General features: G+C 44.3%; 1 protein-coding gene and 1 long non-coding RNA gene across 2 annotated transcripts; both read left to right on the top strand.

Annotated features, from left to right (window-relative positions):
- Positions 1 to 22,966: 22,966 nt before the first annotated feature.
- On the top strand, positions 22,967 to 47,949 carry LOC138641425 (uncharacterized). Its single transcript, XR_011313828.1, has 4 exons — positions 22,967 to 23,230; positions 23,312 to 23,455; positions 23,535 to 23,694; positions 46,073 to 47,949. It is a non-coding gene; the product is annotated as an uncharacterized lncRNA (long non-coding RNA).
- A 4,088-nt stretch (positions 47,950 to 52,037) lies between these two features.
- On the top strand, positions 52,038 to 54,039 carry LOC138641424 (uncharacterized). Its single transcript, XM_069728952.1, has 2 exons — positions 52,038 to 52,761; positions 52,852 to 54,039. Exons 1-2 carry the CDS (start codon positions 52,649 to 52,651, stop codon positions 53,837 to 53,839), a joined length of 1,101 nt encoding a protein of 366 aa, XP_069585053.1. The 5' UTR covers positions 52,038 to 52,648; the 3' UTR covers positions 53,840 to 54,039.
- The last annotated feature ends 18,050 nt before the right edge of the window (positions 54,040 to 72,089 follow it).

Below are 72,089 nucleotides of genomic sequence, written 5' to 3'. Positions count from 1 at the left end.
AAGATAGAAATACAAGCCTGACTTGCCTCAGAGAAATACCCCAAAGGAAAAGGCAGCCCCCCACATATAATGACTGTTAGCAAGATGAAAAGACAAACGTAGGGATGAAATAGATCCAGCAAAGTGAGGCCCGATATTCTAGATAGAGCGAGGATAGCAAAGAGAACTTTGCAGTCTACAAAAAACCCTTAAGCAAAAAACCACGCAAAGGGGGCAAAAAGACCCACCGTGCCGAACTAACGGCACGGCGGTACACCCTTTGCGTCTCAGAGCTTCCAGCAAAACGAATAGACAAGCTGGACAGAAAAAGTAGCAACAAAAGCAAAGAAGCACTTTTCTAAGCAGAGCAGCAGGCCACAGGAAAGATCCAGAAGCTCAGATCCAACACTGGAACATTGACAAGGAGCAAGGAAGACAGAATCAGGCGGAGTTAAATAACAAAGCAGCCAACGAGCTCACCAGAACACCTGAGGGAGGAAGCTCAGAAGCTGCAGTACCACTTGTGACCACAGGAGTGAATTCAGCCACAGAATTCACAACATAACCCTAACCCTAGCCCTAGCCCTAACCCTAACCCTAGCCCTAACCCTAACCCTAATTTTAGCCCCAACTGCTCTTCTCCTGCCGGCCGGCAGATGGAGACAGATGGCGGGCGCACAGCGCATGCGCCCGCCATTTTCTTTTCCCCGGCGGCCAGGAGTAGCAGCAGGAGGACCCAGGGACACCGCTGAGTATGATAGGGTCCCCGAATACCCCTATTTCTCTGTCCTCTGATGTGCGATCACATCAGAGGACAGAGAATTACACTTTGCTTCTTTTTTTTTTTTTTGCGATAGCCGGTAAACAGTTAATTACCGGCGATCGCAAAACAAGGGTCGGTAAAACCGACCCCGATCATGCTCTTTGGGGTATCGGCTACCCCCGGTAGCCGAGACCCCAAAGATTCTCCCGAGGCCGGCCGGCGGGCGCACTGAGCATGCGCCCGCCATTTTGAAGATGGCGGCGCCCATCGGGAGCCACGAGGAGCACCGGGGGAGACAGGTGAGTATCGGGGGCGATCGGGGACCCCTTTTCTCTGTCCTCTGGTGTGCGAACACATCGGAGGACAGAGAAATTAAAAAGAAATCGCTTTTTATTTTTTGCGATCGCCGGTAAACGGTTAATTACCGGCGATCGCAAATGCGGGGTCGGTACAAACCCCCCGAATCATGTTCTCTTGGGTCTCGGCTACCCCCGGCAGCCGAGACCCCGGAGAAAATCCGACTCTGGGGGGCGCTATTTACTTTTCCACAGCGCCGTTAATTAACGGCCCTGTGGTTTAAGTACCCTTAGCGGCCGCCGTTAAAAGGCGTATCGGCGGTCGCTAAGGGGTTAAGGGTACCATCATTCCTGTCCAGGCCTATTTCATGAGTTTAATTTTTTTTTTAAATTCTGTGGAAGCATAGTTGAAAAGCAATGTCTGACTTTCATTTGTTCATTTTCATAGATTTTTACTTATTATTACTTTTGTCAGATTTCAGTTATTTCTGTGACCATTGTGGGTTTTTCTGTCATTAAATGAGGGGTACCAACAATTTTGGCCATGTGTGTATATGGTTATAAAAGTTCATTATTATTTCCATTGTGGACAGTGCGTTAGATGCGTTCTCAACTCCTTTTGTCCATATAAAGATAATCTACCACTACAGATGAATTAATAACATCATAATTGTAGGACTATTAGAGAGGTCATCTATGGAAAGTTACTCTGGGTCAGACCAAGGAAAGGCTAGCGTCATATCAGATGAGGCATATGCCGCTTGGCAAAGATGAAGCAATGAATCCAGGCTGATATAGACTATTATGTGAAGACTTTCGATATCATAACAATAACCTTTTACTTTTAAAAGATTTTAAACAAAAAAGAATGATTCTCTCCCTGTTAAATCATTAGCACCTTAAAGGGAGGGTGCCGTGATTTTAGTTTTTGTATTAATAATTATTGATTATATAATCAATTATTTTTAATACAAAAGTAAATGTACTACTTTAATACTTTTTTATTTATTCATTTTTACTTTTGCCACTGGAGGCCGCCATTTTCATTAGTGTGGGTGTAAGTGTCTGGGCACGACACTTGCACACCTCACTTACGGCAGCCATGGGCATAGGAGCCAACAGTCGGGCTCCGACCGCTCCTCCTGCCTCTCAGCTGTGACTTGGGCACGCCCACTGGGCTGCTACGTCACAGCTGTGAGAGGAGATCGCGGCCATTTTGTTTTTTTCCTCTGTCATCGCACACACAGCTCAGTGTGTGCGATCATAGCAGGAGCTGCCAGGGAGAAGCTGCTGCTGGGAGCGAGGTTCAGGGTGAGTATCTGCAGCCAGGAGCTGTGATTGCAGCCTGTACTTAGTATTACAGCACAGGCTGCAATCACTGCTCACTGCCGTTCAGAGCAGAGCAGGGAGATCGTCACACTGCTCTGCCCTGAACATGATTCAGCACTTCCTGGGAGAGGACTGAAGGTAAGTACAGAGTTTTTATTTTCTTATGCATCTACCACTGCTACCTGTCCCTATATACCACTGCTACTAGCCCTTATATACCACTGCTACCTGTCCCTATATACCACTACTACCAGCCCCTATATACCACTGCTACTAGCCCCTATATACCACTACTACCAGCCCCTATATACCACTGCTACTAGCCCCTATATACCACTGCTACCTGTCCCTATATACCACTGCTACTAGCCCCTATATACCACGGCTACCTGTCCCTATATACCACTGCTACTAGCCCCTATATACCACTGCTACTAGCCCCTATATACCACTGCTACTAGCCCCTATATACCACTGCTACTAGCCCCTATATACCACTGCTACTAGCCCCTATATACCACTGCTACTAGCCCCTATATACCACTGCTGCCTGCCTCTATATACCATCTACCACTGCTGCCTGCCTCTATATGCCATCTACCACTGCTGCCTGCCTCTATATACCATCTACCACTGCTACCTCTGTCCTGTGTTGCTAATCTAGTCCTGTGTAGCTAATCCTGTCCTGTGTACAGTATCACACAAGATAGGATTAGATACACGGCGCAGCACAGTATCACACAGGACAGGATTAGATACACGGCTCAGCAGTCAGTATCTAATCCTCTCTTATGCACTCCTCTCCCCCCTGCGTGTCTTTCCCCATTGTGGTTTATTATTTTTGTTGTGGGAGATGAGGGAGTCGAGGATTATGCGTTCGGTATGGTATAAAAAAGATTAATAAAGGACTTTATTCTGGCCGAGTCTTTATTTACAATACATGTGAGATCTATGTGGCGGCATTATGGGTGATCTATATGGCGGTATTATGTGAGAAGGATATGGTGGTATGTGAGAACACTGGCGGTATTATGTGTGATCTATATGGTGGTATGTGAGAACACTGGCAGTATTATGTGTGATCTATATGGCGGTATGTGAGAACACTGGCGGTATTATGTGTGATCTATATGGTGGTATTATGTGAGAACTGTATGACAGTATTGTGTGATCTATTTGATAGTATTGTGTGTGATCTATATGGCGGTATTATGCGAGAACACTATGGCAGTATTATCTTCAGAAAGCGGACCCATTCTATGGTGGTTCTGGCCGACACCTGCACGCGGGTCTGGGGTAATAGAGGGTAAAGCATGACCTCCAGTTAGGTGCAGTCAGGGCTGGTGAGGCAGCTGAAGAGAGGGGTCTCATTTTTATCGTTACTATATGGCTACATTTCCTTCCCAGCGTCACCCCGGACTGCGCCTGTCGCCTCGCTTTCACACATTGCCAGGACAGGATGGAGAAGACAGGATCTGAGGAGGGGAATGGGGTCTGCATGCAAAGTCTGGATCAGACCAGGCCATCAATCCGCAGAAATGTTTCCTAGATTTCTGTGGAGCAGACGGTCCATCCATGTGTATAAAAGACAGCGCCCTATGTACAATCCCTGGCTGCTCTGTACACCGAACAGGGGGCCCCCATAGACCAGCACACTGCTCTCCTGAAATACTCTGTGCTGCTGTCACCCTGCTCCCTCCACCACATATCTCCCAGAATCCTTGCTGCCTGCCATCCTCGGTGACTGTCTACTTGTCAGTATAAGGCTGCCTTCACACTATCATTATTTGGTCAGTATTTTACCTCAGTATTTGTAGCCAAAACCAGGAGTGGGTGATAAATGCAGAAGTGGTGCATATGTTTCTATTATACTTTTCCTCTATTTGTTCCACTCCTGGTTTTGGCTTACAAATACTGAGGTAAAATACTGACCAAATACTGATAGTGTGACGGCAGCCATACTCTGCAGTCACCAACAAAATGGCTGCTCACTGGGTTCCTGAATATCATCCTCTCTAATCCCTTAGCAAACGCCCATAAGGGGAGGAGAGGAGACATCACACAGGTCAGCAGACTCCGCCCATAATTACTGCAGTGCAGTAATGTGAGCTAGTTGTACACTAGGTTTTTCTGAAATTTCAGCAGCTGCTCCCCCTAGTGTTGAAAAGTGGAAATTCCAAAACTTTTCAAATTATTTTTCATATTTTACTAAATTATAAACAAATGATAATATTTTTTAAGAAAATGTAATCATTAATTCTTTACATTTTTACAATTTCTGAAAAAAAAATTTTTTTGATGGCACCTTCCCTTTAAGTTACGGAAGTTTAGAAAATGCAGCCAGGAGTAAAGTATGTATGTGGAAGAGATCAGCCCTTGCACTTTAATAAAGGATTATGGCACAGTTGGGACTCGCTTTGATAATAACAGTTTATTGTGCATAGCAATAACCTATATTGTTTCCCAGCCCAGTCTTAGCAGGTGGTGAATTCAGAAGACATCTTCTATTTATAATTATAAGTAAGGCGCATAAACCTCAGATTATTGCATGTGTAATGTGTAGATACATTGACAATGATATATAAGAACATTTAGGTGTAGGATATTAACCTGTAGCAGAACTGAGCACTTGTGAGAAAATAGACATGACCTTTGTAAGAATCATTCTAGAATTTATATCTTCATGTTATGGAGCATTGTTCTCCAAGATTCCTACGGTATAAATAATGCTTTCATTTTTGTAAATCTTATTCGATATTTCTGCTCAAATACCGCTCGGGAAAAGATATGCTGTCAATGTATACAAAATTAAAGTGGTTATCTCAATCAAAGAACCCCTTTACATACGATCTATTTGAACATCATAGGGGCATTGTCTTTAACCTTTTCTATTTACCAGAGTCTCAAACTTTTGGTTTGGGTCCAGATACCGTGTGATTCACAATAAAACTATACACTCTGATGGGAGTCTGCAGAAAAGTTTAATTTTTTTTTTACTTTGAGTAAGTAGCATAGTCACATCTGTGCATTGAATTATGGTAAATCTTTGCATTTTACTTCCGTACTAGCGTGCTTTCTCAAGTTCCATAGATTGAATTTTAAAAATAATTATTTTTTTCTTTTTAACTATGTTCTAATGACAATAAAGATTTAATTTTTAATCTTAAAAACTTGCAATATATCGTCTTTCCTCATTTCATTACTTGAGGTTGTGTATAGTTATGTTGAAATTTGTGGGACTGTGTTAATATATATATACGTGCGATTCACAAACCTGATTTCAGCAATCAGGTTGGTGAGAGCATACCTATTGTGTGAAGTCAAAGTTAATCAACAATACGTAAGTGCTTTTCATTAAATAGACTACTTATTGTAACCCTTTGGACAACTTGCCACATTGTGGACTGTAAGTTCTGCTTTCCTGGCATACAGTTTCACCCTAAGTTGCCCTACAGTGGATCTTGTTGTATAATTTAAGACTGTTGTAGTAATCAATAGCATAATATAGCCTGTAGGCTGTCCTGCTTATCTCTGTTGGAAAATATATTAGGTTTCAAAGTAGAGACAATCAGGACAGTTACTGGCAACTAATGCTGGAGTGCCAGTGTAAGGCGCAAATGTCCATGCTCAAACTATGCATAGGATGCCAAGCCAAGAGAAGAGGGCTCACTGAGGAAGAAATGGTCCTGCTGTCATGCTGTGACTGTATGTGATTACTGAAATGGGCTGTGCACCATCCCTAGGTCTGACACCCTAACTATCTTTGCTACAAAAGGGGCCTCTGATGGTGAGGAGATTTGGGCCACCAGCCTTACTGTTCTTCTGTTATACCCTAAACTTTCCTCTCCCCAGGAGGCCTGGGACAGAAATGCTAATGTATAAATATGTAAGACAAACAGGGATAACAGGGAAAAAGAACCTAAAACAAAACACTCACCAAAGACAGAGACGTTTGTAGGGAAGGGTAGGAATGTACAAACCAAATGTTAATAGGGCAATGAGGAAAGCATACACCCCAAAACAGCATGCGAAAATCACCAGCCACCAAAACAATCTCCAACTCAGGACAATAACTCCAGGGAAACAGGAAGCAGGGGCGGATTATCAGAGGGTCAATATGGGCGGTAGCCCAGGGCCCAGTGGTCTGGGGGGCCCTGGGCTACCGCACAGATTGACCCTCTGATAATCATCTGTGAATGCCGGCGGCCGCCGCCGCCGGCATTTATGTGCCCCCGCTGTACCCGGTGGGCAGAGAGAGGGGGCCCGCATCGGGCCCCTTCTCATCTGCTCACCGGGCCCCTTCCGGCGCTGCAGCGGTTTCCTATTGATGTCAATAGTTAACAACAGCCGCCAGCCAATTGGAGGCTGGCGGCTGATGTCGGCCGCAGGCGCACACGTCGCCGGCGTCTGACGTCATTGTCAGTCGCCGGCGAGTGTGCTCTGTTGGAGGGAGCTCACCGCTGGAGCGCGGACAAGTGAGGAGACTTTGTTTTTTTGTTTTGTTTGTTTTTTATAACGGTGGACACACTGAGGGCAATGATGGAGGACACTGGGGCAATGCTGGAGGACACTGGGGCAGATTGCTGGAGGACACTGGGGCAGATTGCTGGAGGACACTGGGTTAACAGAGCACACTAACGTTAACAGGGTAAATAAGAGGGTACATATAGAAAGTAAAAAAATAATAAAATAATAAATAGTCCGTATAGATGTATACCCTGAAAACACCCAGTGTGCCAATGGTGTAGTGAAAACACTACATTACTTAGAAAGAGTCATGCTCATCCCATAGAATAAATCCCAAAGAGCAATCACCACAGAGAATGCAATCATATAATGTTTTATTATTTATCAATAACAGACCATACAAAAATACCATTAAATAAAATAAATAAATAAAAAAAAATATATATATATATATATGTGTTTAAAATTGTGTTAAAATATATATGAATATAGCTGAATATAGCAGTGCCTGTGGCTATCAGGTGGCCCTATAATATAATTTATGTGTCCATATAACAATCCTAATGGCCCTATGTGATCAAATCAGCTGCGCTGATGAAAATGAAAAAAAGGGGAAGTAGGTGTGGGAAATTATAAATTGTTTATGTGCAATATAAGTAGTGCATAGTAAAATTGTGCACAATTAAGATGATATAAAATCAAGTGCGGTGAAAAAAAACGCCGATAAGAGGACCATACAGGAGGACACTTACTTGTATAAGTAATATATATGATTGCAGGGACCACCAGTAGCACTCCAGGGCACCCCGACGCGCGTTTCGGACGCTTGTTCCTTGGTCAGGGGTCCCTGACGTTTCGGACGCTTGTTCCTTCGTCAGGGGTCCCTGACGTTTCGGACGCTTGTTCCTTCGTCAGGGGTCCCTGACGAAGGAACAAGCATCCGAAACGCGCGTCGGGGTGCTCTGGAGTGCTACTGGTGGTCCCTGCAATCATATATATTACTTATACAAGTAAGTGTCCTCCTGTATGGTCCTCTTATCGGCGTTTTTTTTCACCGCACTTGATTTTATATCATCTTAATTGTGCACAATTTTACTATGCACTACTTATATTGCACATAAACAATTTATAATTTCCCACACCTACTTCCCCTTTTTTTCATTTTCATCAGCGCAGCTGATTTGATCACATGGGGCCATTAGGATTATTATATGGACACATAAATTATATTATAGGGCCACCTGATAGCCACAGGCACTGCTATATTCAGCTATATTCATATATATTTTAACACAATTTTAAACACATATATATATATATATATATATATATATATATATATTTTTTTTTTTATTTTTTTTTTTTTTTAATTGAATGGTATTTTTGTATGGTCTGTTATTGATAAATAATAAAACATTATATGATTGCATTCTCTGTGGTGATTGCTCTTTGGGATTTATTCTATGGGATGAGCATGACTCTTTTGGAGGACACTGGGGCAGATTGCTGGAGGACACTGGGGCAGATTGCTGGAGGACACTGGGGCAATGCTGGAGGACACTGGGGCAGATTGCTGGAGGACACTGGGGCAGATTGCTGGAGGACACTGGGGCAGATTGCTGGAGGACACTGGGGCAGATTGCTGGAGACACTGAGGCAGATTGCTGGAGACACTGGGGCAGATTGCTGGAGACACTGGGGCAGATTGCTGGAGACACTGGGGCAGATTTCTGGAGACACTGGGGCAGATTGCTGGAGACACTGGGGCAATGCTGGAGACACTGGGGGAAATGCTGGACATACTGGGGGAAATGCTGGACATACTGGGGCAGATTGCTGGACACACTGGTGGTAATATTCTGGACACACTGTCTGGGGGCACTGCTGGACGCACTGGGGCAGATTGCTGGACACACTGTCTGGGGGCAATATGCTGGACACACTGGGGCAATATGCTGGACATACTGGGGCAGATTGCTGGACACACTGGGGGTAATATGCTGGACACACTGGGGCAGATTGCTGGACACACTGGGGGCAATATGCTGGAGACACTGGGGCAGATTGCTGGACACTGGGGCAATATGCTGGACATACTGGGGCAGATTGCTGGACACACTGGGGGCAGGACTGGAGGCATGGGCAGAATGTAGACACGGGGCATGATTGGAGACATGGGGCAGAATGAAAGACATGGGGCAGGATTGGATCATGGGGCAGGATGGATACGATGGAGACATATGGGGCAGGATGTGGAGATCATATGGGGTAGAATGGATACTCATGAGGGCAGGATGCGAGAACTTATGGCTGGAGCCAGGAATGAGATAAACGGAGCCAGGATGTGGAATATTATTACCATAGGGGCTAATTAAGGGATATTATTACTGCAGTGATGTATTGATTTTATTTTTTGATTATACTGTTTTAAATGGGGGTCGGTCCTGTTACTGTGCAGAGTGACACTATATCGCCTTTTTTTTGTTCATGTGGTGTAATGTAGAAGTTGTGAAAAATTAAGTAATGTGTTCTGCAAGCGGAGCTCGAGATAACTGTGTTATTTCCTGCAGAAACGAGTCCTGGCTGGAAGAAATGATGGCGGTCTGTGCTGGATGAAAGATGAAGGACTTCACCTAGAGACGTCACTGGTGAGTCAGTGTTACCTATACACTGACACGATACGCTGTATACTATATAGAGGTCCTGTGTATAATACCACCAGTGATCTCTGTATTATCTCTACACAGACACTGCATACTAAGTACAGATCTCCTGTGAATACTGGCACTTATGGTGATAGTATTGTGTTGTTGTTTTTTACTGATCAGTATTGTAGTATTCAGTCACTATGTGGTGGTAATATGTGGTCTGGAAATGGTCTTGTGGTATTTGTCCCTTGTATGTGATATTTGGTCACCAAGTAGTGGTAATATGTGGTCTTGACATGGTGCGGTGGTATTTGTTCCTTGTATGTGATATTATTCGATCACTGTGGTTGTAATTTGTGGTCTGGTCATGGTGCGGTGGTATTTGTTCCTAGTATGTGATATTATTGGTCAAAATATACCTAAATCGTATTGCAGATTTTAACAAATATTTAATAGGTTACAGTAGAGTAGGGCCCGGCCATATTTCTGGAATAATCTGGTTCGGGTATATCATGACCCCCGTCACATGACCCCCGTCACATGACCGGGGGGGGGGAAGCCACAGTGTCTGAACAGCCCGGGGCCCTGGCTACCCTTAATCCACCCCGACAGGAAGTAAACTTTCACTGGTGAGGAAGAGAAGGTCTGCCCAGATTTTAGAGAGAGAGGAAATGACCAGGTCAGGAGCAGCTGTGAGATGGAGCCGCAAGTTTCCAACCAGCATAGAAAGGGTCGTTAACTCTTCAGCACCAAAGGAAACAAACCAGTTAATATTGGACACGAAACACATAGGCTAAATGAAAGACCTGTGATTCACACTACACAATGATTTTCTAACTCCAGATCTCCCAGGAGGATGTACACACTCATGCAGTATATGCAATGGTCACTTCAGTCATATGGACATGTCTACAAGAAATGTTGGCACAAGCGATAGATTTGTTCCTTCAAAGGAGGAGTCACTTTCCATAAATTTTCACATGGAAAATTGCCTATATATAGCACCCTACACCAACTGAATTTTCTCAATAGAACCAATAACCCTCAATAGAGTCTCAAAAAGAGCATCTTATTGAGTTCAGTACTCTACTTTGTAGTGAGGACGAGCGATATTCCCAAATCAGATGTGTGTCTCTTGTTTGACTAATATCCCTAGTAATATGTCAATGCACTATAATTTACAAAATGTTTACCAATACCCTTTCCTTTCTTACAGAGATCTACTCCGATTCTTCAGTTGAAGTTGATGGACATGTCTGTTTTCAAGTGTACTATGTAACTACATCAATACTTTATGTTAACAACAGAAAAAAATATGTTGTGTCAAAAATGCACCAAATGATAATACTCAACATGGGAACTTAGCCTAAGGGATCATGCACATGACATTATTTTCAGTCTGCGTGTGATCTAACAAAACATCGCATTGCGCTTGGACCAATGTTCTTCTATGGGGTCGTAAACATGTTAGATCATACAAGAGTTGGATCCGATTATCGGCCGTGCAAGTCAATGAGTCAGTAGAAATAAATCAGACTGCACTCTGATGAAATCTAAGTGTAGTGCGATTTTCACAGAGTGACAGAATGGAGAAGATGGAGAGAAAAAAAATGACCCATCTTTTCCATCTCCGAGAGATTCGGATCATACTCTGATCAAACTCTGATCAGATTGTGATTAGCATAATCGTCCAGATTCTCTTGGATAACAGAATATACACTGATGTGACCCAAGCCTAGAGAGAATATATCACCTACATTTTTACTAATAAAAAACAGAGTTTGATAGATATTCTTTTTTTTGGAACTGTTTTTATTTTCTAATTGTAGATTTCTTTATTCTATACTCTATACATGATTATCGAGGCTGGTGTCTTGTATTACCTTCTGTTAACAGCATAGACTTGAAAAGACTCATTGAAGATGACAGACTGGAAATGTCTAATACGGAGAGTTTTCTAGATGTGCTCTCTGACTTGTGCAGAAATCCCTGTAAAGAGGGGATCATGTGACTATCACCTTTTAATTAACATAAAAACCCAGGCCCCAATATATGGAATAAGATCTGCCTTTGAATTTGGCACAACTTTCAGTTGCTGGGCACCATGGCAAGATACAGTGCCTTGTGAAAGTATTCGGCCCCCTGGAACTTTTCAACCTTTTCCCACATATCATGCTTCAAACATAAAGATACCACATGTAAATTTTTGGTGAAGAATCAAAATCAAGTGGAACACAATTGTGAAGTTGAATGGAATTTATTGGTTATTTAAAATTTTTGTGGAAATTCAAAAACTGAAAAGTGGGGCGTGCAATTTTTTTCGGCCCCTTTACTTTCAGTGCAGCAAACTCACTCCAGAAGTTCATTGTGGATCTCTGAATGATCTAATAGTGTCCTAAATGCCTAATGATGATAAATATAATCCACCTGTGTGTAATCAAGTCTCCGTATAAATGCACCTGCTCTGTGATAGTCTCAGGGTTCTGTTTGAAGCACAGAGAGCATCATGAAGACCATGGAACACAACAGGCAGGTCCGTGATACTGTTGTGAAGAAGTTTAAAGCCGGATTTGGATACAAAATTATTTACAAAACTTTAAACATCCCAAGGAGCACTGTGCAAATGATCATATTGAAATGGAAGGAGTATCATACCACTGCAAATCTACCAAGACCCAACCGTCCCTCTAAACTTTCATCTCAAACAAAGAGAAGACTGATCAGACATGCAGCCAAGAGGCCCATGATCACTCTGGATGAACTGCAGAGATCTACAGCTGAGGTGGGACAGTCTGCCCATAGGACAACAATCACTCGTACACTGCACAAATCTGGCCTTTAGGGAACAGTGGCAAGAAGAAAGCCACTTCTCAAAGATATCCATAAAAAGTGTTGTTTAAAGTTTGCAACAAGCCATCTGGGAGACACACCAAACATGTGGAAGAAGGTGCTCTGGTCAGATGAAACCAAAATCGAACGTTTTGGCAACAATGCCAAACTATATGTTTGGCATAAAGGCAACACAGCTCATCACCCTGAACACACCATCCCCACTGTCAAACATGGTGGTGGCAGCATCATGGTTTGGGCCTGCTTTTATTCAGCAGGGACAGGGAAGATGGTTAAAATTGATGACAAGATGGTTAGAGCCAAATACAGGACCATTCTTGAAGAAAACCTGTTGGAGTCTGCAAAAGACCTGAGACTGGGATGGAGATTTGTCTTCCAACAAGACAATGATCCCAAACTTAAAGCAAAATCTACAATGGAATGGTTCACAAATAAACGTATACAGGTGTTAGAATGGCCAAGTCAAAGTCCAGACTTCAATCCAGTCGAGAATTTGTGGAAAGAGCTGAAAACTGCTGTTCACAAACGATCTCCTTCAAACCTCACTGAGCTTGAGCTGTTTGCCGAGGAAGAATGGGCAAGAATTTCAGTCTCTCGATGTACAAAACTGATAGAGACATACCCCAAGCGACTTGCAGCTGTAATCGCAGAAAATGGTGGCGCAACAAAGTATTAAGTTAAAGGGGCCGAACAATATTGCACGCCCCACTTTTCAGTTTGTGAATTTCCACAAAAATTTAAAATAACCAATACATTTCGTTCAACTTCACAATTGTGGTCCACTTGTTGTTGATTCTTCACCAAAAATCTACATTTGGTATCTTTATGTTTGAAGCATGATATGTGGGAAAAGGTTGAAAAGTTCCAGGGGGCCAAATTCTTTCGCAAGGCACTTTAGGTACTTTAGTCAGGGACTGGAATATATTTATATTATAAACTGTGCCACTTGTGTCCCATCCCATTGATTAAAAACATCTCACTTTCAAAATAGCTGCTAAAAATAAAGGTTCACGTATTTTTGCTCTTCCCAGCATGTGATATTGGATCACTTTTCTCATTTAAAAAGTGTAACATTCTAATATTGCTGACTCAATTGTCTGATTTGGTGCTATTTCACTACTTTTGGACTTTGGGAAAATCTGCTATAGTTTTAGGTCAAATTTTTGGTAAAAATAAAGACAATTCTGAAAAGTTCATAAACTTTCCAGCACCACTAGGGTTGAGCGAAACGGATCGGCCAATTTCAAAAGTCGCCGACTTTTGGCAAAGTCGGTTTTCGTGAAACCCGACCCGATCCCACTGTGGGATCGGGTCGGCGGTCGGCGATCTTCGCTCCAAAGTCGGGTTTCGTTATATATATATATATATATATCATTGAAACATATATTTACTTCAGCGCGATATAGCAGAAAGCCGGTAATTCAATTGTCGGCTTTTCATTTCTCCTTCCTAAACCGGACATGATATGAGACATGGTTTACATACAGTAAACCATGTCATATTCCCATTTTTTTTGCATATTCCACTACTAATGTTAGTAGTGTGTTTGTGCAAAATTTGTGCGCTGTAGCTATTAAATTTAAGGGTTAATCGCGGAAAAAATTGGCGTGGGCTCCTGCGCAATTTTCTCCGCCAGAGTGGTAAAGCCAGTGACTGAGAGCAGACATTAATAACCTGGAGAGGGTCCATAGTTATTGCCCCCCCCCCCCCCCGGCTAAAAACATCTGCCCCCAGCCACCCCAGAAAAGGCACATCTGGAAGATGCGCCTATTCTGGCACTTGGCCACTCTCTTCCCATTCCCGTGTAGCGGTGGGATATGGGGTAATGAAGGGTTAATGTCACCTTGCTATTGTAAGGTGACATTAAGCCAGATTAATAATGGAGAGGCGTCAATTATGACACCTATCCATTAATCCAATTGTATGAAATGGTTAAAAAACACACACACATTATTACAAAGTCTTTTAATGAAATAAAGACACAGGTTGTTGTAATATTTTATTAGACTCTTAATCCACCTGAAGACCCTCGCTCTGTAACAAAGGAAAAATAAAAAAACAACAATATCCCATACCTTCCGATGATCTGTCACGTCCCAAGCTGTAAATCCATTTGAAGGGGTTAAATAATTTTACACCCAGGAGCTCTGCTAATGCAGCTGTGCTCGTGGCTGTAAAACCCCAGCGAATGGATGGAAAGTAGGTCAATGACCTGTAGTTCCCTTCATTCGCGGTGATGCGCCTTCTGCTGGATGTCCTCATATGACCTTGAGCGTGGGAAAATATTCAGAAAAGTTCCCAGGCTCGAGTTCATATGAGGACATCCAGCAGGGGGCGCATCACCGCGAATGAAGGTAACTACAGGTCATTGACCTACATTACCTTCATTCCCCGGGGTTTTACAGGCACGAGCACAGCTGCATTATAGCAGACCTCCTGCCTGTAAAATATTTTAACCCCTTCAGATGGATTTACATCGTGGGACATATCAACGGAAGGATGAGATATTGTTGTTTTATTATTTTTAATTTGTTACAGGTCGAGGGTCTTCAGGTGGATTGAGAGTGCAATAAAATATTACAACAACCTGTGTGTTTATTTCATTAAAATACTTTGCAATATTGTGTGTGTTTTTTTAACCATTTCATGCTATTGGATTAATAATGGATAGGTGTCATAATTGACGCCTCTCCATTATTAATCTGGCTTAATGTCACCTTACAATAGCAAGGTGACATTAACCCTTCATTACCCCATATCCCACCGCTACACGGGAATGGGAAGAGAGTGGCCAAGTGCCAGAATAGGCGCATCTTCCAGATGTGCCTTTTCTGGGGTGGCTTGGGGCAGATGTTTTTAGCCAGGGGGGGGGGGGGCAAATCCATGGACCCTCTCCAGGCTATTAATATCTGCCCTCAGTCACTGGCTTTACTATTCTGGCGGAGAAAATTGCGCGGGAGCCCATGCCAATTTTTTCCGCAATTTAACCCTTAAATTTAATAGCTACAGCGCCCAAATTTTGCACATACACACTACTAACATTAATAGTGTGGAATATGCAAAAAAAATGGGAATATGACATGGTTTACTATATATAAACCATGTCTCATATCATGTCGGGTTTAGGAAGGAGAAATGAAAAGCCGACAATTGAATTACCGGCTTTCTGCTATATCGCGCTGAAGTAAATATAAATATATAGAGATTTTCCATTCACTTGCATTGGGTTTCGTGTTTTGGCCGATCCCCCGACCCCGACTTTTCAAGATAATCGGCCCATTTCACTCGACTCGACTTTTGAGAAAGTCGGGTTTCGCGAAACCCGACTCGACCTCAAAAAAGGTAAAGTCGCTCAACCCTAAGCACCACTGTATATCATCAATACCATATGTGGATAATTTACATGTTATCAGAGGCGAAGCTAGAGTTTCAGCTCAGGGGGAGCAAAACATCTGAGTGGGTTGCTAACCAAGTAACCCCGATTACAACTATGGTGGTACCCTAATAATGGCCAAAGACTCGACTGCTACTGAAAATAAATCACTATACAAAGACCAACACTAATATTACCGCCATATAGTAAATATATAGTGGTAGATACCAGTGCTGCAAAGCATACAAATCAAAATACAGTTTTAGATGGTGACTTACAGCTGATGTTCTTTCTGATGGAGTCGTTCACGTTTCCCATCTTTTCCATCTGGCCCATACTGCCATGACGACTTCTCCAGCCAGGACTCATCTGCAGAGAACTTGACTTCTCACAATTCCAGCCCCATCCCCATCTATTCTCAACGTGCACTACACAACCTCCTCATCCTGTTGTGACCACAATACTGAGCCGCTGCTACTGTGTGTATCCCTATTACCGCACCTGCTGTGTGGTACAAAAACAGGGCTCCTCTTAGTACATCAAATAATAATGCCCACCACTGTGCCCCTTACATAATAATGCCTCCTTTGTGCCCTCTAGATGGTAAAATTAACCTCTAGAATATAGTAATGCCCTGTGCAAGTGCCCTAGAAAACAGTGCCCACATTTTGCCTGCTATAAAGTACTAATGTCCCCCGTGTGAAACTTTGACAGTCACAATATCCTTCGTGCATGTATAACAATAAGTGCCCACTTAACATTAATAATGTCCCCATCAGACTTCCCATGTACAGCTCCCCTCTGCACAATGTCACAACTCCCTTATACACAGTATGCTGTCCCAACAGATCCGCTTTACACAGTATGATGTCCCTACAGCTCCTCTATCAACCACATAATGTCCAAAAACTATACGATGCCTCCACAGTAATACCCACACTTATGATGGTCCCACAGTAGCCTCCACACTGTACAGTATAATGGCCCCTTAGTAGCCCCCACACCGTTTGATGGAAACCATACTGTACAATGTTCCCTCACTGTATAAAGTCTCCCTCACTGTGTGACAGCCCCAACAGTAGTCCCTAACCTGTATGATGGCCTCCATAGTAGTCCTCCACACAGAATATTGGCCCCCTTAGTAGCCACCACTCTGTAAGATGGCTCACTTAATAGACATCACTCTGATGGCTCCACTAAAAGCCCTGACTCTGTAGGAAGGCCCCCTTATTAGCCCTCACTCTGTAGGAGGACTCCCCTAGTAGCCCCCACTCTGTAGGAGAGCTTCCTTAGTAGCTTCCAAGCTGTATGATGGTCCCCCTTAGTACCCCTAACACTGTATTATGGCCCCTTTAGTAGTGCTCATGCTGTATGATGGTATGATGGTCAACCTTAGTAGCTGACACGATGTATCATGGACCCCTTAGCAACTCACACTATGTGTGTGGTCCTGCTTGGTAACCCCACTATATGTGATGGCCCACTTAGTAGCTTAGTAACCTGATGTTTACCCTGGTTACCATCGTTAAAGTAAAAAAAACAACCACTACATACTTACCTACCGCTGTCTGTCCCCGGCGCTGTGCTTCTCTGCTCTGGCTGTGAGTACAGCGGCCGGAAAGCAGAGCGGTGACGTCACCGCTCTGCTTTCCGGCTGCCTGGCGCTCACAGCCAGTGCAAGAGGAGTGCAGAGAAGCAGAGCGCCGAGGACAGACAGCGGTAGGTAAGTATGTAGAGGTTGTTTTTTTTACTTTAACGATGGTAACCAGGGTAAACATCGGGTTACTAAGCGCGGCCCTGCGCTTAGTAACCCGATGTTTACCCTGGTTACCGGCATCGTTGGTCGCTGGAGAGCTGTCTGTGTGACAGCTCTCCAGCGACCAAACAGCGACGCTGCAGCGATCCGGATCGTTGTCGGTATCGCTGCAGCGTCGCTTAGTGTGACGGTACCTTAACTCTAGTCTCTTGTTAGTGTCCAACAGAACTGCAGCACTGGAGCACCTAAGGATTTATCTAGTGAGCACTGATTCTTTTGTTATTTTTTGGCATTTCCCTTTCAACAATTTTTTTCTGAACGCTTAAAACACCTTTAACCCCTTCATGACCAGGGGATTTTTCGTTTTTCCGTGTTCGTTTTTCGCTCCCCTCCTTCCCAGAGCCATAACTTTTTTATTTTTCCGTCAATTTGGCCATGTGAGGGCTTATTTTTTGCGGGACGAGTTGTACTTTTGAACGACATCATTGGTTTTAGCATGTCGTGTACTAGAAAACGGGAAAAAAATTCCAAGTGCGGTGAAATTGCAAAAAAAGTGCAATCCCACATTGGTTTTTTGTGTGGCTTTTTTGCTAGGTTCACTAAATGCTAAAAATGACCTGCCATTATGATTCTCCAGGTCATTACGAGTTCATAGACACCAAACATGACTAGGTTATTTTTTATCTAAGTGGTGAAAAAAAATTCCAAACTTTGCTAAAAAAAAAAAAAAAAAATTGCGCCATTTTCCGATACTCGTAGCGTCTCCATTTTTCGTGATCTGGGGTCGGTTGAGAGCTTATTTTTTGCGTGCCGAGATGACGTTTTTAAAGATAGCATTTCGGTGCAGATACGTTCTTTTGATCGCCCGTTATTGCATTTTAATGCAATGTCGCGGCGACCAAAAAAACGTAATTCTGGCGTTTCGAGTTTTTTTCCCGCTACGCTGTTTAGCGATCAGGTTAATACTTTTTTTTATTTGATAGATCGGGCAATTCTGAGCGCGGCGATACCAAATATGCGTAGATTTGATTTTTTTTTATTGATTTATTTTGATTGGGGCGAAAGGGGGGTGATTTAAACTTTTATGTTTTTTTTATTTTTTTCACATTTTTTTAAACTTTTTTTTTTAACTTTTGCCATGCTTCAATAGCCTCCATGGGAGGCTAGAAGCAGGGACAGCACGATCGGCTCTGCTACATAGCAGCGATCTGCTGATCGCTGCTATGTAGCAGAATTGCACGTGTGCTGTGAGCGCCGACCACAGGGTGGCGCTCACAGCGACGGGCTATCAGTAACCATAGAGGTCTCAAGGACCTCTATGGCTACAATGGAGACGCATCGCCGACCCCCGGACATGTGACGGGGGTCGGCGATGACGTCATTTCCGGCCGCCCGGCCGGAAGCGGTAGTTAAATGCCGCTGTCTGCGTTTGACAGCGGCATTTAACTAGTTAATAGGTGCGGGCAGATCGCGATTCTGCCCGCGCCTATTACGGGCACATGTCAGCTGTTCAAAACAGCTGACATGTCCCGGCTTTGGTGCGGGCTCACCGCGGAGCCCTGCATCAAAGCAGGGGAGCCGGCATCGGACGGTATGGTACGTCCGATGTCGGTAAGGGGTTAAATATCAATAAAGGGATTATGCCAGAATCTATTATTTTTTCAAACTCCCTGTGGACTAATTCTAATAATCCTTCTAAAGTAACCTAACTATAACTATACCTTCACATACGCTGATGTCTTACATATTTTTTAATGCCTGACTCCTCCATAATTTTGTTTAATCCTCCAGCCACTAAAATTCTGTATGTGCTTCAGATAGTCTTCCTGTGTGTTCTCAGAGCAACAATCATAATTCAGCTATTAGTTTACCAAAACTATCTAAAAAAATGAAAGAAGAGCTCTGATTCATTGCTTTCCTTCTTTGAGAGTCATTATCCTTTTGTTCACCAGGAGATAAGCTATCCTCAGAGGAGTGTGGTAGTGGTTCACTCATGGAGAAAGCAGGAGTGCTCAGCCGAGCAGAGTATTGGAAGTACACGGGGAAGATAGGAGAGCTACCTGAAGCTGGATTGATGACTTTGATGATCAGGAATCTAATGTTTATGGAGGCCTCAATAGTAAAAGGCAAGCACAAATACAGTATAGATTTAGATCTATTTATTTACCTTATTCACTTATATAGCACCATTAATTCCACAGCGCTTTACAAAGAACACTATCGTCTCCATTGGGGTTCACAATAAAAATTCCCCATCAGTATATCTTTGTAGTGTGGGAAGAAATCGGAGAACCTGGAGGAAACCCACGTCAACAAAGGGAGAAGATACAAACCATACTCCTTGCAGATGTTGTCCTTGGTGGGATTTGACCCCAGGATGCCACCGCTTTTTCAACTTCACTAAGTAGAACATGTAGAAACATATCATATACTCACAGTATTTTTACCCAAAAGTGGATATAGATATCATTAATATTCACAGATTTTTGTTCAATAAGTCACAGAAGAACAGTTTGAAATGAATAACTTGTTTGTGCAAAAGAAATAAAAAAATCTTTGTTCATTATTTGTAAAGTCAAATTTCAGAATATTTAATGATTCTTCTTTGTGTCCACAGCTACCTGATTTGTATAAATTTCACTTACTTTTCAGTCAAATTACACTGATGCACATTAATATAAATGGTTGAAGGATTAATCATTCTACTATGTCATAGCATGAAACTAGTTTCCGCTGAAAGAAAAGTTCTGTTATTATGGAAATATTTCTTTAACGTTCAGTTCAGTCTGCTAAATGGCAAAAAGCTACTGTACTACTGATGAGACCGATAATGGCACACAATCCAGAGGAACTGAGTAATGGAGATCTATCGACTTAACCACTGACAGACATGGGACAAGCCACTCCGATCACAAGGTCCCAGGGAATGGTTTGGTTATTTACCTGTATCCTGTACAGGAATCAGACCTACACTGCTGAGGTCTCTGGGTTGTATCCATGGCATATTTGCTGAAACAAAGAGGGAACTGACAGTGGAATGATAGCTACCTGGTCAGTATCAGAGTGATAAAATAACAGAAGAAAGGAACATGGTCAGGAGAATAGCCAGGTCAAGTACAGGGGGGTCATGCAGAGACATAAGTCAGACAGTAAAGCACCCTTACATTTAACAATATAACAGCATGGTGACTCAGTGGTTAGCACTGCAGCCTTGCAGCGCTGGAGTCCTAAGATTAAATCTCACCAAGGACAACATCTGCAAGGAATTTCTATGTTCTCCCCATGTTTGCATGAGTTTCCTCCTGGTTCTCCGGTTTCCTCTCACACTGCAAAGACATACTGATAGGGAATCTAGATTGTGAGCCCCATCGGGGACAGTGCCGATAATGTCTGTAAAGCGCTGTGGAATTAATGGTCCTATATAAATGAGTAAAATAAATAAAGATAAAAATAACTATCAGTAATAACACTTGGAGTAGTACCTGGGTTGCGAATATACTGTTTTAACATCTGTACCATTTCATGTCTCCTATTTCAGCATGAGCCGCTGTACAGCTGTGTGCTTTTGTTGCTGGTTATGTATGATAGCAACACCCCTGTTTTTTTATGGCACTTTTGCTACCACTTAATCAGGGAGCAATGGGGTTAATTTTGGTCTAATTTTGATCACTTTCTGCTGAGAGTCTTGTGCAGGGGTGCCTGCTATTTAAGCCCCTGAAGCTCTGACTTCCAATGCCAGTCCATAGTTCTTCTTTCCTGGTCTACAGCGCTGTTCTATCCTCATGCTGGGTCATACTGATTTATCCTCTTAGTAGTAAGAGGACCCAGATCTCGTCAAAAAGCCCACTTCCGGTTTTTGATAGGTGCCCACCCCTTTTCGACACTTTCTAACACTAAGCCCGCCCACTTCCAGTCTTAACCCCTCCCCTCTCCTCCCCATTCACCGCCCACTCTCTGCCCCTCTGTGTGTTAATATCTGGTACGTCAGTTCCGTGCCCACCCCGGAAGCCGCCCTGAGTGTGTCAATACCTGTTACGTCAGTTATGTCCCCGCCCCGGAAGCCACCCTGTTCAGCCTCTGTTACGTCCCCATGACCGCCCATTCGCCACCCATCTTGTGGGCTTATGTGTCAGTCCTTGATAGGTGGAGAGACCAAGTCCACCCCACTTCCTGCCTAAACCTCTCCTGCATGTAAGATTGGGCTTATGTGTCAGTCCTTGATAGGTGGAGAGACCAAGTCCGCCCCACTTCCTGTCTACACCTCTCCAGTGTAACAAAACATGTCTTGACAAGTTTTGTGAGAGAAGGCAGTCCCAGGATCCCAAGGGTTAATGACAGCGGGCTGTAGTGTTCATAACCCTCCAGGGTGTGTAAGAAAACTTGTCAAGACATGTTTTGTGAGAAAAGGCAGTCTCAGGATCCTGTGACAGTTGGTTGTAGCGTTCATAATAATGATGTAATAAAAAAATCAAAGCGTACTTCACGGCATTGTTTAAAAAATAAAATACATTTATTGTAGCTTCACGTAGAGGTATACACAAATCAAGAAATGAAAAAGGTGTAAATAGATCTAAAAATACAGCGAGGCGTGTACTACGGAGGACATAGAATGAACTTCAATCCAATATTGTGGCCAGCATGCAGCCAGCGGGTAAGGAAAGGGTGAATCAAACACCCGAAAACTCCGCCCATATGACCGAAAACCAGTCCCGCCAAATTCAGGTGACAGGTTCCCTTTAAACCCGTGGACTGCAAAAACAAATAGGAATGTAGTTTTGCGACTGTACAGTATAATCAGTAGGAATATATCCTGAGGGTAAGAACATTATCTAGTCACAGGCATATATCCTGAGGGTAAGAACATTATCTAGTCACATCAATCAATACAAATTATAGTTATACATGGTAAAACTGGTAATGGCTTGACTTTTTCCAGCCCTAGATTACAATTTTTTGCATGACTCAAAAACTGCTCACGTGACATAGTCAACCGTGCATATATATACCGGAACTGGCTCTTCAGTCAGATTATCAGAACCGTCAATGTGAGTATCTGTTAGCGTATCCATGGGCTGTATAATGATTATTTGATACTGAATGTCTGATTGTCACCATTATTGCGGCTTGTATATTTTTTTAATTGTAATTATTGTAAGTATTTTATAGTTTATGCATCTATTTTGTTGCTATATACTGTATGATGTTATATTGAATGTGTGATTGTCACCATTATTACGGCTTGTATATTATTTTTAATTGCAATTATTGTACGTATTTTATAGTTTATGCGTCTATTTTGTTGCTATATACTGTATGACGTTATGCGTTTGTTACAGATAAACCCTAGTTTTAACGATCACGTCATCGACGAAGAGCAACTCACTTACAGCCAGCTAAGTAAGCAAAGTTTTAGAGGGAATGCGTGAAAATGTAGTTATAGGACGAGGGGATACCTAACATGCTTTTATTTTATTTTAAAACCTATGTTCCTAGAGGCAGAGGTGGTAGAGGAATGTCATGTAGCTCTACAGTGTCTGATGGCTGAAATGCAACGTAAAACGGTCTCTGGGGTCCGTCATGTTAATTCAGAGTTAGCGGAAGCTTCGCAATACCCCGACTCACAGGAACTATTGACCGAATTGCAGCAATTGGACGCTGAAGTGATGGCTGAGTGGTACCAGGACAATTTCAAGCTAGCCGAAGATCCTCCGTAAGTCCTCTCGGGTCTCGCACCTCGTGCCTTTGATATACACAACCCCCCTATGTATGGTAAGTCCGGTAACAAAAAACTCTTTGTACTCTACATTACTTTGTGCAGTTTTGTTGTAATTTGATGTCTATCTATTTCAGAGAGTTTCATAGACTGTACAGGCTCTGACCATGACCTGCCGGCCGTCACCACCAGCGACGATGAAGCTTGTACAGTACAACCGCTATATTCATTCACAGACCGAGATACCTGGAGCCCTACGTACCTGACAACATCTATTGAAGGTAATTTCAACCACAAATGACACTGTGCTCTGCAATAGAGCGTGCAGATGTGTGGTAAATCATCGGTTATTTATTTCAGAGACCATCATCGATTTGACAGGATCAGACGTTGAAACAGCGAAAAGCCGCAAGTAGCTCATTTCATTCAAGGCCAAAAAGTAGATCTGTCAAAAGTGGAAATATAAGTGCAGGAACCTCAACATCCCATGATTCTGAAACATGAGCTGCAGGAACCTCAGGTAAGCCAGTGGCAGTGAGTAATGAACCAAATGTATTACGGGTTTGTGACACTATAGCTACAACACATAAGCTCAAAGTTCAGAAACGTCCACGTAACTCCACAACACGCCCAAAAAAACATAAAAAGCTGAAAACTCGAGATAGTATATCAGCGTACAAACAATGGCCCCTAGACGTAAAAAGAATATTTGACAACCTATACAGTCACACCTAGGGTTGAGCGAAACGGGTCGAACATTTTCAAAAGTCGCCGACTTTTGACAAAGTCGGGTTTCATGAAACCCGATCCGACCCCTGTGCGGTGTCGGCCATGCGGTACGCGACTTTCGCGCCAAAGTCGCGTTTCAATGACGCGAAAAGCGCCATTTCTCAGCCAATGACGGTAAACGCAGAGTGTGGGCAGCGTGATGACATAGGTCCTGGTCCCCACCATCTTAGAGAAGGGCATTGCAGTGATTGGCTTGCTGTCTGCGGCGTCACAGGGGCTATAAAGGGGCGTTCCCGCCGACCGCCATGTTACTGCTGCAGATCTGAGCTTAGGGAGAGGTTGCTGCCGCTTCGTCAGAAGCAGGGATAGCGTTAGGCAGGGTCCATTAACCACCAAACCGCTTGTGCTGTAGCGATTTCCACTGCCCAACACCACCTTCGGTGTGCAGGGACAGTGGAAGCTACATTTTTTTTTTTCCCCCTCAGCGCTGTAGCTCATTGGGCTGCCCTAAAAGGCTCCCTGATAGCTGCATTGCTGTGTGTACGCCGCTGTGCAAACCAACTGCTTTTTTCAAAGCACAAATCCTCTTGTTCCTTCCTTTCTGCACAGCTATCTTTTTGGTTTGTACACACTTTTTATTTAATTTGTGCATCAGTCCACTCCTTATTGCTGCCTGCCATACCTGGCTGAGATTACTGCAGGGAGATAGTAATTGAAGGACACTCCCTGTTTTTTTTTTTTTTGTGGGAGATTAAGATTGACATTTCTGCTAGAGTGCCATCCCTGTCTGTGTCATCTCTCACTCAGTGGGCCATAGAAAGCCTATTTATTTTTTTGCTTGATTTGGGTTCTAAAATCTACCTGAAAAAATCACTACATCAATCAGTGGGAGAAAAATATTGGCCTCAGGGCTTGTGTGCCACTCCTGACTCCTGTGTGCATCATCACTCACTCAGTGGGCCATAGAAAGCCAATTTTTTTTTTTTTTTTGCTTTATTTGGGTTCTAAATTCTACCTGAAAAAATCAATAAATCAATCAGTGGGAGATTAATATTGGCCTTTGGGCTTGTGTGCCAGTCTTAAGCGTGCCATCTCTCTCTCTCAGATAGTGGGCCATAGAAAGCCTATTTATTTTTATTTTTTTTTAATGGGTTTATAAATTTTCCCTGGAAAAAAAAAAAAAAAGTGGGAGATTAATATTGGCCTCTGGGCTTGTGTGCCAGTCCTGAGCGTGCCATCTCTCTCACAAATAGTGGGCCATAGAAAGCCTATTTATTTATTTTTTTTTGGTTTTATAAATTCTCCCTTAAAAAAAAAGGGAGATTAATATTGGCCTTTGGGCTTGTGTGCCAGTCCTAAGCGTGCCATCTCTCTCTCTCAGATAGTGGGCCATAGAAAGCCTATTTATTTTTTATTTTTTTAATGGGTTTATAAATTTTCCCTGGAAAAAAAAAAAAAAGTGGGAGATTAATATTGGCCTCTGGGCTTGTGTGCCAGTCCTGAGCGTGCCATCTCTCTCACAAATAGTGGGCCATAGAACGCCTATTTATTTATTTTTTTTTGGTTTTATAAATTCTCCCTTAAAAAAAAAGGGAGATTAATATTGGCCTTTGGGCTTGTGTGCCAGTCCTAAGCGTGCCATCTCTCTCTGTCTCTCAGATAGTGGGCCATAGAAAGCATATTTATTATTTTTTTTATTGGGTTTATAAATTTTCCCTGGAACAAAAAAAAAAAGTGGGAGATAAATATTGGCCTCTGGGCTTGTGTGCCACTCCTGACTCCTGTGTGCGTCATCTCTCACTCAGTGGGCCATAGAAAGCCTTTTTTTGTTTTATTTGTTTTCTAAATTCTCCCTGAAAAAATCATTTTATTTTCTTTGGTTTCTAAATTCTTCCTGAAAAAATCATTTTATTCTATTTTTTTTTCCTAAAGTCTCCCTGAAAAAAAACAAAAAAAAAAAACAAATCAGTGGGAGATTAATATTGCCCTTTCTGCTTGTGTGCCAGTCTTGACTCCTGGGTGTGCCATCTCTCTCTCTCTCTCCAATTGTGGGCCATAGAAAGCCTATTATTTTTTTAGCTTGATTTGGGTTCCAAAATCTACCTGAAAAAATCACTACATCAATCAGTGGGAGATAAATATTGGCCTCTGGGCTTGTGTGCCACTCCTGACTCCTGTGTGCGTCATCTCTCACTCAGTGGGCCATAGAAAGCCTTTTTTTGTTTTATTTGTTTTCTAAATTCTCCCTGAAAAAATCATTTTATTTTATTTGTTTTCTAAATTCTTCCTGAAAAAATCATTTTATTCTATTTTTTTTTTCCTAAAGTCTCCCTGAAAAAAAAACAAAAAAAACAACAAATCAGTGGGAGATTAATATTGCCCTTTCTGCTTGTGTGCCAGTCTTGACTCCTGGGTGTGCCATCTCTCTCTCTCTCTCCAATTGTGGGCCATAGAAAGCCTATTATTTTTTTTAGCTTGATTTGGGTTCCAAAATCTACCTGAAAAAATCACTACATCAATCAGTGGGAGATAAATATTGGCCTCTGGGCTTGTGTGTCACTCCTGACTCCTGTGTGCGTCATCTCTCACTCAGTGGGCCATAGAAAGCCTTTTTTTGTTTTATTTGTTTTCTAAATTCTCCCTGAAAAAATCATTTTATTTTATTTGGTTTCTAAATTCTTCCTGAAAAAATCATTTTATTCTATTATTTTTTTTCCCTAAAGTCTCCCTTAAAAAAAAAAAAAATCAAATCAGTGGGAGATTAATATTTACATTTGTGCTTCAGTGACAGTCCTGCGTGTGTGGCATCTCTCTCATTTGTTGCCACCAACAACAGAGTGTGTAACATTGTGCCTGATTTTCGTTGTGGTCTCACTCACCTGTAAAGGGGTAGCTAAATCATACTGAAGTTATAGCTCACCGTGTAATTTGTGTGACAGCAACAAATACCGTTAGTTTGTTTACGTTTTTAAAACAATGAGGAAGTATGGTGGAAGAGGTCGTGGCCGGGGGCGTTCATTGTCAGCTGGTAATGAGGGTAGTGGTAGTGGTGGAGCATCAGCTGGTCGTGGGAAAAAAAATATTGCACCTAAGTCTGGAGCTGTGGAGCCAGGTTCGTCGTCTGGCTACACAAGGCCTCGAACGCTCCCTTTTCTGGGAGTAGGAAAACCGCTTTTAAAGCCGGAGCAGCAAGAGCAAGTTTTGGCTTATCTTGCTGACTCAGCCTCTAGCTCTTTTGCCTCCTCTCGTGAAACTGGTAAATGTCAAAGCAGCGCGTCGTTAGTGGATGTTCACGGTCAGGGACAAGTCGCTTCCTTGTCCTCTTCAGCAAAAACAACAACAGAGAAGAATGCAGCAGGCGACACAACGGGTTACTCCATGGAGCTCTTTACACATACCGTCCCTGGCTTAGAAAGTGAAGCAGTTAACAGTCCATGCCCATTACAAGTTGAATCTGACATGGAGTGCACTGATGCACAGCCACAGCCAGACTACTATGCTGGTCCTTTGACTCAGACCACAACATTGCCCTCGCAGGGTGCTGATCAAGAATCAGACCCTGATGAGACTATGTTGCCCCATCACGAACGCTATACCACCGACCGACACGGTGACACAGACGAAGTTGCACACGAGCTACAAGAAGAGGTAACAGATGACCCAGTTCTTGACCCCGATTGGCAGCCATTGGGGGAACAGGGTGCAGGCGGCAGCAGTTCTGAAGCGGAGGAGGAGGGGCCGCAGCAGGCATCAACATTGCAACAGGTTCCATCTGCCGGGCCCGTATCTTGCCCAAAACGCGTGGCAAAGCCAAAACCTGTTGGAGGACAGCGTGGCCATCCGGTTAAAGCTCAGTCTGCAATGCCTGAAAAGGTATCCGATGCTAGAAAGAGTGCAGTCTGGAATTTTTTTAAACAACATCCAATTGATCAGCGCAAAGTCATCTGTCAAAAATGTTCAACTACCTTAAGCAGAGGACAGAATCTGAAAAGTCTCAATACAAGTTGCATGCATAGACATTTAACCACCATGCATTTGCAAGCCTGGACTAACTACCAAACGTCCCTTAAGGTTGTAGCACCCTCGGCCAATGAAGCTAGTCAGCAACGCAACATCCCTTCCGGCAGTGTAGGGCCACCATTTTCCGCACCACCTGCAGTATCTGTGCAGGTTTCTTTGCCAGGCCAAAGCAGTCAGGGTCAGAGAATCACCAGTTTCGTAGTAGGAAACACTGCATCTAGGGCACCGGTGGCAACAATACCATCTCCCACCGTCTCTCAGTCTGCCATGTCCACCGGCACCCCCGTTAGTTCCACGATCTCCAGCTCTCCAGTCCAGCTCACCCTACATGAGACTATGGTTAGAAAAAGGAAGTACTTAGCCTCGCATCCGCGTACACAGGGTTTGAACGCACACATAGCTAGACTAATCTCGTTAGAGATCATGCCCTACCGGTTAGTTGAAAGCGAAGCTTTCAAAGCCCTGATGGACTACGCTGTACCACGCTACGAGCTACCCAGTCGACACTTTTTTTCCAGAAAAGCCATCCCAGCCCTCCACCAGCATGTTAAAGAGCGCATCGTCCATGCACTCAGGCAATCTGTGAGCACAAAGGTGCACCTGACAACAGATGCATGGACCAGTAGGCATGGCCAGGGACGTTACGTGTCCATCACGGCACACTGGGTAAATGTGGTGGATGCAGGGTCCACAGGGGACAGCAAGTTTGGGACAGTTCTGCCTAGCCCACGGTCTAGGAAACAATTGGCTGTAGCCGTTCGCACCCCCTCCTCCTCCTCTTCGTCCTCCTGCAGAAGCGAGAGCTCGTCCACAGACCGCAGTCGCACAACCACTCCATCCGCAGCTGCCACTGTTGCACACCAGGTCTCCCATTATGGGGCAGCTACTGGCAAACGTCAGCAGGCTGTATTGGCTATGAAGTGTTTGGGCGACAACAGACACACCGCGGAAGTTCTGTCCGAGTTCTTGCAGAAAGAAACGCAGTCGTGGCTGGGCACTGTAGATCTTGAGGCAGGCAAGGTAGTGAGTGATAACGGAAGGAATTTCATGGCTGCCATCTCCCTTTCCCAACTGAAACACATTCCTTGCCTGGCTCACACCTTAAACCTGGTGGTGCAGTGCTTCCTGAAAAGTTATCCGGGGTTATCCGACCTGCTCCTCAAAGTGCGTGGACTTTGCTCACATATCCGCCGTTCGCCCGTACACTCCAGCCGTATGCAGACCTATCAGCGTTCTTTGAACCTTCCCCAGCATCGCCTAATCATAGACGTTGCAACAAGGTGGAACTCAACACTGCACATGCTTCAGAGACTGTGTGAACAGAGGCGGGCTGTTATGTTTTTGTGGGAGGATACACATACACGGGCAGGCAGTAGGATGGCAGACATGGAGTTGTCAGGTGTGCAGTGGTCGAAGATTCAAGACATGTGTCAAGTCCTTCAGTGTTTTGAGGAATGCACACGGCTGGTTAGTGCAGACAACGCCATAATAAGCATGAGCATCCCCCTAATGCGTCTGCTGATGCAAAGTTTGACGCACATAAAGGATCAGGCGTCTGCAGCTGAGGAAGAGGAAAGCCTTGATGACAGTCAGCCATTGTCTGGCCAGGGCAGTGTACAGGACGAGGTAGCGGGCGAAGAGGAGGAGGAGGACGAGGAGGATGATGGGGATGATTATATTTTTAATGAGGAAGCTTTTCCGGGGCCACTGGAAATTGGTGGCGCGGCAAGGCCGGGTTCTGGTTTTTTGAGGGACACAAGTGACGTGGATTTGCCTGAAACTGCCCCTCAACCAAGCACAACCGCAGATTTGAGAACTGGAACTTTGGCCCACATGGCGGATTATGCCTTACGTATCCTCAAAAGGGACACACGCATAACTAAAATGATGAATGATGACGATTACTGGTTGGCCTGCCTCCTTGATCCTCGCTATAAAGGCAAATTGCAAAATATAATGCCACATGAGAACTTGGAACTAATATTAGCAACCAAACAATCAACTCTTGTTGACCGTTTGCTTCTGGCATTCCCTGCACACAGCGCCCGTGATCGTTCTCACACGAGCTGCAGGGGCCAGCAGACCAGAGGAGTTAGAGGGGCAGAAATCAGAAGTGGCGTTGGCCAGAGGGGTTTTCTGACCAGGTTGTGGAGTGATTTTGCTATGACCGCAGACAGGACAGGTACTGCAGCATCAATTCAAAGTGACAGGAGACAACATTTGTCCAGTATGGTTACAAACTATTTTTCATCCCTTATCGATGTTCTCCCTCAACCGTCATTCCCATTTGATTACTGGGCATCAAAATTAGACACCTGGCCAGAATTGGCAGAATATGCATTGCAGGAGCTTGCTTGCCTGGCAGCTAGTGTCCTATCAGAAAGAGTATTCAGTGCTGCAGGTTCAATACTAACAGAAAAAAGGACTCGTCTGGCTACCCAAAATGTAGATGATCTAACCTTCATTAAAATGAACCACAACTGGATTTCGAAATCTTTTGCCCCACCTTGCCCGGCTGACACCTAGCTTTCCTATGAAAAGGTCTTGCCTGTGGACTATTCTGAATGCCTTTTCCAATCTCGTAATTTTCTGCACCTGATTGTCCAGCATACGACATGTTTACACCTCACTAAATGGCCAAACTCCCCACACGGGGCCGTGGTATCGACACTTGGCGACAGCACCCGTGAGAGTGCAGTTTGTCTGAAGAGGTGGGTGAGCCCGCTTTTGGTCGACGGCACTGCCACTGGGTCCCTCCTAGTACAATAAAGTGTCTCTGGCGGTGGTGGTGCGCACCCAACGTCAGACACACCGTTGTAATATGAGGGGCCCTGGGCCTGTACCGCCGGCCACAAGACAGTTTCCCCCCACCCCAGCTCAAACAGTGCTCTACCACTTGCAAAATTATCTCACAGCTCCACCAATGTTTAGTCTATGCGCTGACATCCTTCAATGCCTGCCACTGACAATACCATTGTATTGACATTTTTGTTATGTTAGGCCTTCGATGCCTGTCTGTGGTCACTCCTTCCACTAGGCCTCCACTGACCACACCACTGCTGCCCGTGTACCCCTGGAACCAATTTAAAATTGCCTACAGCCATGTGTTATTATTTTAGGCCTTCGATGCCTGTCTGCGGTGACTCCTTCCACTAGGCCTCCACTGACCACACCACTGCTGCCCGTGTACCCCTGTAACCAATTTAAAATTGCCTACAGCCATGTGTTATTATTTTAGGCCTTCGATGCCTGTCTGCGGTGACTCCTTCCACTAGGCCTCCACTGACCACACCACTGCTGCCCGTGTACCCCTGGAACCAATTTAAAATTGCCTACAGCCATGTGTTATTATTTTAGGCCTTCGATGCCTGTCTGCGGTCACTCCTTCCACTATGCCTCCACTGACCACACCACTGCTGCCCGTGTACCCCTGGAACCAATTTAAAATTGCCTACAGCCAGCCCAATTTTTTTATTTTAGGCCTTCGATGCCTGTCTGCGGTCACTCCTTCCACTAGGCCTCCACTGACCACACCACTGCTGCCCGTGTACCCCTGGAACCAATTTAAAATTGCCTACAGCCATGTGTTATTATTTTAGGCCTTCGATGCCTGTCTGCGGTGACTCCTTCCACTAGGCCTCCACTGACCACACCACTTTTGCCCGTGTACCCCTGGAACCAATTTAAAATTGCCTACCGCCATGTGTTATTATTTTAGGCCTTTGATGCCTGTCTGCGGTCACTCCTTCCACTAGGCCTCCACTGACCACACCACTGCTGCCCGTGTACCCCTGGAACCAATTTAAAATTGCCTACAGCCATGTGTTATTATTTTAGGCCTTCGATGCCTGTCTGCGGTCACTCCTTCCACTATGCCTCCACTGACCACAACACTGCTGCCCGTGTACCCCTGGAACCAATTTAAAATTGCCTACAGCCAGCCCAATTTTTTTATTTTAGGCCTTCGATGCCTGTCTGCGGTCACTCCTTCCACTAGGCCTCCACTGACCACACCACTGCTGCCCGTGTACCCCTGTAACCAATTTAAAATTGCCTACAGCCATGTGTTATTATTTTAGGCCTTCGATGCCTGTCTGCGGTGACTCCTTCCACTAGGCCTCCACTGACCACACCACTGCTGCCCGTGTACCCCTGGAACCAATTTAAAATTGCCTACAGCCATGTGTTATTATTTTAGGCCTTCGATGCCTGTCTGCGGTCACTCCTTCCACTAGGCCTCCACTGACCACACCACTGCTGCCAGTGTACCCCTGGAACCAATTTAAAATTGCCTACAGCCATGTGTTATTATTTTAGGCCTTCGATGCCTGTCTGTGGTCACTCCTTCCACTAGGCCTCCACTGACCACACCACTGCTGCCCGTGTACCCCTGGAACCAATTTAAAATTGCCTACAGCCATGTGTTATTATTTTAGGCCTTCGATGCCTGTCTGCGGTCACTCCTTCCACTAGGCCTCCACTGACCACACCACTGCTGCCCGTGTACCCCTGGAACCAATTTAAAATTGCCTACAGCCAGCCCAATTTTTTTATTTTAGGCCTTCGATGCCTGTCTGCGGTCACTCCTTCCACTAGGCCTCCACTGACCACACCACTGCTGCCCGTGTACCCCTGTAACCAATTTAAAATTGCCTACAGCCATGTGTTATTATTTTAGGCCTTCGATGCCTGTCTGCGGTGACTCCTTCCACTAGGCCTCCACTGACCACACCACTGCTGCCCGTGTACCCCTGGAACCAATTTAAAATTGCCTACAGCCATGTGTTGTTATTTTAGGCCTTCGATGCCTGTCTGCGGTCACTCCTTCCACTAGGCCTCCACTGACCACACCACTGCTGCCCGTGTACCCCTGGAACCAATTTAAAATTGCCTACAGCCATGTGTTATTATTTTAGGCCTTCGATGCCTGTCTGCGGTGACTCCTTCCACTAGGCCTCCACTGACCACACCACTGCTGCCCGTGTACCCCTGGAACCAATTTAAAATTGCCTACAGCCATGTGTTATTATTTTAGGCCTTCGATGCCTGTCTGCGGTCACTCCTTCCACTAGGCCTCCACTGACCACACCACTGCTGCCCGTGTACCCCTGGAACCAATTTAAAATTGCCTACAGCCATGTGTTATTATTTTAGGCCTTCGATGCCTGTCTGCGGTCACTCCTTCCACTAGGCCTCCACTGACCACACCACTGCTGCCCGTGTACCCCTGGAATCAACATCAGAAAATATAAAAATAAGTATTTTGCTTATAAAAAAGAAAATTCTGGAGAGATATCAAATGCAGACATTTTAACATTAAAAACAAACACATACAACAAAAATCTGGTACAGTACTAAAATTGGCCACCAGCTACAATAACTTTCTCCTGCAAGTAGTTAACTGAAAGGTTTTTTCAATTTTAAACACAGATATGGCATCCACCGAGTGTTGTCCTGTCGCGTCTTCTTTATATTATTGCCAAGAAGATGCAAAACAATGAAAATAATAAAATCATTATTTACCAAAAAAATAGAGTAAGTCAAAACCACATTGCAAATAAACATTCATTACAAATAAAGAAGCAGGGCGCGTCCGAGGGTGAGTATATACCTAATAAGAATATAATCACCCTCGGACGCGCCCTGCTTCTTTCCGACAGCCCTCCTTCCTAAGAATCAGCCCTTCCGTGGTGTAGAGAGAGGGTTTGTTACACTCCAAGGTGTTCCCCAGGTTGCCTTTCCTGAGCTTCGATCTTCCGGCTCTCGTTTAGTAGTTGTTGGAAACTACGCTGCATTGGGCCTACAAATTGGGTATGGGGTGTAGAGAGATGGTGTGTTCCACTCCAAGGTGTTCCCCAGGTTTCCTCTCCATTGCTTCGATCTTCATGCTCTCGTTTAGTAGTTGTTGGAAACTACGCTGCATTAGGCCTACAAATTGGGTATGGGGTGTAGAGAGATGGTGTGTTACACTCCAAGGTGTTCCCCAGGTTTCCTCTCCATTGCTTCGATCTTCCGGCTCTCGTTTAGTAGTTGTTGGAAACTACGCTGCATTAGGCCTACAAATTGGGTATGGGGTGTAGAGAGATGGTGTGTTACACTCCAAGGTGTTCCCCAGGTTTCCTCTCCATTGCTTCGATCTTCCGGCTCTCGTTTAGTAGTTGTTGGAAACTACGCTGCATTAGGCCTACAAATTGGGTATGGGGTGTAGAGAGATGGTGTGTTCCACTGTAGAGAGATGGTGTGTTACACTCCAAGGTGTTCCCCAGGTTTCCTCGCCAATGCTTCGATCATCATGCTCTCGTTTAGTAGTTGTTGGAAACTACGCTGCATTGGGCCTACAAATTGGGTATGGGGTGTAGAGAGATGGTGTGTTCCACTCCAAGGTGTTCCCCAGGTTGCCTTTCCTGAGCTTCGATCTTCCGGCTCTCGTTTAGTAGTTGTTGGAAGCTACGCTGCATTAGGCCTACAAATTGGGTATGGGGTGTAGAGAGATGGTGTGTTCCACTGTAGAGAGATGGTGTGTTCCACTCCAAGGTGTTCCCCAGGTTTCCTCGCCAATGCTTCGATCATCATGCTCTCGTTTAGTAGTTGTTGGAAACTACGCTGCATTAGGCCTACAAATTGGGTATGGGGTGTAGAGAGATGGTGTGTTCCACTCCAAGGTGTTCCCCAGGTTTCCTCTCCATTGCTTCGATCTTCATGCTCTCGTTTAGTAGTTGTTGGAAACTACGCTGCATTAGGCCTACAAATTGGGTATGGGGTGTAGAGAGATGGTGTGTTACACTCCAAGGTGTTCCCCAGGTTTCCTCTCCATTGCTTCGATCTTCCGGCTCTCGTTTAGTAGTTGTTGGAAACTACGCTGCATTAGGCCTACAAATTGGGTATGGGGTGTAGAGAGATGGTGTGTTACACTCCAAGGTGTTCCCCAGGTTTCCTCTCCATTGCTTCGATCTTCCGGCTCTCGTTTAGTAGCTGTTGGAAACTACGCTGCATTAGGCCTACAAATTGGGTATGGGGTGTAGAGAGATGGTGTGTTACACTCCAAGGTGTTCCCCAGGTTTCCTCTCCATTGCTTCGATCTTCCGGCTCTCGTTTAGTAGTTGTTGGAAACTACGCTGCATTGGGCCTACAAATTGGGTATGGGGTGTAGAGAGATGGTGTGTTCCACTCCAAGGTGTTCTCCAGGTTGCCTTTCCTGAGCTTCAATCTTCCGGCTCTCGTTTAGTAGTTGTTGGAAACTACGCTGCATTAGGCCTACAAATTGGGTATGGGGTGTAGAGAGATGGTGTGTTCCACTGTAGAGAGATGGTGTGTTCCACTCCAAGGTGTTCCCCAGGTTTCCTCGCCAATGCTTCGATCATCATGCTCTCGTTTAGTAGTTGTTGGAAACTACGCTGCATTAGGCCTACAAATTGGGTATGGGGTGTAGAGAGATGGTGTGTTACACTCCAAGGTGTTCCCCAGGTTTCCTCTCCATTGCTTCGATCTTCCGGCTCTCGTTTAGTAGCTGTTGGAAACTACGCTGCATTAGGCCTACAAATTGGGTATGGGGTGTAGAGAGATGGTGTGTTACACTCCAAGGTGTTCCCCAGGTTTCCTCTCCATTGCTTCGATCTTCCGGCTCTCGAATAGTAGTTGTTGGAAACTACGCTGCATTGGGCCTACAAATTGGGTATGGGGTGTAGAGAGATGGTGTGTTCCACTCCAAGGTGTTCTCCAGGTTGCCTTTCCTGAGCTTCAATCTTCCGGCTCTCGTTTAGTAGTTGTTGGAAACTACGCTGCATTAGGCCTACAAATTGGGTATGGGGTGTAGAGAGATGGTGTGTTCCACTGTAGAGAGATGGTGTGTTCCACTCCAAGGTGTTCCCCAGGTTTCCTCGCCAATGCTTCGATCATCATGCTCTCGTTTAGTAGTTGTTGGAAACTACGCTGCATTAGGCCTACAAATTGGGTATGGGGTGTAGAGAGATGGTGTGTTCCACTCCAAGGTGTTCCCCAGGTTTCCTCGCCAATGCTTCGATCATCATGCTCTCGTTTAGTAGTTGTTGGAAACTACGCTGCATTAGACCTACAAATTGGGTATGGGGTGTAGAGAGATGGTGTGTTCCACTCCAAGGTGTTCTCCAGGTTGCCTTTCCTGAACTTCTATCTTCAGGCTCTCATTAAATTGTGGTTAAACGGAACAACTGCATTTGGCGTACTAGTTGGTTTGGGGCCTACTATCGGTGTCTGCCGCTCCTTGCTGTTCTCCTGGTTTCCTGTCCTGAAATTCCGTTTTCAGGCACTCGTTAAGTAGTTGTTAATGTTAGACTGCATTTGGCCTACTAGTTGGGTTGGGGCCTACTATCGGTGTCTGCCACTCCTTGCTGTTCTCCTCCACTGAACAAAGCTGTGCCGCCTGTTTACTACTGTTGCCAATTTTGAACTGCATTTCGACTACTTACTGATTTGGGCCTACTCTCTGTGTCAGCCTCTCATTCCAGTTGTCCTCCACTGCAATGCCCCCTGATTAGTCCTGTGTTACCAATTTTGAACTGCATTTAGCCCACTTTATTCTTTGGGCCTATATCTGTGTTTCCTCCTCATCCTGCCCATTGCCCAGCCAGTGATAGATGAGTCTGCTGGTACATTGACCCATAACGCAACATTTCCCGTGCACGCTACACTGCAAGATTGTGACCCTGCTGAAAGTCAGGTCCCCCTTCCCGCATACCATACCACCTTACACGGGGACAAACAGGAAGGTGCAGATGAAAGTGCAGGTTCCTTCATCAGGTAGGGGGAGGAATACTAGTTGGCGACGTCACTGGCACAGGGCCTCTCATGGTACACAAAAGTGTTGCTGCCGGTGGGAGGCGCCCCCGCCGTGCAAACACACCGCTGTACTTTGAGGGGCCCTGTGCCAGTGCCAATGCCAACGAGTGGGCCCCCCCTGCTTGCTCAGGTTCACAGCACTTGCAAAGTTGAAATACTTACCTCTCCCTGCTCCACTGCCGTGACGTGGTCCAGATTTCCTGGGCCCACTAATTACTTGAACCAGCCCTACCCCCCACAACTTTAGCCAAATAACCCCCAATTTCAAATGCCTTCCAATTATTATAAGGTAAATTACGCTTGACAAGCTTCATTAAGAAGAATGGATGGTTTTGACATTAAAATGGGCACTCTAGGTGTTTTCCTGGCCCCCACTCACTGCCGACTATGCTGCCCCATTGACTTGCATTGGGTTTCGTGTTTCGGTCGATCCCGACTTTACGTCATAATCGGCCGATTTCACTCGACCCGACTTTTGAGATAGTCGGGTTTCGCGAAACCCGGCTCGACTCTAAAAAGGTCAAGGTCGCTCAACTCTAGTCACACCATGACACTTATCAACGCGCACAATCATTTAGCTTACCTGCTGGATCGCTGTAAAGAACTGTCCGCCCAGCGCCCGGATAGAGCATCCATTTCAGAAATAATGGCTTTAGAGCCTCTGTACACTGAGGCTGTTGAAGCCGTTAAAAACCTGCCGAGGGCTCGTACATTATGACTAGGCATGATGGGTCGCGGTATGAAATGCAGACCCCCGCGTAAAGGCTTTTTCAATAAAACACGCGTCATAAAACGTTGTACTAAAAATACAACAAACGCTAAACGTACGTTAAAGAGGTGAAAAAACTAAAGAATAGGGTAAAACGCTCTGCTATTAGCTCAACACACGTTACACAAGCGCTAACCCCACAGAACACTACAACTCTTCAGATTTCACCGACCGCCGTCACTGAGGCAACAGATCGCGAATCCTTGATAGATTTGCAATTCCCAGACGTGCCGCAGAATTCAGCAGCGGAGACACCTACAGTCTCCGTCGTTGAAATCTCGAGCGAAGACCGCCAAGGTGCGGCGTCACAGTTTTCACCGCCTCATACACCAGGCATAGGCGAGCATTCACCATTTTTGGAACACTTATTTCACGTTCGTAGGCAGATGAGTAACCTCAACGCCTATCAGTATATCGACCATTTTAGATTTGTGAATTTAGACCGTATACGATCCTTTGAAGAAAGTTTAGAGATCATACACGGTTCTATTCAAACGTTACTGGATAGGATCATGAGGGATATCGACCCGGGCGACTTTATACAATTAAGATTAGAAGGGGACGGTAGACTAAACCCAGTCTATGGTTTTAAACAATGTAGAGATAATTTTGACGCGACTGCCTTCCTAAATGCCGTGGGCCACGCCTTGCAAAGCAACATCGAGTGCATCGCAGATGACTGCTTGAAATTAACCCCTTCAAGACCCAGCCTATTTTGACCTTAAAGACCTTGCCGTTTTTTGCAATTCTGACCAGTGTCCCTTTATGAGGTAATAACTCAGGAACGCTTCAACGGATCCTAGCGGTTCTGAGATTGTTTTTTCGTGACATATTGGGCTTCATGTTAGTGGTAAATTTAGGTCAATAAATTCTGCATTTATTTGTGATAAACACGGAAATTTGGCGAAAATTTTGAAAATTTCGCAATTTTCACATTTTGAATTTTTATTCTGTTAAACCAGAGAGATATGTGACACAAAATAGTTAATAAATAACATTTCCCACATGTTTACTTTACATCAGCACAATTTTGGAAACAAAATTTTTTTTTGTTAGGAAGTTATAAGGGTTAAAATTCGACCAGCGATTTGTCATTTTTACAACGAAATTTACAAAACCATTTTTTTTAGGGACCACCTCACATTTGAAGTCAGTTTGAGGGGTCTATATGGCTGAAAATACCCAAAAGTGACACCATTCTAAAAACTGCACCCCTCAAGGTACTCAAAACCACATTCAAGAAGTTTATTAACCCTTCAGGTGCTTCACAGCAGCAGAAGCAACATGGAAGGAAAAAATGAACATTTAACTTTTTAGTCACAAAAATTATCTTTTAGCAACAATTTTTTTATTTTCCCAATGGTAAAAGGAGAAACTGAACCACGAACGTTGTTGTCCAATTTGTCCTGAGTACGCTGATACCTCATATGTGGGGGTAAACCACTGTTTTGGCGCACGGCAGGGCTTGGAAGGGAAGGAGCGCCATTTGACTTTTTGAATCAAAAATTGGCTCCACTCTTTAGCGGACACCATGTCACGTTTGGAGAGCCCCCGTGTGCCTAAAAATTGGAGCTCCCCCACAAGTGACCCCATTTTGGAAACTAGACGCCCCAAGGAACTTATCTAGATGCATAGTGAGCACTTTGAACCCCCAGGTGCTTCACAAATTGATCCGTAAAAATGAAAAAGTACTTTTTTTTCGCAAAAAAATTCTTTTAGCCTCAATTTTTTCATTTTCACATGGGCAACAGGATAAAATGGATCCTAAAATGTGTTGGGCAATTTCTCCTGAGTACACCAATACCTCACATGTGGAGGTAAACCACTGTTTGGGCACATGGTAAGGCTCGGAAGGGAAGGAGCGCCATTTGACTTTTTGAATGAAAAATTATTTCCATCGTTAGCGGACACCATGTCGCGTTTGGATAGCTCCTGTGTGCCTAAACATTGGCGCTCCCCCACAAGTGACCCCATTTTGGAAACTAGACCCCCCAAGGAACTAATTTAGATGCCTAGTGAGCACTTTAAACCCTCAGGTGCTTCACAAATTGATCTGTAAAAATGAAAAAGTAATTTTTTTTCACAAAAAAATTCTTTTCGCCTCAATTTTCTCATTTTCACATGGGCAGTAGGATAAAATGGATCATAAAATTTGTTGGGCAATTTCTCCCGAGTACGCCGATACCTCATATGTGGGGGTAAACCACTGTTTGGGCACTCGGCAGGGCTCGGAAGAGAAGGCGTGCCATTTGACTTTTTGAATGGAAAATTAGCTCCAATTGTTAGCGGACACCATGTCGCGTTTGGAGAGCCCCTGTGTGCCTAAACATTGGAGCTCCCCCACAAGTGACCCCATTTTGGAAACTAGACCCCCCAAGGAACTTATCTAGATGCATATTGAGCACTTTAAACCCCCAGGTGCTTCACAGAAGTTTATAACGCAGAGCCATGAAAATAAAAAATAATTTTTCTTTCCTCAAAAATGATTTTTTAGCCTGGAATTTCCTATTTTGCCAAGGATAATAGGAGAAATTGGACCCCAAATATTGTTGTCCAGTTTGTCCTGAGTACGCTGATACCCCATATGTGGGGGTAAACCACTGTTTGGGCGCACGGCAGGGCTCGGAAGGGATGGCACGCCATTTGGCTTTTTAAATGGAAAATTAGCTCCAATCATTAGCGGACACCATGTCACGTTTGGAGAGCCCCTGTGTGCCTAAACATTGGAGATCCCCCAGAAATGACACCATTTTAGAAACTAGACCCCCAAAGGAACTAATCTAGATGTGTGGTGAGGACTTTGAACCCCCAAGTGCTTCACAGAAGTTTATAACGCAGAGCCATGAAAATAAAAAAAAAAATTATTTTCTCAAAAATGATCTTTTAGCCTGCAATTTTTTATTTTCCCAAGGGTAACAGGAGAAATTGACCCCAAAAGTTGTTGTCCAGTTTCTCCTGAGTACGCTGATACCCCATATGTGGGGGTAAATCACTGTTTGGGCACATGCCGGGGCTCGGAAGTGAAGTAGTGACGTTTTGAAATGCAGACTTTGATGGAATGCTCTGTGGGCGTCACGTTGCGTTTGCAGAGCCCCTGATGTGGCTTAACAGTAGAAACCCCCCACAAGTGACCCCATTTTGGAAACTAGACCCCCAAAGGAACTTATCTAGATGTGTGGTGAGCACTTTGAACCCCCAAGTGCTTCATAGAAGTTTATAATGCAGAGCCGTGAAAATAATAAATACGTTTTCTTTCCTCAAAAATAATTATTTAGCCCAGAATTTTTTAATTTTCCCAAGGGTAACAGGAGAAATTTGACCCCAATATTTGTTGTCCAGTTTCTCCTGAGTACGGTGATACCCCATATGTGGGGGTAAACTACTGTTTGGGCACATGCCGGGGCTTGGAATTGAAGTAGTGACGTTTTGAAATGCAGACTTTGATGGAATGCTCTGCGGGCGTCACGTTGCGTTTGCAGAGCCCCTGATGTGCCTAAACAGTAGAAACCCCCCACAAGTGACCCCATTTTGGAAACTAGACCCTGAAAGGAACTTATCTAGATGTGTGGTGAGCACTTTGAACCCCCAAGTGCTTCATAGAAGTTTATAATGCAGAGCCGTGAAAATAATAAATACGTTTTCTTTCCTCAAAAATAATTATTTAGCCCAGAATTTTTTATTTTCCCAAGGGTTACAGGAGAAATTGGACCCCAAAAGTTGTTGTCCAGTTTCTCCTGAGTACGCGGATACCCCATATGTGGGGGTAAACCACTGTTTGGGCACACGTCGGGGCTCAGAAGGGAAGTAGTGACTTTTGAAATGCAGACTTTGATGGAATGGTCTGCGGGTGTCACGTTGCGTTTGCAGAGCCCCTGGTGTGCCTAAACAGTAGAGACCCCCCATTTTAGAAACTAGACCCCCCAAGGAACTTATCTAGATATGTGGTGAGCACTTTGAACCCCCAAGTGCTTCACAGACGTTTACAACGCAGAGCCGTGAAAATAAAAAATCATTTTTCTTTCCTCAAAAATTATATTTTAGCAAGCATTTTTTTAGATTCACAAGGGTAACAGGAGAAATTGGACCCCAGTAATTGTTGCGCAGTTTGTCCTGAGTATGCTGGTACCCCATATGTGGGGGTAAACCACTGTTTGGGCACACGTCAGGGCTCGGAAGTGAGGGAGCACCATTTGACTTTTTGAATACGAGATTGGCTGGAATCAATGGTGGCGCCATGTTGCGTTTGGAGACCCCTGATGTGCCTAAACAGTGGTAACCCCTCAATTCTACCTCCAACACTAACCCCAACACACCCCTAACCCTAATCCCAACTGTAGCCATAATCCTAATCACAACCCTAACCCCAACACACCCCTAACCACAACACTAACCCCAACACACCCCTAACCCTAACCACAACCCTAATTCCAACCCTAACCCTAAGGCTATGTGCCCACGTTGCGGATTCGTGTGAGATATTTCCGCACCATTTTTGAAAAATCTGCGGGTAAAAGGCACTGTGTTTTACCTGCGGATTTTCCGCGGATTTCCAGTGTTTTTTGTGCGGATTTCACCTGCGGATTCCTATTGAGGAACAGGTGTAAAACGCTGCGGAATCCGCACAAAGAATTGACATGCTGCGGAAAATACAACGCAGCGTTCCCGCGCGGTATTTTCCGCACCATGGGCACAGCGGATTTGGTTTTTCATATGTTTACATGGTACTGTAAACCTGATGGAACACTGCTGCGAATCCGCAGCCAAATCCGCACCGTGTGCACATAGCCTAATTCTAAAGGTATGTGCACACGCTGCGGAAAACGCTGCGGATCCGCAGCAGTTTCCCATGAGTGTACAGTTCAATGTAAACCTATGGGAAACAAAAATCGCTGTACACATGCTGCGGAAAAACTGCACGGAAACGCAGCGGTTTACATTCCGCAGCATGTCACTTCTTTGTGCGGATTCCGCAGCGGTTTTACAACTGCTCCAATAGAAAATCGCAATTGTAAAACCGCAGTGAAATGCGCAGAAAAAAACGCGGTAAATCCGCCATAAATCCGCAGCGGTTTAGCACTGCGGATTTATCAAATCCGCAGCGGAAAAATCCGCAGAGGACCAGAATACGTGTGCACATTCCTAACCCTAACCCTAGCCCTAACCCTAACCCTACCCCTAACCCTACCCCTAACCCTACCCCTAGCCCTACCCCTAACCCTACCCCTAACCCTACCCCTAACCCTAACCCTACCCCTAACCCTAACCCTACCCCTAACCCTAACCCTACCCCTACCCCTAACCCTATTCTAACAGTGGAAAAAAAAAAAATTCTTTATTTTTTTATTGTCCCTACCTATGGGGGTGACAAAGGGGGGGGGGGGTAATTTATTATTTTTTTTATTTTGATCACTGAGATAGATTATATCTCAGTGATCAAAATGCACTTTGGAACGAATCTGCCGGCCGGCAGATTCGGCGGGCGCACTGCGCATGCGCCCGCCATTTTGGAAGATGGCGGCGCCCGGGAGAAGACGGACGGGACCACGGCTGGATCGGTAAGTATGATGGGGTGTGGGGGGGGACCACGGGGGGGGGGATCGGAGCACGGGGGGGGGGAATCGGAGCGCGGGAGGGGTGGAACGGAGCGCGGGGGGCGTGGAACGGAGCACGGGGGGGCTGGAATGGAGCACGGGGGGGTGGAACGGAGCACAGGGGGGGGTGGATCGGAGTGCAGGGGGGGTGATTGGAGCACGGGGGGGTGATTGGAGCACGGGGGGAGCGGGCACGAGCACGGGGGGGAGCGGAGCACTGGACGGAGGGGAGCCGGAGCAGTGTACCGGCCAGATCGGGGGGGTGGGGGGGCGATCGGAGGGGTGGGGTGGGGGCACATTAGTATTTCCAGCCATGGCCGATGATATTGCAGCATCGGCCATGGCTGGATTGTAATATTTCACCCGTTATAATGGGTGAAATATTACAAATCGCTCTGATTGGCAGTTTCACTTTCAACAGCCAATCAGAGCGATCGTAGCCACGAGGGGGTGAAGCCACCCCCCCTGGGCTAAACTACCACTCCCCCTGTCCCTGCAGATCGGGTGAAATGGGAGTTAACCCTTTCACCCGATCTGCAGGGACGCGATCTTTCCATGACGCCGCATAGGCGTCATGGGTCGGAATGGCACCGACTTTCATGACGCCTACGTGGCGTCATGGGTCGGGAAGGGGTTAATAGTAAGCATCGTGAGGAATAGACGGGGAGGTATAAAATGCAGATGACTGAGATCTATAGTTTACAAGCAAATTATTCATCAGAAACACCAAATGTTGTTTGATTTTAACAATTACGGTTCTAATCAGTGTTTGGCAGCATCTCTCTATGCTTTACTGGCTGAAGAAGACACGCCTGACGCTGATTTAATGAAAAGTGCGGTGGAGTTGCACAGAAATTTGATACTACCCGACGATCAACTAGTGAGCTTTAGCAACATTAGCGCGTTTGAGACATATTTGAACGTTACCATTAAAGTTCTATACTTTTGTCAGGGAGACTGGCGCTATTTTCACACGGATAAAGAACTCACAGACAAAATATTATATATTCTGCATCATGAAAATCATTTTACGGAATAAAAAATATAAAAGGATTCATAGGAGTGAAAATCTTTTGTGAAAAGTGCAGTTCTGCATTTCATCACAAAAATAATCACTCTTGTCAATACTTTTGCGCTGCGTGTCAGAGGGCGGATTGCGCTGATACAGTTGCAGAACAACTGAAATGCCTCCGCTGTCGTGTATTTTGTCGTTCAGCGAGTTGCTTAGAACTCCACAGAAGTCTCGCTGAGACTGACTGGTCATTTTGTAAACCTAAATTTTTCTGTGAGCGATGCTATCGTTACGTGCCCCAAACTGCAGATTACGAACACCGCTGCGTCGGTGTATAATGCACCATTTGCGTCGTTCCAGTGAACAGATTCGATAATCATCTATGTTACATGCAGCACTATATGCCAAAGAAATCTACGGAACGATACATTTTTTACTATTTTGAATGTACGCAAGAGACGGGAATGCACCGGCCCAATTATGTTTTTGCCATGGATTTGCACGGGGTATCTAGCTGGGAGTTTGAGGATAAAACGTGTACTACTGATTTTGTACATTTTTTTACAATGGGAGGATATGTAGGCTACACTTTTATAGCTCACAATGCGGCTCAATACGATTCCTATTTTATCATTAAAGAGCTGATCCGTGAGAAGCTACATGTCAACATGATAGCACAAGGCAGTCATCTTGTGCGCGTATCATTACCCGATTTAGACATGAGATTCATCGACTCTTTAAATTTCATTCCCATGAAGCTCAGTAAGTTGCCACAAGCTATGGGATTTTCAGGCGCTAAGGGTCACTTTCCACATTTTTTTTAACACTGATGAAAATCAGACCTACTGTATGTAGGTCCTATGCCAGCTGCTAGCTATTATGGCGTAGAGTACGTACAAGAGGGGGCACTGATGGGTACGTGGTGCACGATAGAGTTAGAATTGGCGGCGGAGAAGGGTTACAGGCTCGCACACATTTACGAGGTGTGGCATTTTGAGGAGACGATGACCGATCTATTTGCACAATACATCGATTTACATCTTAGACACAAACAGGAAGCCACGGGTTATCCCGTGTGGTGCACGGACGATACCATGAAAAAAGACTATGTAGCCGCCTATCTTGAAAAAAAAGGTATAAAGTTAGACCTCGATCATATAGAGCCAAATTCAGCTAAAAGACAAATCGCTAAACTATTCTTAAACTCTTTATGGGGTAAGTTTGCACAGCGCTCTAATCTACCTACCATCAGTGTCGTGAACAACGCTGATGAACTCTTTGAGTATGCCTTTCTCCCGTACTATGAGGTTTCAGAGTTAAACTTTATCAGTGATGATACGGCGACTGTCCATTGTAGATACACAAATGAACACCGCACCGCCAACAAAAACATCAACATTTTCATTGCATGCTTCATGACAGCTTATGCGCGCTTAGAATTGTACACCCTTCTAGACAAATTGCAAGAGCGGTGTTTCTACCATGACACGGACTCCGTCATTTTTGCAAGTCGTGATGGCTAGTGGCAGCCACCCTTAGCAGACTACCTGGGTGAACTCACCAGCAAAATACCCCCGTGGCGTCACATCACAGAATTTGTATCCGCCGGGCCAAAAACTTACGGCTACAAATTAAACACGGGTGACACGGTCTTTAAAGTGAAAGGCATAACCCTTAATATCGCTAACGCCGGCATTATCAATTTTGAGAGTCTAAAAGATTTAGTGTTAGCTTACACTTCCTCTACAGTTCCCGAAAATGAAAAGACGCTCGTCGTAGAGCAGAATGATATTGTGCGGGTCAAAAAGTACTGAGACATTGTAATTCGACCCCTATGCAAAAGTCAACGCTGCGTCTATACCAAGAGGCATTTGTTTGATAACTTTACTTCTTTACCCTATGGTTATTAGAGCTGAATTCCCCTTTTCTTCAAACAACTGATGTCCCTTTATCTCCGCTACAGGTGCAGAATACCATACAGACTACAGCACCATCAAGCGACCAAAGCGTAGCTATAGACAAAGTCGTGACGTATAAAGAGAAACGTGCTCTGGAATTTACACAGCCGCGCCACAGTTCTTAAACATTCAACATCATGGACCCACGGTTACAGCACCCCTTCTTGTGCATTCTAGCGGGCCCTTCTAACTCTGGAAAATCCTATTTTGTCAAATAGATTTTAGCTCACGCAACGACACATTTATCTCACAAACCTGATAATATTGTTTGATTTTATTCTTGCTGCCAAAAAATGTATGATGAACTGAGTCATTCCTTCTCCAGTATTCGTTTTATCGAAGGTTTGCCGCAGACATTTGTAGATGATGAACTATTCCCACCTGACAAGATCAACATGGCAGTGGTGGACGATCTCATGGAGGCTGCTAGCTTTAATTCAGAACTGGAAAAAGCGTTTACTAAGTACGTTCATCATAGAAGCTTGAGCCTATTCTATTTGGTTCAAAATGTTTTTTGTCAGGGGAAAAAAGAGTAGAACCATCACCTTGAATACCAAGTACATGGTTCTATTTAAGAACCCCCGCGATAAAATACATATTGTCACGCTAGCCCGGCAGATGCACCAGAGGAACTCGTGTTTCTTCTTAGAAGCTTTCGAAGATGCTATACAAGAGCCGTAACTGGGGTCTCTTGAAAAAGCTGATGAAAGCAACCTCGTCGGAGAGAAAGTTTATTCTGAAGACCACCGGCAGAGATTTAGTCACTGCCATCGCGGAAATAGCTCTCAATATTCTGAAAGGACGGCTTCCTCTCAAAGAGCACCAAAGAAAAATATTACAGAAGGGGCGTAGAGCTATAAGAAATCTGAGTGACAAAAACGTGTCCATTTGGAAAAAACAACATCTGCTGAATCAGTCTGGAGGTTTCATAGGACCGCTTCTAGCAATAGCTATACCGCTAATAACTAGTTTAATAACCGGTAGATGATGGAACATGCGGAGAAATTGTACTTGGTTCCAGCACATGAGAGTAACAGACTAAAAAACATCGGCACGTCTGGGCCTATCGTACGTCAGACGACCCTCCAAAGGTTAAACGACGAAATCGGCGCCATTCTACGACGTACTGATTTTCCTGACGATGTAAGATTAAAAGGTGCACCAAAATACTACAGAGAAGTTTGCTGCATGCTAAACGTGACGTTTCTGAACTTACGCATTTAAATCTTGTGATCCCTCCTGATGGCGAACAATCACCATCACCAGCGGCTGAAATACAGATACGGCCCTCTTCCCCCAAGCTTATAGAAGACATCAACCCCGTTTCCAAAAAAATGCCGATATACTAAGCAGCAGCTTCTTGTAACACAAAGATATTGTTACATGGACTGAGAAAGGTGAATTTGAAAACAAGGGTTCCGTCGTTCCCGGACCCTATTTGTTGGACCTTGTATGGACCACTCTGCAAACTCACGGACTAACCAAAAAGAACGCTCCACACGGATGGGACGTTTTTATGAGGGCTATGGCCGAATTAAACATACCTTCGTCCGTGATCGGTCACCATATGACCAGAGCCGCTCTGAACGAATTAAAAACGATGTTGAGCACCCAGTCAAACCCCTTCAAAAAAATATCACAAGTACTCGCTACCTGAACTCCGGACACTAGAGGTCGTTTGCTGCCGAAAAAGAGAATCTCGCCGCTGTCGCCAGGCGCGTGGTTAACTTTGTAAATATTAACTTTGAAATGACTGTATTGTAACCTACAGGCTTGTTTGTATATCGTTGTAGTTTTAGATCTTTTTACATTTATTTTAAATTTCTTGATTTGTGTATACCTCTACGTGAAGCTACAATAAATGTATTTTATTTTTTAAACAATGCCGTGAAGTACGCTTTGATTTTTTTTATTATGTCATTATTATGCACATTATAACCATCTGTCACAGGATCCTGAGGCTGCCTTCTCTCACAAAACATGTCTTGACAAGTGTTCTTACACACCCTGGTGGGTTATGAACACTACAGCCCGCTGTCATTAACCCTTGGGATCCTGGGACTGCCTTCTGTCACAGAACATGTCAAGACATGTTTTGTTACACTGGAGAGGTTTAGACAGGAAGTGGGGCGGACTTGATCTCTCCACCTATCAAGGACTGACACATAAGCTCACAAGATGGGTGGCGAATGGGTGGTCATGGGGGACGTAACAGCGGCTGAACAGGGTGGTTTCCGGGGCGGGAATGGAACTGACTTAACAGGTATTGACACTCTCAGGGTGGCTTACGGGGCGGGCACGGAACTGATGTAACAGATATTGACACACAGAGGGGCGGAGAGTGGGCAGCGAATGGGGAGGAGAGGGGAGGGGATAAGACCCGAAGTGGGGCAGGCTTAATGTTAGAAGGTATCAAAAAGGGGCGGGGCACCTGTCAAAAACAGGAAGTGGGCATTTTGAGGAGAACTGGGTTCTCTTACTACTCCTGTTCTCTGACCTTAGCTAGTATTTTGACCACCCACTTCCTCTAGATTTTGTCTACAAAGTGACCTCTTGGTATCAACCTCGCGTAACAACCCTTCATGCTGCCAGCTTGTTCCACCGGAAGGCAACTGACTTGGAGGCCCCAGCCCAGGGGTCACTATGTAAGTCCAGATTCATGTACAGGAATAAAGGCTGAAGGTCAGGGCAACATCTGGGATTTGGTAAATAGACTGAATATGCTTGTCCATGGTAGCCCTAAGTTAACAGCTTCCAGGATTCCATGAACAATGCTATTGTGACAGCTTCCCATTGATGATGATCTAGTCACCATTGCCCACATTATTAGCCATGTGAGTATGTTATAAATGGGTTTTAAAAGAATTTTCATGGCATTTGGGTGTCTAGTTCAAGAGAGTACTGAAAATGGGCTGGACCATTTAATGACTTACTTTTTTAATTCTGTTTTTACAGATAGAAATTTCCGGGATCTTGAATGATATCACAAATAAAACTAAAACACATAAAAAGTTTGTAACATTCTTGCTCTCAAAATTGTTTGCTGGTCTCCTGACACCGTTTGAGGTTTCTAGTTTTAACTTGGAATATTACATTACATGTGATGCATTAAGAATCTTGGCTTTACAATATTTATATTCCACTATTTTCTTTCCTATATATTTTTTCATTCTTGGTTTGTGAGGAAAATAGGAGACTTCACTTGTTCTATGAATTACTATAATGATTAGTATAAATAATCTTTTAGGTTCAGAATTTTCTAATGAAACTAAAAATAAAAAAAGCCTCACATGCATTTTATAGCAAATAACAGGTAAAGTAGATTTTTATTTCATCACCGAGGTAGATGTTCCATGGGAGCTGTAGATGCTGTGATACGGAACAATATAAGTTAATAAAAAATCTCTAAGGAAGGTTACAGCTAACACTTTCTGAAAACCTATAATTGAAATGAAATGTAATTGTAAATGCAATTATAAGATTGGCAGGCAAAAGTAAAATTGTACCGAGCTTAGTACGACGTGAATAAACAGGTGACATATTGCCACACAGAACTATTAATTTGTAATGGGAATATGAGATGAATAAATATCAGGATTACCAATATTTCGTATGTAGCGTGAAGGAATGTTTGCTGGGCATCAGAATCAGAAAATAATCCACACATAATTTTAAAAAACCTGCATATGTGATCACATAACATTGGTTCTGTTGGGAGACCAGCAGGGGTCACAGGGCTGAGAGCAGAGGTAATTATAGATATTTTGTTTCATTTCAGTAGCATCCTAGGGCTATTAATAAGGAGGGTTTGTCCAACAGTAGACAATCTTAATGTCTCTGAAGGAAACAAAAATTTGTCCAGTAGTGGACAACCCCTTTTTAAAGGGGTCGCCCTGCCTGTGAATCCCAGCCCCGTAGTATGAATAAATAAGAAGATACTGCGGGGCTGGGATTCACAAGCAGGGCGTCCGCACAGGCGCAGTCAGCTGGACTGCATATGAGGACAGACGGGCAGCGCTCACTGCGCCTGCCCAAGGCAGGAGAAAAGAGCGCAGGCGCCGGCTCATTTCAAAACAGCGGTGAGGAGGCGGCGCCCGGCGCCAAGAAGATTTGAGCGACGGCTGTGTGGCGTCTGCAGCAGGGGGGAAAGGCCTGCCTCCTTGACTGAAGAAAAGGTATTTATGACAAATTACAAAACTGATTATTTCGGCAGTTACAGCACCCAGAACTAAAAGAGCCACCTTGTTAGAATGCAGCATTACTGCTGCACAAGGTGGATTTTTTAGTTAAAAATGCCTGGGGGGGGGGGTGAAAGGTTCCCTTTAACCTCTTTCTGAAGGACCATCTAATGATACATTTGAGTTGAAGTTTACTTTAGTTCCCTCAAACGTTGGGCTATGTGTAGAGTTGTTTTGAAACCTTTTTGAGGGATCCATACACCTTAGGCCGGGGTCACACTAGCGAGTTTTACGGACGTATGAGAGGCGCAAAAAATACGCATTGCACACGGACCAATGAATTTCTATGGGTCAGCTCCTATCTGCCGTATTTTACACATCCGTATTATATAGTATTGTACGGCCGTAGAAAATCGCAGCATGCTGTGTTTGTCAGCGTATTGCGCAAAAAATACGCCAATGAAAGTCAATGGGGGCGAGAAAAATACGGATTACACACGGACCAACAGTGTGACTTGCAAGAAATACGCCAGATATCTCTAGGTGCAAGGAAATGTGCCAAGCCCTCAATCAGGAAACTCAGACATGCTAATCAACTGAAAAAGCCAGACAGAGATCCCGGAAATCTGGCGCTTGCCTCCACGGAGTTCCAAGCAGCATGGCAAACATCATAAATGTTGATATGCTCCTGGTCCTGGTCCAGGAAAGGCCTAAAATTTGGGACCAACGGGATGCCAATTATGCCAACAGGGCTAGGAAAGAGGCTGCTTGGAGGAGCATTTTCCCAGAATATGACCAGCGGCCACGTGAGGTCCAGAATCAAATGAGTAAGTACACTCATGTTTATCTATTAATTAATATTTGAAAATGCATTACCTACCGTACATGATTTCCTACCTATTGTATTTTACATTAAAATTCTTATAATTTATTTATCTAGCACCATTAATGACATGGTGCTGGACATGAGAAAGGGGTTACATTCAGATTTTTGAAAATTTCGGCTACATTATAAAAATTTACAATTACATACTGCTACAGAGAAATTGATGTGAATACTTTTCTTCCCAATGATGACAGAAGTATTCTAGGTGTGATACCTTTATTGGCTAACCAGAAAAGAATATGTTTGCAAGCTTTCAGAGCACAGTGTCTCCTTCTTCAGGCAAGATGACAAATTGATTAATAAGAAATAAGCACAACATTTAAAGAATACTACAGTAGGACATTTTAAGGGGTGGGAAGTGTGATGAGTCCATAGATAAGCATTTTCTTAAGGTACCGTCACACTAAGCGACGCTGCAGCGATACAGACAACGATCCGGATCGCTGCAGCGTCGCTGTTTGGTCGCTGGAGAGCTGTCACACAGACAGCTCTACAGCTCTCCAGCGACCAACTATGCCGGTAACCAGGGTAAACATCGGGTTACTAAGCGCAAGGCTGGTTACCAGCGTAAAAGTAAAAAAAAAAAAACACTACATACTTACCTTCCACTGTCTGTCCCTCGGCGCTCTGCTTCTCTGCCCTGTGTAAGCACAGCGGCCGGAAAGCACAGCGGTGACGTCACCGCTCTGCTTTCCGGCTGGCCGACGCTGACACAGGATGCAGGAGGAGTGCAGAGAAGCAGAGCGCCGGGGACAGACAGCTGAAGGTAAGTATGTAGTATTTGTTTTTTTAACGTTTACGCTGGTAACCAGGGTAAACATCGGGTTACTAAGCGCGGCCCTGCGCCTAGTAACCCGATGTTTACCCTGGTTACCAGTGAAGACATCGCTGGATCGGTGTCACACACGCCGATCCAGCGATGTCAGCGGGAAGTCCAGCGACGAAATAAAGTTCTGGACTTTCCTCAGCGACCAACGATCTCCCAGCAGGGGCCTGATCGTTGGTCGCTGTCACACATAACGATTTCCTTAACGATATCATTGCTACGTCACAAAAAGCAACGATATCGTTAACGATATCGTTATGTGTGACGGTACCTTTACAAATGGAGAGGCAGTGGGAATAATGTTGTAAGTTATCTGGAGTCTGTCTGGTGGAGGTGTGAATTGTATCCATGTAGTGACTCATAAATCCAGGTGTTAAATTGAATCCTAGTGTCAACGAATTAAAAATATTCATTAGTTTGTCTTCCCAAATTTTGTGACAGAGGGAAGAGGACCCTGTCCTTATGTCCAGAAATTCTTGTTCTTTTGCATTACATCATATTATGCTGTTTGTGTTGACAATATTTATATTGATGATCTTTTTTTTAAATGCAGGTTACTAGGCCACATTAAAATCTGAAAAATCACTGTCGCCTTGTGTTACTGTGCACAATGACGTTATCCATTATTTTTTGATGTTTCATCGCAGTGGAAGATGTTATAAGACGATGGCGCAGCATACGCGACCAGTATATGAGAGAAAGACAGCAGAGGGCCAGGAGTGGGTCCGCAGTGCCTGCCAAAAAGCGGAAATATATTTATTACGACCGACTCTCCTTTTTGGATCCCAGTATGGATCTGAGAGCGTAAGTAAAAACATCAAAACACATTACCCATATATTTTTTTACGGTCAAAGTAAACAATTAAATTACTTATTCTCATACTTTACTAACAGAACACAGTCCAACCTCACTGAGAGGGAGACCGGCTCGGACTCGGAGGCCATCATAGATCCAGTTGGGGAAGGGGAAGAGGTGGCTGGTCCATCTTCACATCCTTCCAGTGTCCTCCCTCCTGCAACATCTTCAGTTCCAACTCAAGATCCGGTAACAAGTGGACAAGAAACTGCAGCACCACCCACAGCAGCAACACATCCAGGAAGCCAGGAGGAAGCAAGAAACAGTAGCAGCCCTACAGTTCCTCTGGAGACATCACCACAGCCTGCTGTCATTTCCCGCCGTGGCCGCAGGAGGAGAGAGCTGCAAGAAAGTCGCAGGAATGTAGACACTAAGGTCCTAAATTATTTGGCCAGGGCTGCACAGGATGATGGTGAGGAGGCCTTTGCGAGGAGTCTGGCCTGGTACCTCCGTCCCATACCCCGTGAGACAAGGCTACATGTGAGAGGGTGTATTCAAATACTTATTGATTCATGCACCACCTCAATTTCTCCATATGAATTGTTTGAGATCATTGAGAGGTGGCAGCTCTCATCACGTAACCTCCTGCGCATTCCATCATCTCAGCAGGTGCATGATCAACAAGTATTTGAAGCACCCCCTCCACGTGTGCCTACACCTCTACCTCTTCCCACCCAAAACCAACCAAGGCCATCACAATACAATAATCCAACATTCCAGCAACCTTCCCAATATGGCCACTTGTCCAGACCCAGTGCTGGAGGCTGGTCCCAACCTGGTTTTGGACGACATGGCCATATTGGGTGGGGTTATGAGCCAAGGCCTTTTTTGCAACCTCATGAGTGCCAGACTCAAAGCACGTATCTTTCTAGCCAATACCCAACTGGCCAATATGATCAAGGGCATCATTTTGAGCATGGTCAAACATCCAACACACAGAATGATGTACAATTGGCCCAACAAAGGCCACATGACCAGAACCCTGAGCTTCCACCATCTCCTCCACCAACATTCAGAAATCTGTAATTTTTTTTTATATTTTGCTAATTTTTTATATTTCATTTTCTTAAAATTTTATGTTTTAATCTACTGTGATAGCACTTGGTTATATTTTGTTTGTTTTGTTATTTTTTTTATTACTTTTATAAAAAACCATATGCTAATAATATGGCCTTTAAACACAAAAAGTGGCTTGGGCTCAAAATAATAAATAGAGTCCAAAATCATTTTCAGTTTGTTTGACAAATCATTCAAACATCAGACACAATTACTCGGTTGTTGAACATCTGCTACATTAGTCAAATAAACTCACAGTTATTTTTTGGGTTTTTTCAAGATTTTAACTTGCCAAAACATATATAGATATATATTTCAACATTACAACATAGAAACAGCATTATCTTGCCAGGGAGTAGCTCCATGTGTTGACACAAAATAATTGGTAAATATATCCCTAACTTTTAGGCCAGAAAGGGGACGCCGTGGAGGAAGGACTTGTGTTGTAGGCCTTCCCACATTAGGCGACATGCCTTCACCACTGTCAGTTGAGCAGCACTCATGAATTCTTGTGAAGTTGTGTAGAACAACACAAGCTTTTATTACTTCATTAACATTTGCCTCACTCAACTGAATGGCAGTCTGGAGAACACGCCATTTTGCTGCCATAATGCCAAAGGTGCGCTCAACCAGTCCCCTTGCCCATGAAAGTCTGACATTAAATACATGGTGCCGGTGATCCAGGTTGTGCCGGGGATAAGGCCTCATGACATCCCTGGTCAATTGGAAGGCCTCATCTGCCACAAGTACATATGGCACTGATTCAGCATTGGAGCCTGGGAGTTGTTGTGGTGGTGGGAGGTCCAGCAGGTTTTCATGTAGCCGCCGACCCATAATGGATGCATTGAAGACTCTAGAGTCTCCAGTTCGCCCATAGGCCCCAATATCTACAATTATAAACCTGTAGTTACTGTCAACTACAGCTAAGAGAACTACAGAGAAAAACTGCTTATAATTATAGAATTGGGTGCCGAGTTCGGTGGCTTACGCACCGTGATATGTTTCCCATCCAGGGCTCCAATACAGTGCAGAAATTGACAAGATTGAGAAAAATCATGGGCTATTTTGAGCCAATCATCCATTTTCGGCTCCGGCATCACTAGTCCATGCAGTCTGGTCCAGATTTCCATACATGTGTTACATACAATGCCTGAAATTGTCGACCACCCTATGAGAAATTCTAGATGTAATCCTGCATAAGGTAAGCCAGTTGACAGGAATCTGAAAGCACAAGACAAAAAATATATACGTTACAATGCTTAGACTAAACCATAGTTTAAAAAAAAGGCAGGAAAACAGTGTACCTTCATAAATTTACCCTGGATAACAACATTTAACCTTTAAGACATACAGTTAGGGCCAGAAATATTTGGACAGTGACACAATTTTCGCGAGTTGGGCTCTGCATGCCACCACATTGGATTTGAAATGAAACCTCTACAACAGAATTCAAGTGCAGATTGTAACGTTTAATTTGAAGGGTTGAACAAAAATATCTGATAGAAAATGTAGGAATTGTACACATTTCTTTACAAACACTCCACATTTTAGGAGGTCAAAAGTAATTGGACAAATAAACATAACCCAAACAAAATATTTTTATTTTCAATATTTTGTTGCAAATCCTTTGGAGGCAATCACTGCCTTAAGTCTGGAACCCATGGACATCACCAAACGCTGGGTTTCCTCCTTCTTAATGCTTTGCCAGGCCTTTACAGCCGCAGCCTTCAGGTCTTGCTTGTTTGTGGGTCTTTCCGTCTTAAGTCTGGATTTGAGCAAGTGAAATGCATGCTCAATTGGGTTTAGATCTGGAGATTGACTTGGCCATTGCAGAATGTTCCACTTTTTGGCACTCATGAACTCCTGGGTAGCTTTGGATGTATGCTTGGGGTCATTGTCCATCTGTACTATGAAGCGCCGTCCAATCAACTTTGCAGCATTTGGCTGAATCTGGGCTGAAAGTATATCCCGGTACACTTCAGAATTCATCCGGCTACTCTTGTCTGCTCTTATGTCATCAATAAACACAAGTGACCCAGTGCCATTGAAAGCCATGCATGCCCATGCCATCACGTTGCCTCCACCATGTTTTACAGAGGATGTGGTGTGCCTTGGATCATGTGCCGTTCCCTTTCTTCTCCAAACTTTTTTCTTCCCATCATTCTGGTACAGGTTGATCTTTGTCTCATCTGTCCATAGAATACTTTTCCAGAACTGAGCTGGCTTCTTGAGGTGTTTTTCTGCAAATTTAACTCTGGCCTGTCTATTTTTGGTATTGATGAATGGTTTGCATCTAGATGTGAACCCTTTGTATTTACTGTCATGGAGTCTTCTCTTTACTGTTGACTTAGAGACAGATACACCTACTTCACTGAGAGTGTTCTGGACTTCAGTTGATGTTGTGAACGGGTTCTTCTTCACCAAATTAAGTATGCGGCGATCATCCACCACTGTTGTCATCCGTGGACGCCCAGGCCTTTTTGAGTTCCCAAGCTCACCAGTCAATTCCTTTTTTCTCAGAATGTACCCAACTGTTGATTTTGCTACTCCAAGCATGTCTGCTATCTCTCTGATGGATTTTTTCTTTTTTTTCAGCCTCAGGATGTTCTGCTTCACCTCAATTGAGAGTTCCTTTGACCGCATGTTGTCTGCTCACAGCAACAGCTTCCAAATGCAAAACCACACACCTGGAATCCACCCCTGACCTTTTAACTACTTCATTGATTACAGGTTAACGAGGGAGACGCCTTCAGAGTTAATTGCAGCCCTTAGAGTCCATTGTCCAATTACTTTTGGTCCCTTGAAAAAGAGGACGCTATGCATTACAGAGCTATGATTCCTAAACCCTTTCTCCGATTTGGATGTGGAAACTATCATATTGCAGCTGGGAGTGTGCACTTTCAGCCCATATTATATATATAATTGTATTTCTGAACATGTTTTTGTAAACAGCTAAAATAACAAAACTTGTGTCACTGTCCAAATATTTCTGGCCCTAACTGTATTTGTATAGGATTGATAAAACATTTTGTAAGATAATTAACAAAATATGCTAGGTTGTTAACATTACCAAAATAAATCATCAACATACAGTATGTGAGGATGGTGATTACATACCCTAAGGTAAGGAGAAGACGCTCCTCTGCGGATATGCATTTCCGCATCCTGGTATCCTGATACGCGATTCCTGGATGTACGATCTCCAACAACATAGGTGGATATTGTCATCCGACAGTAGTTGTAGAATTTCCCAGGATGTGTCCGCAGAGCTGAATAGAGCCTGTGAAAATGCCCTTCAGTGGTGCATTGCTGCAAAAGTGGATGCACCCACATTCTTCGTCTCCTCCTTTGCGGATCAACTATCACAAGGTATGGCTGGCCAAAGCGGCGTGACAAGACCCAATTAAATAACACCCGCTGAGTTGGTGTGAATTGCAGGAGGTCAGACATGTTGCACAAGTAACACCACAACACCTACCCAAGCACAGCAACAAAATGGCCATATGGGAGGGTTTCATCTGTTGTTAAGGCCTTAAATAGGATTAGGCTGATGATTTAAATTATTTTCAGGCATCAAAACCATTAACATGTCCAATTTGTGAGTTTGTGTAAAAAAAAAATGCATTACGGATGGCATACGGATTACATACGGAGGTAAACATGCGTAAAATACGCTGCCACACCCTGCCTACGGATGACATACGGATCACTATTTTGGAAACATTTCTGCGTATTATGCATGTAAAATGCGAACCGTATTTCTCTACGCTGAGTGTGACCCCGGCCTTAGAGTAAATTTGAACAAACCTGCTGATTTTGGCGGGACCGACTTAACCCCTTCTAGATCAGACAATTTTTTTAAAGTTTTTATTTCCCCCTCTCTCTTCCAAGAGACAAATAATTTTATTTTTCCACGAATATAGCAGTAAGAGGTCTCTAATTTTGAATGACACCATTCACATTAACATTTCATCTAATGAAAATGAGAAAAAAAATCCAAATGCAGTGAAATTGTCAAAAAGGGACAATTCCACCATTAAGTTTTAGATTTTGCTTTTATGTTATTCATTGTACGGTAAATACTGTATGGCCTTGTTACATGATTCTCCAGGTCTGGATAATTACGTTGAGAATAAACTTGTATATATTTTTGTCTTGAAACAAAGATCGGAAATTGAAAAAATATAACATGTTGTTTGTGTCACCATTTTCTGACACTCTGATATCTCCATCAATGGAGTTGTGTGGGGGCTTATTATTTTGCATACTGATGTGTTTTTTGATACAATTTTGGGGTATGTACGATGTATTGATTACTTTTTATTGCATTTTTGGGAGCGCTGCAGTGACTGAAAGCCTGTGGCTGACCTTCACAGGAGTACCAAGATGGCCGCAACCAGGTTGATGGGAACTGGTGAATGCATGCACTGGCAATCATGCTACTTAAATGCCGCTGTCAGTGATTAACAGAAGCATTTAACATGTTAAAATGCAGCAATTGAGGCTCTGATCGCTGTTGTGATGGTTAGATGCTGGCTAGTTATAGAGGTCATTCCATATAGGAGAGGCCACACTGTGATTTACAGTAATGTCAGGGTCCAGGGAGTGTCAGCTCTGCAGCTCTTTGTACCATGTGTAATGTCATAATGTATGGAAAAGGAAACCAATAATATGTGATGAGAAATGGGTAAATCATCATCATCTCTGTGCAGAATATACAGAATGTGACTGAATAGAGCTCTCCTGACTGTAAGGAGAAATGGAGTTAAAATTGGACATCACCTAATCTGAGGGGTTCATTCTTTATATTGGACTTGTTTGTATGATATAGAAAAAGAAGACTTTAATGAATAAATAATAAATGAGAATAAAATGACAGAAGAAAATGAAGTAGACAACAAGAGACAGAGAGCGGACTTACCTCTCTCTCCACCAACCCTCAAATGGAATGTTGGCTCAGCAGCTCCTTATACACAGGGCTGCCACTAGGAATTTTGGGGCCCAATACTGGCCAACTTTTCGGGGCCCCCTTGAGAGTCCGCCCAGGTTCCACCCCAGCCCCGCCTCCACACCTCAAATCGTCCACAGTCCCACCGCCCTCTCTTTGAAAAACTCCACTTCTGCACCACATCCTCAATAACACATTTACAGTTCCCATCACCACATACATAGCCAGCAGCTTTTGTTTCAGCCAAAAGATTTTTTTAATCCACCACCAAGACAAGGTAGACTCTTTTGTCTGAGCTCTACTCTACTGTAACTTACTAAACATTTGTTTAAATATCCAATACAATTACAGTATATTTTTATTTATTGTTCAATTTTTAAAATGACCAATAATAATTACAAATAAAGAATACTGCTGCACCATGACCAGACAACATATTATCACCATATAGTGATCAAATAATAGCACATACAAGGAACAAAAACCGCCACACCATGACCAGGCTACGTATTACCACCATATAGTGACCGAATAATACTACAAACAAGAAAAAAATACCGCCACACCATGACCAGACCCCATATTAACACCATATAGTGATAAAATAATAGCACATACAAGGAACAAAAACTGCCACATCATGACCAGACTGCATATTACCAACACATAGTGACTGAACAATACTACATACATGGAACAAATACCGACACATCAAGACCAGACAACATATCGGGTCTTGAGAGTGTCTAGTTCCTCCGCTGTACTTGCAGTTGATAGTTGTGCCTTGCCACTGATCAACACTGCTGGGACACTGAAAATAAAAAGAGGAGCAAATTCCAACAGGACGCGGAAGATTCTGAACAAAATCGGGTCTACTGTTGGCAAGAGAGATTAACCACCCGGAGAAACTAGACAAGATCCACCAATAGATCCTCCACTAAAGCCTCCACCTTTGGATCAAAACTGGAATGACTGGATTCATTTTCAGGACCATGATGTTTTTTAGGACAACGAAGAGGATTTTCAAGAAGAAGAGGACCCGAGGAGGGCAACGATCGAAGAAATTTGGACCTCCCAGGTACATGCCCATTGGTCGTAAACATTTCTTCTAGGACGTTAGGAATTGCAGAGTGTAATCTATTACAGAGAGGCCTATCATATTGTCCTTCGTATAGTTTTAAAACCTTTAACATGGACATGGAACTTCAGCGGGTTTACAGGAACCTTAGACTTAGGGTTTGTTTTTCCAAACCCTAACGGTGTTAGGGCTAACGGAACGCACCAAATAATAAGACAGATAGAGTATGGTGCGTTCGCAGCCCGGGGTCCACCGTGCAGAGATGGAACCTGCTGCCAAGTAATGACGGACTATATGGCGGTACTCATAATTATACACACGTGGGTTAAACTTCACCCAGCGTGAAAGAAGCGATCCTGTTGCGTCACAGGACCGCGGTACCGCACATAGAGCGCGAGCAAGTAGTCAGCGAACTCAACCCCAACTAGGATTGAAGTCCGATTAGACCCTTGCTGGCACAACACCGCAACTGGGTGTGTAAGGAAACTCAATAACAATTTTAAGGCACAAGAGTGCATGCGGTGCCGCACTGACGAACGCCACTAACCACCCAGGCTTGGGTAAGGAAAGCACAGAGAAAGTGCACGGCGCCGTACTGGCAGTCACAGTAACTGGACGCTGTAATGTGTGATTAGTGCTGTAGGCTAAGTCGGGCGCTAGATAGCAACCATACACCTTCCGCGAACAGACATTCAATAGGGTAGGGGTATCCAAGGACGACTTGCACTCACAACATACACACATTAACAATTGTACACTAGCGCATGGCCGTGCGGTCATGCGCAGTTTATATAGTTGCAGCACAGGAAGTGGCCACAGAAACTTTGCCCTTCCAAGACCTGCCAAGAGGACCAATGGAATGTGCTGCAGAGCCTGAGCACATGACCCTCGATCTCCAACGGGAGATCTTGTCCTGGGCATGCTCAGTGTGTGCAGACAAGGACTTAGTCCCAGAGAAGTCCGCTCGCTGCTGACCAGCACTGGCTTTAATGGCAGAAGCTGAAGAAGCAGCAGTAACTCTCAGTACAGAGTGAGACTGAGCAAGACGCTGGGACCGACGTCCTTGCTGAGCAGACTCCACTGCGGCTGGATGAGAATGGGAGACTGCAGCGGAGATGGCTCGAGATTCCCCCTGTGCAGAAGCGGGAACTCAAGACCTAACATTACCCCCCCTCCTAGGGCCCCCCCCTCCTTGGGCCTCGCTACGCTCGAAGGCAGCAATGAGCTGTGGGGCCCGAATGTTTTCAGCAGGCTCCCATGACCTGTCCTCCGGGCCATAACCCTTCCAATCCACCAGATAGAACTTTTTGCCGCGTACCACCTTGCACCCCAAAATAGCGTTCACCTCGTAATCATCCGTAGACGAACCCCATGTCCCGGCAGATGACTCAGAAAACTGGGACATGTATGCGGGTTTCAAGAGGGACACATGAAAGGTGTCGGTGATACCCAAGCGTGGAGGAAGAGCCAAACGGTAGACCACAGTATTAACCCGTTTGAGAACCTTGAAGGGACCCAAGTAGCGAGGAGCAAACTTAGTGGACTCAACTCGCAGCCTGATGTTACGGGCGGAGAGCCACACCAAGTCGCCAGGAGCAAAGGTCGGAGCGGGGCGCTGATGAACATCGGCGGAGGACCTCATTCTCTCCTTGGAGGCCCGAATGGCATCCTGCGTGCGGTCCCAAATGTTCCGTGCCTCCACAGCCCAGTCTGCCACCCTGGAGTCAGCAGAAGACACAGGCATGGGCACAGGAACACGCGGATGCTGGCCGTAATTTAGGAGGAATGGAGTCTGACCGGTGGAGTCGGCTACGGCATTGTTAAGTGCAAACTCTGCCCACGGTAGCAAGGATGCCCAGTCATCCTGCCTGGCAGAAACAAAATGTCGTAAATATGTGACCAAGGTCTGGTTGGCCCTCTCTACCAACCCATTCGTCTCGGGATGATATGCCGAAGAGAGAGAGATTTAACTCAATACTGAGTAGACGACAAAGCTCTCTCCAGAATCGAGACGCAAACTGGGGACCCCGGTCACTAACAATTTTGTCTGGCATACCGTGTAGGCGAAAGATATGCTTGACGAACAAGACAGCCAACGCCCGTGCAGAAGGTAGCCGTGGAAGAGGCACCAAGTGCACCATTTTGGAAAAATGGTCGATGATCACCCAGATAATGGTGCAGTTACGAGACTTGGGTAGGCCCACCACAAAGTCCATCCCGACCATCTCCCAGGGCCTGTCCGCCACCAGCAGAGGATAAAGCAAACCAGCTGGCCGTTGCCGAGGAGTCTTGTTCTTGGCGCAAGAAACACACGCCCGAACATACTCTGCGACATCACGAGCCATATGCGGCCACCAGTATGTCCTCGCCAGTAACTCAGATGTCCTTTTGGTACCAAAATGTCCACCCACCCTGGACGAGTGTGCCCAAGAGAGAACCTCCGGTCGCAAACTGGATGGAACAAAAGTCTTGCCCGGGGGCACAGACTCTAGCGAAACCAGGGCCACAGTTCTCAAGCTCTCGGTGGGGACAATAAGCCGAGGCTCCTCCTCCTCCTCCGCAGATGACACAAAGGAGCGAGAGAGAGCGTTGGCCCGAATGTTCTTCTCCCCAGAAAGAAAATGGAGGGTGAAATGAAATCGGGAGAAGAATAAGGACAATCTGGCCTGGCGAGAATTCAACCGCTGGGCTGTCTGCAGGTACACCAAATTTTTATGGTCTGTGAAGACTTGGAAGGGAAAACGTGCTACCTCCAAGAGAAGTCTCCACTCCGAGAAAGCCAACTTCATGGCTAGCAACTCCCTGTCCTCGATGGAATAATTCCTCTCTGCTGGTGAAAAGGTCTTGGAGAAAAAGAAGCAACGATGCTTCCGACCTTGAGCATCCTTTTGGAAGAGGACTGCTCCAGCACCAACAGAAGAGGCATCCACCTCCATGATAAATGGCTTATCAACATCGGGGCGATGTAGGATGGGAGCGCTAGCGAAGTGTGACTTTATAGAGTTAAAGGCCATGGAGACCCCCTCAGACCACAATTTGGGATTCGCCCCCTTCTTGGTGAGGGCAACCAAGGGAGCTACCAAAGTTGAGAAGTGCGGAATGAACTGGCGATAATAATTAATGAACCCCATAAAGCGCTGCACCGCTTTAAGAGAATGGGGTTCCTGCCAGTCCATCACAGCCTGTAGTTTAGCAGGATCCATAGCCAATCCCTGGGCAGAGATGATGTAGCCTAGGAAAGGCAAGGACTCCTGCTCAAACATACACTTCTCCAACTTGGCATAGAGGGAGTTTGCCCGTAGGAGGTCGAAGACTTTGCAAACATCTCTCCGGTGGGAGTCAATATCTGGAGAGTAGATGAGAATATCATCCAGATAGACTACGACCGAGGTGGAAAGCATATCCCGGAAGATATCATTCACAAAGTCTTGGAAAACGGCCGGGGCATTACAGAGCCCGAAGGGCATCACCAGATATTCATAGTGCCCATCCCTGGTGTTAAAAGCCGTCTTCCATTCGTCCCCCTCACGGATGCGAATCAGGTTGTAAGCACCCCGCAGATCTAGTTTAGTAAATACCCTTGCTCCCCGAAGCCTATCGAAGAGCTCAGATATCAAGGGCAAAGGATACTTATTTTTAACGGTGATGGCGTTAAGACCCCTGTAGACTATGCATGGACGTAGTTCCCCATTCTTCTTCTGCACGAAGAAGAACCCTGCCCCAGCAGGTGACACTGACTTCCTAATGAATCCTCTTGCCAGATTTTCCTGGATGTACTGTGACATTGCCTCCGTCTCCGGGAGAGATAGCGGATAGACTCGACCCCGGGGAGGCTCAGCACCAGGCAAGAGATCAATAGGACAGTTATAGGGGCGATGGGGCGGAAGGATCTCCGCCGCCTTTTTGGAGAACACGTCTGCATAAGACCAATACTGCTTGGGGAGAGAGGAAAGATCTGCGGGTACCTCAGTAGTAGCAACCTGAACGCACTCCCTCTGACACCTACCCCCACAAGATTCGCCCCATCCCAGGATTCTGCCAGAGGACCACTCGATATGAGGAGAGTGGTACCATAGCCAAGGTATTCCCAACAGGACCTCATCAATTCCCTCAGGAATGACGAGCAGAGATATAATCTCCTGATGAGATGGCGACATGGACAGAGTAAACGGGATGGTCTGGTGTGTTATCTGTGAGGGCAGTGTCAACCCATTCACCACTCGTACCGTTACTGGTTGAGCTAGCATAACCAGGGGTATTGCGTGACGTTGGGCGAAGGCAGAAGACATAAAATTGCCCTCCGCCCCAGAATCCACGCAGAGCTCTACCGAGTGGGAGAATGAGCCTATAGTAATTGTCCCCTTAAAGGACAATTTAGAGGCAAACGTCGCCGTGTCTAGTGCACCTCCACCTACTACCACTAGACGCTGACGTTTCCTCGACCACTGAGAACATCTGGTGGCTAGATGTCCCGACTGCTGGCATACATGACAGACCTTGAGTGCACCTGCGGTCCGGGACTTAGATCCCGCTTGTGACACTTCCCTGGCCTCATGTGACTCAGGAACCTACCGGAAAGGTAGGAGCCAGCCGAAACCTCTGCCTACACTGGGCTCGCTCTAACCTCCGCTCGTTAAAACGGAGGTCAATTCGAGTGGAGACAGTTATTAACTCCTCCAGTGTGGCAGGAATCTCCCTAGTGGCCAGAGCGTCCTTAACGTGGTCAGCCAGGCCCCTCCAAAATATGGGGATAAGAGCTTTATCCGACCAATCCAGCTCAGAAGCTAAAGTGCGGAATTGGACGGCAAAATGACTGACCAAGGACTCACCCTGAGTTAATGCCAGCAGTTGGAGCGCAGTATCTTGGGTGACTTGAGGTCCTAAAAAGACCTGTTTCAGAGTGCTCAGAAACAGCGGAGCACTCTGCACCACATGATCGCCACGCTCCCACAGCGGCGTAGCCCATTCCAACGCCCTGTCCGACAAGAGAGACACTATAAATCCCACCTTAGCCCGCTCTGTGGGAAAACGTGCAGCCAGGAGCTCGAGGTGAATAGAGCACTGACTCACAAATCCCCTACAAAATTTGCTATCACCAGAAAATTTTTCTGGCAGCGGGAGGCGAGAAAATGTCGGAGCAGGGGTGGCAATGGACAGGGTTGCTGCAGCCACGCTAGCAGCCTGTACAGCAACTGCGGTAACATCCACAGCTGAGGTTGCGCTCTCAAGAGCCGCCAACCTACCCTCCAGCTGCTGGATATACCGCAAGGATTGCTGTTTGTCCGTCATTACTAGCCAGACCCTGGCGCTAGTGTAATGTTAGGGCTAGCGGAACGCACCAAATAATAAGACAGATAGAGTATGGTGCGTTCGCAGCCCGGGGTCCACCGTGCAGGGATGGAACCTGCTGCCAAGTAATGACGGACTATATGGCGGTACTCATAAGTATACACACGTGGGTTAAACTTCACCCAGCGTGAAAGAAGCGATCCTGTTGCGTCACAGGACCGCGGTACCGCACATAGAGCGCGAGCAAGTAGTCAGCGAACTCAACCCCAACTAGGATTGAAGTCCGATTAGACCCTTGCTGGCACAACACCGCAACTGGGTGTGTAAGGAAACTCAATAACAATTTTAAGGCACAAGAGTGCATGCGGTGCCGCACTGACGAACGCCACTAACCACCCAGGCTTGGGTAAGGAAAGCACAGAGGAAGTGCACGGCGCCGTACTGGCGGTCACAGCAACTGGACGCTGTAATGTGTGATTAGTGCTGTAGGCTAAGTCGGGCGCTAGATAGCAACCATACACCTTCCGTGAACAGACATTCAATAGGGTAGGGGTATCCAAGGACGACTTGCACTCACAACATACACACATTAACAATTGTACACTAGCGCATGGCCGTGCGGTCATGCGCAGTTTATATAGTTGCAGCACAGGAAGTGGCCACAGAAACTTTGCCCTTCCAAGACCTGCCAAGAGGACCAATGGAATGTGCTGCAGAGCCTGAGCACATGACCCTCGATCTCCAACGGGAGATCTTGCCCTGGGCATGCTCAGTGTGTGCAGACAAGGACTTAGTCCCAGAGAAGTCCGCTCGCTGCTGACCAGCACTGGCTTTAATGGCAGAAGCTGAAGAAGCAGCAGTAACTCTCAGTACAGAGTGAGACTGAGCAAGACGCTGGGACCGACGTCCTTGCTGAGCAGACTCCACTGCGGCTGGATGAGAATGGGAGACCGCAGCGGAGATGGCTCGAGATTTCCCCTGTGCAGAAGCGGGAACTCGAGACCTAACAAACGGCTTCGCAGTTCCATCCCCCTGTGTGGGAGAAAACCTCAATTTATTATCAGCCACAGGATCGGGCATACAGACCTCCCCACAGATCTCACGCATTGGAAACATTCATTAGTTTTGTGGATGAATCTTTTCAGAGACTAAGACATGACATTGACATTGATAAATTGCACTTTCCATCCAACCTTACCCCCACAGACCTTACATTCATTAAAAAAATGATAATAACCTTATCATAAAGTCAGCTGACAAGGGGGGCTGCTATAGTTGTCTTGAATCAAGCAAATTATTTACTGTCCATAGACAGCTGGAGGACAACACAGTATAGCAAAAGCTACTTAAAGACCTGATCACCGAGTAGAGATGAGAAAATTTGTTTGGAAAATGATCGCCAAACATAAATTCGACACGAATATGGCACATTCAGATTCGTGAACGTAAATCCGTAAATTTCATAAAATTGGTAAAAAAAAAAAATCGGTAACATTCGGTAAAAGTGAGGAAAATATTTGTATTGCCACCAAAATATTTTCCTCACTTTAGCAACGGTAATGTTGGTGTATCATGAGCGCTTGGCACGTGTTTGATGAGGGGAGGGGGTTTGCAGAGCTCAGAGGTTGAAAGACCAACACAATACCACACGGATCAAAGTACAGAAAAATTATACAGAGGCATGGGATAAATAAAATATGGCTTTATTAACGGGATACCTATGATTACACAAGAATCAAAAAATTATTTTAATTTTTTTTTTTTAAACATAAATGAATACGCGCAGTTACAGGATATATGAAGCTGGCTGTATATATTTTTTACAGTAATAACACCACCACAATACCAGGATTCTATTTGAAGTAGGCTGTAGCAAAATATTAAAAAATGTGAAAAAAAGAAAACAATTTTTTCAATAAGAACATCAAAAAACATATGCAATTTTTGCCTATATGGCAAATAAAGTGACCAAGTGCAAAAAATAATAACCAGGTGCAAAAAGTAATCAATAGCAATGTCTCACACCTATGGTGCTATTGCACAAGTATATCCCTGCCAAAGAAAAGAGTAACCAAATATGCAGAGGCCAACAAATAGGTGACCTTAAATGTCTCACACAAGACAATATATAAAAAGTGCACAAATAGGGGAAGCTGCCACGGGGTTAATAATAAGGTGCTAGTTATTGCCAAAAAGATAAAGTGCACAAGTGCAAATAAGTTTAACCTATGGTTAAAAGCAGCGTGGCGTCCATGGTAAGTGTAACAAAAAACGTGCAGCAGTACAGCCAAAGAATAGATTTGTATATACCTGAGGGGGTTAAATCCTGTATGTGCGCTCACCCGACGCGCGTTTCGGAACGTTTATTTTCCTTCATCAGGGGTGGCTAGGGTGTATGATCGGGTTTTTTTATAGCGTTCTAATCCGAGCACTGCGGCCCGGGTATGTCCGGCGCATGCACAGTCAGGAGGTCCAGGAGTTCCGGTCACCACGTCACATCACCGGCCGCATGGGGACGGAGTACCCAGCGTAACCACGGTAACATGGACGCGGGGAGCCGGAACCCCGGGACACAGACCACGCACGCGCACAGCCAGCGTGGGAGAAGCAAATAAACAAATAGAGCTCAATCCGGGCATAGTATGGAGCCCCAAAGGAACAACATACGACTGTGGGCGTAAAACGGGTAATGGAAGGAAACATAAGTGCATCTATGATTTATAATGTGTGCTGTATCTGAATAATCATGATATGCTTTTGCATATGAAAATTTTTTATATATATATATATATATATATATATATATATATATATAAGGACCACTAATATGGATATAAGACACTAAACAAAACATAACATTAATGATAACAATATTAATGAGGAAAAAATAATAAATAAATAAAAATAATGAAAAATGAAAAATTACGAAAAATAATGAAAAAAATATATGTTAATAATAAAGTAAAATACAGAAAGAAAAAAAATAATTAATCAAGAAAAACTGAAATAAGATAATAAGAATCAACAAAAAATAATAAAATATAAAATAAAAAAATAAAATAAATGAGATCATATAAGAAAAATATATCAAGAACCAGGAAACAACAATCGACCCATATCTAATACATCAAAAGTTGGGCCAATCCTGTAATAGGCCAAACATATATAGAAAAAATGTTCTCTCTTTCAAAAATAATGAATTGTCTTTCTCATTTGTTTAATTAATAGATGTGAAGTGTCTCCTCCAATGTCATCGATCCAAAGTTCCCCTGCAGCCGACTGACCAGCAACCTGCGATCAGGCCCATAACATGCATATGGTAAGTAAACTAAAATTAATAAAATAGAGATTAGCCATAATATAAACAATATGTAATTGTAAAATTACATACACACAGCCAAATATGAACTATATAAAAATATACAAGAAAAAATTCTATTATTTTTTTTTTTAAAGATTTAAAAAAAAAAAAAATTATCTAAAAAAAATTATCTAAAAACATCTAAAAATGGTTATTACAAAAAAGGTACAAAACTCAAGTTTTCATTTAACCCTTTTGGTGACACGGTATCGAGAGTCCAGATTCACTTAGTTTCTTTCTTGGCCAATGCTATACTCACTTGGCCACCTCTCTCATTAATTCTTATCATGTCTATGTTGGTTATCTTAAGCAGCGATGCATCACATCCATAGTGTAATTTAAAATGCTTTGGAATTGTCTTTAACAGTGATGCATCATTTATTTCCTTAGCAGCCAAAATGCCCAAAATATGTTCCCTGGCACGGACCTTTAGTTGTCTTGTTGTCATGCCTATATACACAAGGGAACAAGGACATGTAGCGTGATAAATCACCGCTCTAGATGTACATGTTATGGTCTGCTTAATTTTGTATGTAGTTGTAGCGTCATGATTACAGAATGAGTCAGTTCTTTTAATATTAGGGCAAGCGACGCATTGGCCACATGGTCTACACCCTAAGGCTGCTTTTGTACTCATTAACAATGAGGGGACCACCGGGATATAGGTATAGTGGCTCTTAACTAACTGATCTTTCAGATTTCTGGATCTACGATAAGTAATGTTGGGTTTTTCCCCAATGTATTGCGACAGAATCGGGTCAGCCTTCAAAATGGCCCATGAGTTGGTCAGATATGACTTCATCAGCTCAGTCTGTCCATGATATTGGGTGATATATCTTGTCACCCGACTGGTTTTGGGTGGTTTTCTTTCATATAGGGCCTGGTGTCTTGTCATATATTTCACCCGATTATAGCTTTTCATAAATGAGTGTCTGCTGTACCCACGTTCTAAAAACCTCTCCTTCAAATCCAATGCTTGTTTTTCGAAATCCACCTCATTCGTACATATTCTCCGTAGGCATAAAAATTGGCCTATAGGGATAGATCTGATCATTGTCGGAGGGTGTGATGAAGAGGCGTGAAGGAGGGAATTTACTGCCGTAGATTTACGGAAAATGTTAGTATAAAGGCAGCCATTATCGTCTTTATGGACCCCCACGTCCAAAAATTTTATAAACTTCATGTCACACTTATATGTAAGGTGAATATTCCGGGAATTCGAATTTAATTGTTCCATAAACTTATGGAGAGATTCCACAGATCCTTGCCAGATGAAAAATATGTCTTCGATGAACCGCACCCAAATAGGGATGCGGTCCATCGATGACACCGGCTCAGTGTGAAAGAGGTCCCTCTCCCACAGCCCCAGGAAAAGATTTGCATAAGAGGGCACGAACGAAGCGCCCATTGCTGTCCCCTGGATCGACGACATTGGAAGAGACACTTCACATCTATTAATTAAAAGAGAGAACATTTTTTCTATATATATGTTTGGCCTACTACAGGATTGGTCCAACTTTTGATGTATTAATTATGGGTCGATTGTTGTTTCCTGGTTCTTTATATATTTTTCTTATATAATCTCATTTATTTTATTTTTTTATTTTATATTTTATTATTATTTTTTTGTTGATTCTTATTATCTTATTATTTCAGTTTTTCTTGATTAATTATTTTTCTTTATTTATTTTACTTTATTATTAACATATATTTTTTTCATTATTTTTCATAATTTTTCATTTTTCATTATTTTTATTTATTTATTATTTTTTCCTAATTAATATTGTTATCATTAATGTTATATTTTGTTTAGTGGAGGAAAATAAACGTTCCGAAACGCGCGTCGGGTGAGCGCACATACAGGATTTAACCCCCTCAGGTATATACAAATCTATTCTTTGGCTGTACTGCTGCACGTTTTTTGTTACACTTACTATGGACGCCACGCTGCTTTTAACCATGGGTTAAACTTATTTACACTTGTGCACTTTATCTTTTTGGCAATAACTAGCACCTTATTATTAACCCCGCGGCAGCTTCCCCTATTTGTGCACTTTTTATATATTGTCTTGTGTGAGACATTTAAGGTCACCTATTTGTTGGCCTCTGCATATTTGGTTACACTCTTTTCTTTGGCAGGGATATACTTGTGCAATAGCACCATAGGTGTGAGACATTGCTATTGATTACTTTTTGCACCTGGTTATTATTTTTTGCACTTGGTCACTTTATTTGCCATATAGGCAAAAATTGCATATGTTTTTTGATGTTCTTATTGAACAAAATGGTTTTCTTTTTTTCACATTTTTTAATATTTTGGTACAGCCTACTTCAAATGGAATCCTGGTATTGTGGTGGTGTTATTACTGTAAAAAATATATACAGCTTCATATATCCTGTTACTGCGCGTATTCATTTATGTTTTAAAAAAAAAAAAAATTAAAATAATTTTTTGATTCTTGTGTAATCATTAGTGTTGAGCATTCCGATACCGCAAGTATCGGGTATCGGCCGATACTTGCGGTATCGGAATTCCGATACCGAGATCCGATACTTTTGTGATATCGGGTATCGGTATCGGATCAATAGGGATGTGTAAAATATAGAATTAAAATAAAAAATATTGATATGCTCACCTCTCCGGCGGCCCCTGGACATCACGCTGCTAACCGGGAGGCTTCTTTGTTTAAAATGCGCGCCTTTAGAACCTGCGAATGACGTCCCGGCTTCTGATTGGTCACGTGCCGCCCATGTGACCGCCACGCGACCAATCAGAAGCCGTGACGTCATTCGCAGGTCCTCAATTCCTAGAATTAGGAGTTTAGTGAATGAGAATGACGTCGCGGCTTCTGATTGGTCGCGTGCCGCCCATGTGACCGGCACGCGACCAATCAGAAGCCGCGACGTCATTCTCATTCACAAAACTCCTAATTCTAGGAATTAAGGACCTGCGAATGACGTCGCGGCTTCTGATTGGTCGCGTGCCGGTCACATGGGCGGCACGCGACCAATCAGAAGCCGGGACGTCATTCGCAGGTCCTAAAGGCGCGCATTTTAAACAAAGAAGCCTCCCGGTTAGCAGCGTGATGTCCAGGGGCCGCCGGAGAGGTGAGCATATCAATATTTTTTATTTTAATTCTTTATTTTACACATCCCTATGGATCCCAGGGCCTGAAGGAGAATTTCCTCTCCTTCAGACCCTGGGAACCATGAGAATACCTTCCGATACTTGATGTCCCATTGACTTGTATTGGTATCGGATATCGGTATCGGCGATATCTGATATTTTTCGGGTATCGGCCGATACTATCCGATACCGATACTTTCAAGTATCGGACGGTATCGCTCAACACTAGTAATCATAGGTATCCCGTTAATAAAGCCATATTTTATTTATCCCATGCCTCTGTATAATTTTTCTGTACTTTGATCCGTGTGGTATTGTGTTGGTCTTTCATCTTCTCCCTCACAGTGGGTTTCACTGCAGTTTTGCACAGCGCACCCTGGTGGTTCTTTATTTTTTACATAGATTATTGTCTTTTTT

Source organism: Ranitomeya imitator, chromosome 6, assembly GCF_032444005.1.
Source record: "Ranitomeya imitator isolate aRanImi1 chromosome 6, aRanImi1.pri, whole genome shotgun sequence".
Taxonomy (NCBI): Eukaryota; Metazoa; Chordata; class Amphibia; order Anura; family Dendrobatidae; genus Ranitomeya; species Ranitomeya imitator.
Note: the sequence above shows the minus strand (reverse complement) of the source record. Positions and strands in the feature narration are given on the sequence as shown.

Excerpts from the sequence above, each read along its gene's own strand:
- LOC138641424 (XM_069728952.1), top strand. The coding sequence starts at position 52,649 with ATGAGAGAAAGACAGCAGAGGGCCAGGAGTGGGTCCGCAGTGCCTGCC. Across the intron at positions 52,762-52,851 it reads CCCAGTATGGATCTGAGAGC|AACACAGTCCAACCTCACTG; the intron begins GTAAGTAAAAAC and ends CTTTACTAACAG.